This window comes from Rhipicephalus sanguineus, chromosome 8 (assembly GCF_013339695.2).
Source record: "Rhipicephalus sanguineus isolate Rsan-2018 chromosome 8, BIME_Rsan_1.4, whole genome shotgun sequence".
NCBI classification, from domain to species: Eukaryota; Metazoa; Arthropoda; class Arachnida; order Ixodida; family Ixodidae; genus Rhipicephalus; species Rhipicephalus sanguineus.
In genome coordinates this window covers 42,650,859-42,722,947 of record NC_051183.1, presented here as the reverse complement: position 1 = coordinate 42,722,947, position 72,089 = coordinate 42,650,859, and positions in this window count along the sequence as shown.

Here is a 72,089-nt window from a genome sequence, read left to right as displayed (position 1 = left end):
TTGCTACGCTGCCACCCCGACGAACGTGTGGCCAGGCTGTAACCTCCGACCCGGCTGCCTGACAGGGGCCTCTCCAGGAGGGAGCGGTCCCTTCTACTGCGTCTACGCATCGGCTGCTCCTGGCCTGCGGCACGACGTCACCGGCTCGGCAGAGCTTCGTCACCTGCGTGCAGTGCGTGTGGGGCAGACGAAACAATTGATCACCTGTTGTGTGTGTGCCCAGCGCTTCAAGCACAACGAGCTGCCTTGCTCGCCGCACTCCGTCGCCAGGGTATTCCCGCGGCTACACAGAGGGACCTCCTCTTCCCTGCAAAGCACCACACCCAGGTTTTCAAGGCGGTTCTTCGCTTCCTTGAGGACACTGGACTGGCCAACCGGCTATAGTAGCCGCCCGCCGCGTCCTCGGTCATGGACAGCATTCCTCCTCTCCTTCTCCTCCCTCTTCTCATCTTTATCTCCCTTTCCCCCGTTCCCCTACAGGCGCTGAGCCGTGCTCCCAATTAGGGTTGCAGAAGTTGCGCCTTTTCCTTTCCTCAACCTCTCCTCCTCCTCCTCCTTCTAAAAAATTACAATTATTTATAGCGTAGTGGGTTCCTCGCAAGTGCACTTGTATTGGTTACCAAGGAAGCCCATAAGCGCTTGATCCACTTCCTCGGGGTCTCAGTAAGATTACAATGATTTATAGCGTAGTGGTTCCTCGCAAGTGCACTTGTATTGGTTGCCAAGGTTGCCAAGCCCATAAGCGCATGATCCATACCTCGGGGTCTCAATAAAGTTCTTCGCCCCCCCCGTCTCTCTGCCACGTCAACGTATACAGCATGACGGGAGAGGGAAATAGCGACCGGGCGTCACCCAATGCAAATTACATAACTGGTGGGCCGTTTAAAGATTCCAACCCATTACAAAGGGCTGAGCCATAATTCTTCATCGTCATCAGTCGTCACGTCAACAAAGTGCACATAATGCCTTACAGACGTGTAGCTGGTACCTCGCTTCTCCATAGAATGACGAATAATGGCTTAGTGGGTGCTTCCCAACTTCACAAAAAGTTTGATTTGTGGCGTAGTGGGTACCTTTCTAGTGTACTTGTATTGTAGCCCCAAGAGAGCTTAACGGGCTCTAGAAACGCCGCTGTTCCAGCTTTCGCTGTGACTGTGCTGCGGTTTCAGCGCAGGCCTGGCGTTTTTTTTCTTTGGGGCTTTTGTATATATATACATACTTATACGTATACGGTGCATGACGGCCACGGCGACGGCAAAATTCAGCCGAGACTGTCCATATAATTGCTATAGCAATAAAAGTGCGATGTCCTCGCCAACATTGAAAGGCTGCAAAAGGTCTTCCATCCTTACGGACTCCCTCACCATGGGAACCTGTCTTGCGGCGGATATACGAAGTTCCAGCTCTCTTAGGTGCAACTCATGTTGTCTCTCGGCAGCTTTCTGTTCTCTTTCTTTGATCTCTTTCTCTCTGTTCTCTTTATCTATTTCCTCTTTTCTAGCTCGAATATCCTCATGAGCTTCCTGGGCCTCCTCGACAGTTACCTTCTCTGCCTCCATAATCGGGAGGATCTGCCGTTTCCGTTTAGCAGAGCCAACCGAAATGCCCAACTCCTTGCAAATTTCAAGGAGGTCCTGCACACTGAACTTGTCCATACTGACACTGCACTCCGCCTAGTTTACCCTCTACTTAACTAAGCGGTCAAACCATCCAATTCTTGGCTCAACAAACCAAGTTTTAAGCCAAAACAAAACCGCCCAAAACCCGCTAACAACGACGTGGGCTAGCAAGGTCTGGCAACAAGAGGGGTAAACTTCAGGCACTCACCACACCAGGGTAGCTGACGCTGGCTGATCCCACCGCTGCCACCACTGTGACGCCTGAGGTAGGGCCCCTCGGGTGCGCAGCGTAGAATACGGGGTCGTGGCATCCCACCGCTGTCACCACTGTTAGGAATGAGGTTGCGTGGCTCCTCGTTACCGCCACCGTTTTGTTCCGATGTCGTCCCTCAGGCTCGCTGCTGGGAATACGCGTCGTTGCATCCCACCTTTGGAACCGCTGTTGGGACTCGGGTTGCGTGGCCGGTGCGAACACGGGTGTGCATCGTGCTCGGAGTAGTCAGTAAGGGCAAGGTGAAGAAGGAAATGATTTTATGTACAGACTATTTACATGCTTTCGCTCTCAGTCAAGATGACTGCCAGCCCGACCACGTCGGTTGGTTCGACTCGGTTCTACCTCTCTGCTCGACGGACCGGCGCGACCTTAAATCGTCTAGCCGTCCATTGTCCTGTTGACCGTCCGCCGGTCGCAGGTGTTGGCTTCGCCAGTTGTAGTTGATGGCTTCGCCAGTTGCAGTTGATGGCTTCGCCAGCTGCAGTTGATGGCTTCGCTAGTTGTTGATGGCTTCGCTAGTTGTAGTTGATGGAAGCGCCATTGTCTGTCCCTTCCATCACCCTCAGGAATGCTGCTCTCAGTCGTTAAGCAGCGTGTGGGCATGACGACTGGTGTCAGCTGTCGGGGCCAGCTGGGCGAAGACGCCGTTTTCCAGGGACCCTCTTTGTTGAAAAGTCGGCGACATTGTGGCCTCTGTGCTGAGGCACAACAACCCGTACTTGCCATACACAACCGCGCCAGCGCAGTGTATGCACCCGACTGACGTGGCGAAACTCGTATGAAGGGTGTACCGCTCCACACTGAGGCTTTCTGCACCTGTTGCATTACCTCCAGGATCAGCCTCTCCTTGACCAATGCACGTTGCTAATTGATGTCGTCATCACGTGACGTCGTGACGACGCCACAAGATTTGGCTATCTGTGACGTCGTGATAACGACATCGCTTGTTCGAATGAGGTCACGTGGGTGCTTTCCTGTTCGTGGACGGAAGTGGGTGGATGCCACAAAATCAAGCAGGTGTGCCATTTACAGCTCCCATGTAAGAGTTCACAAAATCCATCAGGGGTCACAAAAGCAGTTTTGTACGGCCTCCTTCAGCCATCGGCATTTACAAGTATTCAGAACACAGATGCAATGAGGTGATGATGATGAAAACACTCTATTGAGAGGACAATGGGAAAATAATTTAGATGAACGGTGGTCGCATTTATGTTTCGGGATTCCGTTCGCTAAAGCCGCCACCCTCACTCTACACGAGGGCTTGCTGGCCCTGGAGGCTTGAGCGAAAAATTCGACGCCTTGAAGCTAATTAACCGTTCTGAAGCGGACAACGAAGTACCTCCACCAAACACAGAACATGTTAATCGAGACTGCCTTTGCATGGTACTAGCGCCGGCGTAAACAAGCTCGATGAGAAGATCACGTTACCGAGCACGAACCACACGGTCGTTAAAGTGCTCTGTACTGCATGGAACTGGTTTCGGTGTGCTCCCATCCAGCTATCACATTCCTCAAGTTCTTCGCTATCAGCGTCCATGCTCGTGGACACGACTTCTAGAGTAAAATACGCAACAACAAAGTGCTGAGAGTCATCAAACACCAGCACTTTCTTCGTTTAGTGTCAGTTACCTAGATTGAAACAGTGAGCCGGAGAAATTAACATTGGCGGATGACGCGCAAACAGAACAAAACGGCGGTGCGTAGGCCCAGCAGCGAGTGACTGCTTAGGCCTATTTGTGTAATGATTCACAAATAATATTTTTGTACACAAAGTGGTGTTAACGAAAGTCATGCTACTAGTCTTTGAGAACCACTTATAAATGAGTAAAACGCTGAAAGCTAGAGTTAGCACGGTGGTGTTCATGCGATAGTTGTAGCTGAAGTTCCCGTTTGTGGACGCCCTTTTTACCATTTGAAAATGAAATATTTGTTGCAATCTTTTTAGATGCGAAGCAGCTCTTTGACGCACGTGTATAACGCCGTACGTTACGTGCGTCCGTACGAATGCGCCGCAACGCGTTCTCCTCGCCGTAGGTGTTGGAGCGTTGCCAAGTAGGTCACGCCACAGCTTTGCGTTGACGTCACGCTCCCCTCGCACGCTTCCCTCACAGGTGCGCGCTGACGTCACTTTCTCCCTCAGCCGCAGCATGCTCGCCGTAGCGCCCGCAGCTGCCGGCTGCTCCGCCCGCTCGCAACAACTCTGAACGTGTCACTTCTCTCGCTTCACCCGTGGTAGTCAAGGCGAAACGCGCGCCTGCTCCGCTTCAGCGCCCGTGTCTCGACTCTGAAGAAACAACGACTACGAAGTCTTGCCAAACGCTTTAATGAAACTTACACGAAACCCAACCCGCCTCCCGTGTCTTTGCGTTTCAAACAAACGTTTACTCGAGTAAAGGCTACACCGAGTTTCGCTTCAAACCGTTCTTCCAGCACCCGCGTCGACGCCCGTTTCAACCGCCGTGCGCACCGCTGCTGCTTCGCATCCCATCAGGGTTCCCTTCGGGGAGATGGTCCATGTTTGTTCTGTTCCACTCGTCTAACTGCGTGAAATAAAATTTTGTAAATGGTATCTCTTTTTCTCCCCTAATCTTTGTTCGGTAGTGAAGAGGTTAACATATGCTCACTGACCGCCAGAGCAAACCTCAGAAGCAAAAATGTTGGCTGAATTTAGTATTGCAGTCTAGTATAGATAACACAGGACAAGCAGATAACGCATGACACGGGGCGATGAAGGCCATCCCAAAAGAAAAGTGGTCTTTCGTCCTCTCACGTTCTTCGCACCTCTCTACATACTTTCCCAATTAAACTCTTCTACTGACTTGTCAAGCTTGCTGCTGTTCTGAAATTATATTTACGTTATAATAAAAACAACTTGAATTTTTGCGCACTACTCTGAATTTTGCGCAATATCACTACTCAAATTTATAAGCTACTTTGAATTTTGTCTTAATCATTTATCTGAACAGATTCGGATCGGAGCACTTCATGACGTTTTCAGAAACAGATTGGACGAGCATGAACAACACCTTTCAGTATGTATATCTTTGCTTACTAGAGCCCTTATTTTGAGCAAATGCCCTACATTTATTTCATACCACGATTAGTCAGTGATTTCTAGTGTTAAGTTAAATATCTCCGTATGCTGCCTTGAAAACTGAATTAAAAGAGTGCTAAAAGATTTCCCGACATATGAGCGAAATGATACCATGTAATACAATCAATAACCAACAATGAGCGTCTGTCTTGTGATCACATTTTCTCTCGCATATTTTGCTGAATGCAATAATTCGAATGGTGCTCCGCTTACGGCAGCCAACGGTTTTGACATCTAAATAACACATACCAAAACTCCAAGAAAGTCAACTGCTCTTCCACTTAGCGCGAGATATGACATGGTTAACACTAAATTAATCAGCTCTGGCAATTGGCTTAGTTATGATAATTTGACTTGCTATGTGACCATTATTTCTGGCAATAATTGTGCATGTGTCAAACACGCAATGATAGCCATAGACGTAGCAGCACAAAACAAAAAAGAGTCACCGCAAGAATTTTCGCGTATATGACTGAAAAAGTAATTTACGACGCTTTGCTATTCTTTGTAATTCAGTTTGAAAATGCTGAATTATCTCCAACTCAGATAAGATAGCGACCATGCAATTATCTTGAATATGAAGATGTAGTTGTTAGGTTATATTTCAAAGTTACTTGCTCAGAACACTTGAGATTTTATTTACAGGAACAACGCTGGTGTTTTGAATTTTATATATTTAAATTTATTTGCAGGAACTGCCCCGTAAACCAAGGAACGGATGACATGCTACTCAATGTGCTGACTTGCTAGATGAAATGTTTGGCAATGAAAGAATGCACATCTGCGGAGCAATATAGTGCTATTATTTTCTAGCGAAATGAAGTCATCAGGCTGTTTTATAGTTTACGTTTGTTTAAATAGAAACATGTGTTCTCTCTTTACAGCAATAAACAATTTGTGAAATATGTGTTACCCCATAAACGGCACCCAACGCCCCGCTCCACCCCCCGCCTTTCCCTAACAGGAATGTTTTGTACTGTTACGCACCGCTTGCCTGAACAATATTTGCGCCAGAACTAACCCTGAATTTTCTCTAATCTAGCCTTGAACTCTGGAATAAAGCACTCTGGTCCGCGTATTAAGACCTCGGGTGTCGTCACCGCGCTCATTCACATGGAGCTGGATATCGACATACACTGAATGCAGAGCATTTTATCCCGGATTTTTCGATGGAGAGCACGCCCGTCGCGTCATCCCGCAGTGGCGCAGAACGTACCTGTATTTCGCTACCCAGCGCATACTCGACAAAAGCACCCTTCATTTTTATTTAATTTTTATTTATCAATACTGCAGGTCTTCAGTAGACACCTACAGGGAGCGGGCATACAATATCACAAGTATTTATTAAGATACAAGTTATACAACGTATCTAATGTTATTCAAACAGGCATGAATTGTGTTTGGGTGTGAATGAGAGATAGTGGCACTTAATATGAAACAGTCTGCGTATTATCTGTAAACTAAGACTGATAAAGAAATAAAGTTAAATTTAAAAAAAAGAGAAATGCTTCAGTAAAACCACCACATTTATTGCGCAAGGCGAATGAGAACAACGTCATGTAAATTCCTATAAATATGTCATGTAGCAAATTAAGTTGGCACGACATAATTCTTTCTTATTAAATTTAGCCGCACAATCACAAAAATACTTATGCGCAGCAACATCACTTGCTTTTTTTCATTTTTCTTCATTGTAATAAAGAAGTAATTATGAGACACCGCCCTAACCTGTTACTGCTCCTCATTCATTCAATTAAGCATTAAAGTTGGTATACGTACTTGTAATCACCAAAATGCTCGCGTATTTCTATAGTTTTAGCATATTTCATTACCAGTGAACCATGGCTGTTATAGGGATGTTTTCTTCAGTAACTAATGATAATTTGCCGGTTTCTTGATTGACGAGTCCAGCTGGGCAAGATGACATTGCGTTGCGCAGATGATTTTCGTTAGAAGATGGAAAACAACGTTTACGCTCATACAAAAGCCGCCTAGTGAGCTTGAATTTTGAGAAAGGCAGACCCACTGCTAGAACTACTGTTGCTGAGGTACAATTCGGTCATCAGGTGAAAAAAAGCGCCAGACCTGCGCGGAAAGCGCAGCACAGTGACAGCGAAAGCTGGAATAGCGGCATTTCAAGAATCCGTTGTAATGTCTCTTGGGGGCTACTAATACAAGTACACTTGCAAGGTACCCACTACGCCATAAATAAGAATTTTTGTGAACTGAGTTGGGAAGCACCCACTGCGCCATTATTCGTCATTCTGCGGAGAAGCGAGGTACCAGCTACACATCTGTAAGGCATTGGGTGCACTTTGTTGATGCGACGGCTGATGACGATAAAGAATTGTGGGTGAGCCCTTTGTAATGGATTGGAAGCAATAAAGGAACCACTAGTTACGTAATTCGCATTGTGTGACACCCGGTCACTATTTCACTCTCTAACCACGATCTATAACATACATTAAACACCTGAGAAAGAGAGAGAGAAGAACTTTGTTAAGACTCTTAGGAAATGGATCGTGGGGGCCGTATGGGCTTCCTTGGCAACGAATACAAGTGCACTTGCGTGCAGCCCACTACCCTATAAATCATAATTTTTGTGACGTAGGGAAGCAGCCACTATGCCATTTTTCGTCATTCTGCTGAGAACCGCACGTGGTACTCGCTAAACATATCTAAGGTATTATGTGCACTTAGTTGATGCTGTGCCTGATAACGATGAAGAAATATGGCAGAGCCCTTTGCAATGTGCAACAACCTTTATAACCCACTCGTTGCGCAATTCGCATTTTGTGACGCCTGGTTACCGAATTCGCGTTGTGTGACAGCTGGTTGTTATTTTGCTGTTCTACCACGCTATATTGCACATGGTAATGTGGTTCCTTCCCGACATGAAGCTTGTATAGGGTCTTTTTGAAACGGAGTTTCAGGCACCGGCATAGCTCTGTGGTAGAATACTGGGGACCCACGCAGGTGGCCCAGGTTCGAACCTGGTTCCATCCTTGATATTTTTTATTTAGTCTTTTTCTCTTATTCCACGCGATAGCGGTTGCGGACACCGGCGGCGGCGGACAACTGCGGGGCCAGAAACGACCGTTGTTGTGATCCCGAACAGCTTTCGATGTAAAACACAGCTGGCTCTTCTACAATTCTCTGTATATAACTACCTCAGTCCTAAAGCCCTGAACTCCGTAATGCATGATTCTTTTAGTACTCAGGGCTCTAACGGCAAGCCCATTCTACAATCCCCAACAACAATATTTTTTATTTATATATAAAAGAAGATATGTAAGGTAGGATACGTTACAGCCGATTATCCCGTCATCATGATAGTAAAACAAAGCGTGTCGGACAGTAAGCAAACGCTCGCATCATAGTTTAAAAGCACACATTGTCGGTGCCACGTTCGTACGTTTCAATACCGTCTTGTCCTACAGTGCGGTTGTATAGCTCTTTTTCAATGTTTAATGCTGATGTCTTGGTAGGGTGTGACAAAGTCACTGGAGCTCTTTTAAAGCAGTTTTTAAACATAGCCCATCCGCGAAGCGGCGCATACAGCGCAGTGAAACTTGTTGTAATTCTAATTTGCAGTAGTAATAACATATTCAGTAAAGAAACGCATCGCGAAAAGAGAAATTTTTTATTTTTCTTTTATAGTAATTGTTTATTGTAAAACATGCTGAAGAAATAAACACATTCGTTAACCTTTGCATTTTCGTTTAATATGCACAAGGGTGCAGCTCCTGCGTCGGGCAGCTCCCAGAATTGTTTATGTGCGTATGTTGCGCTTGATGATCCACAACACCAGCCAGTAGAAAGAAATACATCACATAGGCTGCTCTTTTTTCGAGCACCTATTTGGAGTAGCATACCAACACCTATTGGTGACAAACATTTTCAGCACCCCTAAACAAGCACCCGGATGTCTGTATTTTTTATTATAAATGGTGTTAGCGTCGAGTGTGTTTGTACAACCTGTAGAAATTCATCACTGGCATGACTAAAAAATTCTGGGAAGGCATTTGCCATCTCTGGTCTCGGTAACCTTCTGACTGAATTCTTCACGAGGAAAAGGCCGAACAGTGGCTCCTGCGGTGTTTACTGAATAAGTTGTGGTGTAAAGTGAAAGCTTGAAGCACTGACCCTACGTATTAATTAATTTGTTAAGCGATTGTTCTCTATGGGGAAAAAATGGTCGCTCATAAAGGACACTGCGGCTGATGTTAGTGGCCTTTCAAACACGTTTAAAATATTATTCGCCGAGTTCTTTTTTTTTGTGCCTTTATTACTTGACAAAACAAAATGCTGCTTTATGCTAAGTACTGAATTCTGCTGAGCAAGATGTCACATATAAAACAAGTTTCACAGCATTATTCTTAGCGCCGGGGTCAGCCGAAATGGTCGGCGTCAAGTGGAAGCAGCATGGCGGTCAGCATTGTGGTACACTGATTTTCACATTTATCCAGGAAGCCGAAAGTTTGAGTTGAGACACTTTTTTCGTAGCACTAGTGATGCTGAGAAAGTGAGTATATGTCAGGTATAATTTATTGTTTGATTTAAACAACGAAATAGATCATTACGCCTTCGCATTAACAAAATGACATATTAACAAAAAGTGCTAGATGTTCCGGCGATCTTGAGGCACAACGAAGAAATTTGGGAATGACTTAAATCCTTGCAGGGAATCAGCATTGCTACATAGGCTGTCACCATGCTTCAGTTTGCGATGCAACGTAGCGTAGTGTGCACCTCGCAAGTGTACTTGCATTAGTTGCCAAGAAAACCCATAAGACACTTAGGATCATCTTCCTCAGGAGACCAATAAAGTTATTTTTCTCTGTTTCTCACACGTTAACATATGTCATATAGTGTGGTAGGAGAGTTAGACAACGACCGGGCATCATACAATGCGAATTGCATAACTAGTGAGTCGTTAAGCGCTTCCAACCCATTACAAAGGGTTCAGCCATAATTCTTCATATGCCTTCAGCCGCCGCATCAACAAAGTGCAAATAATGCTTTTCAGATATGTAGCGGACACCTTGCTTCTCCAGAGAATGACAAATAATTGCTTAATGGGTGCTTCCCAACTTCACAAAAATTAAGATTTATGGCGTAGTGCAAGCGTTTATGCAAGTGCACTTCTATTAGTAGCTCCAAGGTACTTTACCTCGGGCTCTACAAATGCCGTTCTTCTGGCTTTCGCTGTGACTGTGCTACGCTTTCCGCGCAGGCCTGGCTTTTTTTCATCCTACGCCAGTCTTTGGAAACCAGCGCGTTGAAAAGTTGCGTTGGTAAATTTACTCGATACGATATGATTTCATATACAATTCCACATCGCTGATTGCATATCTCACGTCAAATTGTTGATTGTGCTGTGTATCATGTGTTTCGGCATATAGGCGGGCTCAAATGTTGTGGAACATTTCAGAACATTTGTGTATATTTTCACCTGTGTGAAACAAATGTTGCCTTTAGTCTATGTTGAAATGAACACGGCAATAAAATTGCTCTTAGTCTTGCCAAAGGAGAGAAGGAGCCATTGAAGGGAGGCAAGTAGCACATGCAGACTTAAATAAAATTTTTAGGCTACAATAAGAAAGCTGTGTGATTATTGTGGAAAAGGAGCAGTTTCGGGAGGTGCCCTAGAAATCCAATATCCTAGAGCACAGAACACTAACGACAACATAACGGCATTATCTTTTTTAAAATGATATTCCACAATTCTAAAATATGATCGCAACGAAAGCACGAAATTGGACATTTGCACCACTGATGACGGCACTGTGAGTCACACTCCGGCGGTGTCTACTGGGCCAATTTTCGTGTGTCTTGTGCCTTCCTATCACTGGTATGGACAAATTTCCTTGAGATCACTCGCACTCCGAGTATGTATTCATGTATGAAGCAGCTTTTGAACTAAAACATTTTGTTCAATGTTGTTTCTTCTAATCACACCTTCAGGACTTTGACAAGAGCTTAGATCGGTATGTTCCATGCAATGATATCAAACGTGGCGATGCGTGGAGATGATTTTGCGACTTAGTAGAAACATTCATTTGTTCAGGTCATGTAAAAAACCTTTTTCGTGCTAACGCAAGTGTCACCCCATGCTAGCAAAATATTGTACGCATATTTAGAAAAAAAAAGGGGCTTGGTGCTTATTCGATTAAATTATTGCACAATACTCCTCATTTTATTCGAACACCAGTTTAACATTCACACGTAAATGCAGTCACAGAGTGCTCAATATGGAAAACTTGCGCCTAAAAAATATAATTGTATGAATGCTTAGGGCATATTTTTTTTTAAACGTTATTACACGAAGCTCTGTCAAATTGGGTGCTCGCAACATATATTCTCGAGTTTCCTTCAAAATAAATCGCATAAGTCGGTTTCAACTTCAATTTTTCGTTTATTTAGGTTATTACAAATTTGATCACGCTGTCTTCTTCACTTTCTACCGAACGTAAAATTTAGTAACGGTGTGTTGTTCAGTACAGAAAATAAAATGTGAGTTTGCGGCCATGGTTGCTCCGGTCATGCGATCTAGGTTACTGTGCTGCGCCGAACGCTTCTGACCACTGCCAGATTCTCCGCATACCTTGCTAATAATGTTCTTAACAAGTGTTGGAGGATACTAGGTTTCATCCACATTGAACATTCGGAGTATAGTCCCACATTGCCTTCAGCATACTGAACGACGCAAGCGGCACTCCATGCCCTCCCGTTAGCTAAGAGTATGTGGGCCAAGATGGAGCAGTCAGAAGCAATTCGCAAAGCACAGCAACAACGTGCTCATGCCGGTGACAATCCAGTTGAGGTACGTGCCGCCCTTCCTCATTGGAATTGTACATAGAAAGAGCCTATGGATACCTGTGAACAAAATATGGCGTCACTTTTTAATTCATGTTTTATTGTGTGTTTAGCGCATAAGCTATCTATATTTGGAAATTATAAGAAAAAGCAAAGTTTCAATTTTCGATGATGACTTCAGGCGCTGATCAAACGAATGCTGATGGCAGCAAGGATTCCATGACAGGTTAATGTATGATGTCAATTGTCTAGGTTCTTGAGAAACACATCAAACTTAATTAGCTGCTTGCCTAATGCTTCGCGCAGCGTGATACCCTAAATGTATGTGGCCAACGGAGCAAAGCATCGAACACACACGCAATGCGCCGAAAACACAGTACTACTGTACAGACACGGTTGCTGAAGAGCGAGTGTTGCAGTTGACCTTTAGAAAGGGCCGGCAATGTATTATGGGCGCTCCTAGCCACGCACCACTATTGATCAGAAGCACGTGTACATACTAGCACGTACATGTACGCACGTGTACATATTAATAGATAGTGTAAACAGGCTTTTGATGTAGCGAGACAGCACGTGCATCGCAACAGCCGAGTCCCTCTGGAGACGTCACACTCAAAAGGCCGTCACTAAGAAATCCCGATGGTAATAGAGCGCCAGCGCGGAGGCTAAAGAAGAAAACGGTCGAAAGCATTTATTAATGTAAGCTTCTCTCGCTCACTGTTTTGCGCCCTCCAAAAAGGTGAACGTACAAGAAGCGCTCAGCTGGCATTTTAAATAACGCCAATGTTCATATTCCAACACATAAAAGAAGCGTAGAGCGTGGCAATCATTAAAAAGATCCCTGGAAATTTGTGCAGCTTCAACCATGAATCTCGCTTCTTCTGTACCATTGCTTTGGATTTTGGGTTACGCTGCATCGACGTCTGCATTTAAAAGAGGCGCACCTCGTAAGCACCCATCGTGGTTTAACATTTCGCAGGATATAATGCTTGAAAAAAGTAGGAGCATGGAATTGTAGTGCGTCGCTATTAGGTGTAGGTGATTGTCCGTACGGAAAAGGAGATTGTCTGTATCTGTATTTATCGGTCACAAACAATGTTGTTTCTCATAACCTACTCTACACCATAGAAATATTTTAAAAATATATATTTCGAGGCACTTGTTTATAATGCAAATTCCTGATATAGCATCTGTTCGCTCAAGTTCTATTTATGAATTCTAATTTCATATACATTCTGAAAAATTGTTGCACAGCAAGGCTTTCATTAAGGGATAACTGAATGTACATACACGCCACAAGGTTTATGTCCAAGTAAGGCGACTACTTTTTTTGTGTGTTGCAGTGCTTCGTGTATTTCCGTTTTAAACATATATACTGTGTGATCGCCTTCCTCACAAGCGTACTCGAAGAACTTCAGTTTGTCGAGAGTGCCACGCGAACGAATATTTATTTGCACGAGTCCAGTGGATATTACTCAGGCATAAGGAATATGTTACGCAAACATATATGTAGCGGTAGGAAATGTGTACATCCTTGGCAGGGAGTCAAGAGAAAGGGAGAAAGTGGCTTGCATTAACTGAGTTTCCCGGTGAAATATAGCTTGTAATGAAAACGGAAAATTTCTATAATGTGCTTGTTTATGCAATTTCATAAAGATTTTAGGAAACACTTCTCGGTCCGTATAGAGTTACCTTAAACTGACCGATTTTCATTGGCCATCCCACTGGCTCACTCAAAATAAGATGTATTGGCACTCATTCGCCACAAGTGGCCCATGTGCTATCAAACCGCCTAAGTCTTCATCGTCATCAAACAGCGCACATATCAGTCAACTATCATCTAATCAATGCCTTTGCATTTACTGATACAGTATTAAAAATACAAACATGTACTAAAGAAAAAAAATACGACCAGGGCTGCTATGCAGGATGGCCCGAGTTTGGTGAAACTCGGGATCTTCCCGAGCTCTGGCGACACCCCCTTTTGAACGAGCTAATAGTACGAGAAGGTGAAATCAATCCCTCAGCGCGCGCTCCGTTCCATTGGTTACGATGGAACACGGCGTCACGTCAAGGGCGGTCGAGAAGGTTGGGTGGTGTCGTCAAACTTCTTTCATTTGTTTGTCGTTCCACTGAGTGCAGAAGTGCACCCATGCAAGAAAAGTGGCAGAAATCTCTACTAACTATTTTTTTGTGTGTGCGCGGGCCGTTTGAATTCATTTTCAAGCGTTTAATGTATGCACTAAGTATCCTTTAGGATAATGAGCACCGTGTCCTCTGAGATAAGTTCCGACCGAGCGCCCTATAACACGGTGGCTAGAGCTAATCGCCGGGGCCACGTGTATATCCACCATGGTCGGTCTGTACATTCTAGCGCGTTGCTCCGCCGGCGGGCGCCCTCGTCGTTCTCTTCTTCATCGTTTGCTCGCTCCCAGAGCACGAGTGCCCGGCTGATTAGCTAATTGGCTGGGCGGTATACCTAGCTAATGCCATCTTCGACAAATCGCACCGGTGCGCACCGGGGCACCCGGGCGCTACGACGATTGGACGAAAGGGCGCACCAGGGCGCCCCGGTGCGCACCAGTGCGATTTGTCGAAGATGCCATGAGTCAGGGCGTGCTATGACCAAGCTGATTAGGCCAAATCATGCGAAGGCCGAGCTAACTACGCCACGTCTTACTAAGACCATGCTAATGAAGTCGTGTAAAGCTAGGAACAAGGTAATTAAGATGATGCTAACTAACACGACGCTAATTAGGAGCATGTAATTAAAACCACGATAATCAAGACCTTACTCACCGAGATCGCGTTAATTAGGGTCGTGCTAATTAGGATTATGCTAATTACATCTGTACTATTCTGGATCTTGCGAATTAAACCTGAGTAATGCCATGGTAATTAAGACACTATAAATTAATGCTAACTAACACGACGCTAATTAGGAGTGTGTTAATTAGGATCGCGCTCATTAGAATTATGCTCATTACCTCTGTACCATTCAGGACCTTGCGAAATAAACCTGAGTCATTAATGCCGCTGTAATTAAAACATCGTCAATTAGTGCTAATTAACACGACGCTAATTAGGAGCGTGTACCTAAAACCAAGATAATGAAGACCTTACTCACTGATGTCGTGTTAATTAGGATCGTGCTAATTAGCATTATGCTAATTACCTCCGCTCTATTTAGGACCTTGCGAATTAAACCTGGGTAATTAACGTCGTGGTAATTAAAACATTACCAGTTAAGAAAAGACATTCAATATCATGTTAGTTGAGACCTTCCTAATCAATAGCACCAATATTGAAATCGAACTGACACGGTCATTACTCCGAAGCAGACCAAGCATTCTGAGTAGATAAACCACGTAAAAAGCCGGAAGAAGCGAGGTGATCACAAGCTCCTCCGATGGCTCCAGCCTTCGCACAAGTAGTGCAAGCTGACGAAATTATTTTTAATATGCAAAGAAGCTGCTGAGTAGTGTCCGCCGCATGAAACACTTGACAAGCACACCGCCACTATGACAGTTAGGAGTGGAACTGGGGCCTTTTCAGAATCAACGAGCTTGCGGCCGAGTTCGCGCGTCAATCAATTTGATTGACAGACCGCGGCGAAGAGCGGGTCCGCCCACCACGTTTCCTCTTGCCGAGGAACAGTGCTCACGACGCAAAGCCAGCGAGCGGCACGATTCATCTATGAGCCAAATCGCACAGACTATGCACACACGCACGAAGAACTAAAGGTTATATCATCACGTGGCTACGATGTCTCGCATTCACTTTCACCGCTCTCACGACGTACCACTCACAGCTATGAAGCAAGCGCCCCTGGTGGGATTTTTGGCGAAAACTGCTTACTTGTTTACTATTTACTTGTTTGTGGAGGCATTGTTTCTACCGATTCGCTACTACAGAAAAATTTTCAGACGTGTAATGTAAGTATAGCAGTAACCTGTCTGTTTATTTATCTGTAATATTCCAGAGAAGCGAAACGAGCTGCACCAGAGTGCTGCGTGTGCGCCCTTGATGCCTTCGAGAGTGGAAATTTCCGTGCTGCGGGTGGAACGAAAAGAATTTTCCGAAAGAGGACAAACGCCCACGAACACGCCCGTGGGAGGCGCGATGATCAGTTGGCAAAAAGATAGCGCGACAATCACGCTGACGTCGCTGCACTGTCAAAACGTTGACTGAATGGCGGCGCTGACGCGTTCGCACGCGGTGTTCCTTTGAAAACCGCCGCAATTACCGCGCATGCGTATGTGACGCCATGCTCGCTCTTGTAGCCGTTTTTATCAAGGCTGCTAACGAGTGCTCCGCACTGTCTTCCTGTCATGACCACCGTAAGGCGAGCTGGGAGCAAACTCGTGTGCCCGAGAAGCTCGGGCCATACTGCATAGCACCCCAGGCAGCCACTACGTAACGAAGCATTCTATAAGTATTACCCATGGGTATTTTATTCAGAAATTATGTTGTTAAGAATTATCTTGCAACATTAGAAGTCTACACATTATCCTTACAGGGACACCTATCCCCGTTCATGGGCTCCTCAAGATTGCCGCTCAAAATGTTTATGTTCAATTTCTGGCAAAAGCCATTGCGTGTAGGAGTCTGTCGTCAAGATTTTATTATAAATTCCCATTGGCGCTGCTCATTTACAGGGGAAATTATTCATCATCACCATCTACTTTCATCTTTTGGTTTATTTCTATATGCTTCAGAACAATGCTGAAATGTCACATGAGCCCTTAGCAACACTACCATTTCTACAACTGTGCTAGTTATAAATGGCATCGCATATGCTCTCTTCAGTGGCTTGTACATCCGCCCACCAAAGCTTACGGAGTGTGGGCTCCACTGAAAATGCCAATTGCTGCTCTGTTAGTGCACGGCACTTCTAACCTAGTGGGTAGCTGTATAGGTCGCAGGCACTACTACAGGCTGGGACATTTGCTTGGAGGCTATGTTCTCAGACAAAGCGGGAATATAACTTCCTCGGAAATGTCGCTCTCCGCAAACTTTTGGAGGCGAGGGCACGATGTCTGTGCTGCTTTCACAATGAATTAAAAAAAACAAAGATAAAGGAGAATCACTGAAGCATATAATGATTTCCGCCCGTGCGTGTCCCCGCTTTTCTTTGTGGTACAATTAAAGCGGCAGCAGCAAAAAAAAGTTTCCCTCGGCGTTAATGCCGACTTCAGTGTACATTTATGGTTCCGCATGATGTCCCCGTGCATCAGTAGTAGCAATAAAAAACATCTATTTGCAGATTGTCTTAGAGCACCGGGTTCGGCCCGGCATTTACCGTTGCCACGGCCAAGGCCTACTCCTACAGGCCTACAGATCAGCGCGGAGAACAACGCCGGCGTACTGCTCTATTTTAGGTTGTCTCTTAACAATGCGGAAGTTCGGTAGTATCTCCGAATGCAGTTCGCAATGGCTGCGAGAAAAGTATGCGGAACGTAGATTTTTCGGCGCCTCTTTCTTCATGCGCTAGGTTGATTCCTAGTGAGTGGCAAGCGACAAGTTCGGCGCACTTGGTATAGCGAATGGTGGCGCAAGTGAAAACGTGGATCCACCCTGCTGTGTATGTGTGTGAAGGGGGAGGGATGGAAGCATGTCTGATGAGGGTTTATGTACTCCGCTCAGTAAGAGTTGTAGAGGCTGAGTGGCCCGCCGGCGCGCGCTCTGCTGCAAGACATCTGCAGTGAGGGCCAAAAAGAGTGAGGCGTAATGTCCTGTAGCTTCGTGGATGCGTCTCTCTACGCTTCGACGTAGCGTTATAAAACTTCGGCGGCGCGCAATAAGTCACGCAAGGCTGGGTCACAACAGAGCTGGGGGCAGCTAGCTGCTGCTGGTTTGACTAGGCTTTCACCCTGTCACCACTCTTTTTCTCAGCCCTTGCTATACGATATTATACATGACTGTGCTTGCTCCCTTTTTTTTTGTCTTCTTTTGGTGTCTTTTTCTTTCTCTGGCTTTCTATGTCTTTTTCTCGCTATCTCAAGTCGTTCCCTCGCCTTATATCTTTTTCTCTCCTTCTTCCCTTTCTTTTTATCCATTTCTTTTTCTTTCTCTCTCTCTGCACTCGCTCTCCCCCCCCTCCACTCCCTTCTCCTCACCCTAACTTCAATTTCTCACCACATTCCTACACTATTATATACTATATCAGGCTATGCTATGCCGTACTAGCGTGCCTGGACAGCCGGGTGGTTACCACACCCACTTTCGGATTGCAGGTATGCGGGTAACGAATCTTGCCTCGCCAAGAAAGTTTCCGCGAAGAATTGCTCTGTTTCTTTTTCATTCTCTCTCTCTATCTACCTGTGCTCGTTCTTCCGCTCATCAGTTTTTGCATCCCACGCCGGACAAATCGGTGCACGTGTTCTGGGAGCAAAGCGGAAGAGGAAGAAGAGGACGAATATGAAGAAGAGAGAGCACGTGCCGGTTGATTATGATGCTAATTTTCTATCTACGAGACACGTCAAACCTCGAGCATAACGGTTCTAGTGTAAAATGTACGAAACGCCCAGTAGTTTTCTAAGCATGCTTAAGCAATGCTTCCTTGACTAGATGCCCGCCGCGTGCGCCGATAACCCGATTCCGTACTCTCTCCCTCTTTTTTTTCTCCGCGGTCAGGCAACGAGCGCCGCCTATGGCGCACGCCTGCAACGGATGTCATGTGCTGCTGCCTTCGAGATTGCCATCACGCCTGTTACAATCTCGGAGGTGCCAGGCGCGGCGGAACTGTCGCGGAGCAGATTGGAGCAGATGCTGCGGTAAGCGCATTTCCGCTGCCGCCGGAAGTCGGTCAGGCAACGAGTGCTGCCTCATGGTGTTGTGGGGAACTGAGGGAACCGCCGCCGCAAAGAGAAAGCGAGCGACGCGGCTAGCATCTAGTCAAGGAGGCATTGGCTTAAGCTTTCGGGCGCCGGGCAAGGAGGCGTGACGCTCCCGCGCGGCTATATGGACGATGACTTACATGGCATGATGTATTTTGCGCTATGTTCGTCGCCACTGCTGGTGTGCGCAGCGCCGGGGAATTGTGTAAGAGGTACTATCACGTGTTTTGTGACGTCACGTCTACAAATGCGTTGTTTAATTCGAGGTGCATGCACATCTTTTAACACCCATCAGCCGCGACGCAACGCCATCACAACCGCTTCCACGTCACTGCTGCTGTCATTAACTTCTGTGATCTTTACACTATCCGCCCCGGTTGACTAGTGGTAATGGTGCTCAATTACTGATCGGAAGGTCGCGGAATCAATCACAATGAATGTGAAATAAACTTTGCTAAAACTGCCGCTTGGGCGAATTGGTTCTTGTTTAAGAGGCGCGTGTACATCGAATTAGGTCCACGTTGAAGAGCCCGCCATGTGGTCGTAATTTCCAGAACCTTCCACTGCAGCGTCCCTAATAACTATATCGTGGTTTTGGAGCGCAAAGCCCAACAATTAACATTTTTGCAGTATCGTAAAGATAGCATGTGTGATGACCTAAACTTCTAATTTCGAGTTAGCCCTAACCCTTCTTTTTTAAAAGACCGCATTCCATCGAACATTTTCAAGTAGGCCTATCCCCGAAATTTCTACATGACACTTCGATACAGGCTTCCCTATGCACCAGCTAACTTTTACACGTCTTAGAATCAAATATCACGATCCTATTTTATTCTGATTTTATCTAATGTTCTACTGATATTGTAGCACGCGAATGGCGCAGTGCAATCTTCAGCGTGCGCAAGCAGCAGCGATGATTATGCATTCTGCCCTGACTCATCTATAGCTAAGCGAAGAGTATACTTTCGACGGCCGGCGACTGAGCTTGACGTTTTCATTGAATTGCGTGTTATTTGAGCTTAAGTATAAAAATGCCCCAAAATGTGTTAAATATATTTGTCGTCTTGGTTGCCGAAGACTTCGCCATCAAAGTAACCTGATAATATTGAAGCAGTAGAGATAGACACAATTTTTTGCCGAAGTTTAATAAAGCTAATATGGAAGCGTGTAACTCCAAAACAAATTGGCCACTTTGTATTGTACAGATCGGTATCAAAATAAAGCAGATGATCTTTTGTGCCATGAACGTTAATAACATACTAATATATATTCGAACATTACAAGAAGTAGATGTAATGAATAAATCAGTCCTTGTCATTCACGCAATTTAGAGAAATTAGATACTTTCATTTCTATATGACGCAGAGGCAACATGTTGCACTTGATTGAAGAATTGATGCCGTATAATGCACCTTTTTTCGAAAAATTATTTCCTGTACAGAAAAAATTGGCGATGGTGTACGACTGAACGCTTACGTTCTTTACGACTCAAAGTACCGCAATATAGCCAATGGAAGAACACGACGGAGAAATAGAAGGGAGTTGCAGAGGACAACGCCTGTACTGGACTATTTTCATGCTTTATTTAAAGAGGTAACGTATATCAAATTAATTTCCCACACATTCAAATATTTCTGCATGACTTTTCTCATCACGAAAGCAGTACGCATTACGTAAATGTATTTCAGTTGAGGCTTCAACTGGTGATGCTACGAAATGTAAGCAATGCCACTTAATTACTTGTAGACCGGCAACGTGTATATTTGCTCAGGAATTCTCAGCATTTAAATGTTTCATGGCATTACTGACGGCAAAATTTATTGGAAAAGCTTATCAAAAACTGTAAAAAACACGTTTTCACTCAAGAGCCTCGGTGAACTACCTAAGAAAAATTTCCAAAAATGCTTGAAAATTACGTATATTTTTGTGTACTTTTGTATTATTAGTTCATTGTACTTTGTGCAGCAAATAAAAATAAATCCTGTTTTTACTACAAAACGTATTGTGTTGCGTGAAAATAGGTAAGCTGCTATTTTACTGGCATACAATAAAATGAAAACAGAATGCATAGAGTAGTAAAAAGGCGACTGTGATAAGCAAAAATTGAGAGGTAGAGAAAAAAGGCTATCGATAGGAAAACCAGCAGGCAAGTTACAAGCAAGCACACTATTCAGCGTAATTCCAAAAATTAACTTCCCTGTTTCTCGCCAATGGAAGCTGATATATTAGTTCTTACAAGCGAATGCGAGTACTTGGCTCCTCTATAACTAACCTATGTGTTAAAACTCACGCCAAAATAGGATTTATTAGCTTTATTATTAGATATATTAGATTTATTAGGTATTTCATTTAGCTGTGACCACACTGCGGCAGGCATGAACATTGATCCAACAAGCATTTCCTGTGATTCCAATATTTCATTCAAAAAAGGGTATTATCTTTTCGATTCAGAACAGTACGTTGAAAACATTCTGCGGTATGATGTTTCACTTCGTCATGACCAGTCCACTCAACGTGTCGTATTCTCGGGATACGAATCTAGCGCCTGTTGCCGCATATAAAATCTTAGCCTGAGAATGTTTGTGTTCACAATCCCTGGAAATCATGTTTTTGTCGAGCAGTGAACGTCAATTTACATTCAGCGAGCTTTTGGTTAGATAGCTAAATAACATTCTATGTTTTTTTTTGTTTCATAATCTCTTGGCTCATATGGTTGCGTCTAGCAAACAATGGGCCCGTCTATCCGCGCCTGTTTTTTTTGAAAACATAAGTTAGTGTTTTACTTTAGACATTCAGCAGTTTTGATGTCAACACATGATTCACATAGGTGTCGCGGGCCATACTCTCCTCCTGTCGCAGTATTTGACGGCTCTTCATTCTTAGGTCGTTCCTGCTGCCCTGAATTAGAAACTTCGAGCCGTTCATGATAAGTCTTACAAACCTGCATGCATCAAGCGTGACATTGACGGCACCGAGCACAAGACTGCCATTTTGACCGGCAGGCTGTCGCAATCGGTAAGCAGCCTGTCCAGGGGTCACAGCATTCATCGTGGTGTGCTATACACATGCAGTATAAGGAGACCCGTGCTTCCCTCGCATGATACAATTCGCACGGACATATAATCCTTATCCATGTTGACATAAATGTTGCTACACAATTTGTTAGGGAAAACCAAATGAATCGAACAAACAATGGGCAGCGTTCGATTCATTTGCTTGTGTCTAACATATAAACGAGTCCCCCGGAAAACATTTCCTTCTTTCGTTGTACATATTCGTGTGATGGTACAGTAGGGTCAGACATAGAAAAGCATATTGTTGGGTAACAAAGAACATATCACATTATACCACTCGAAAGCGGGATATTTGAAAGATTGCCAAATATAATAAAGGCACAAATAAATTCATTGGGCCGTTCAGATCACCACGCGTGACGTCATTAGTACGCAGTCAACCTTCCGGGCGCCGGCCTAGCGAAGGAGAGACCGATTCAGAAGGCTCGACCGCACCGCAAGGGGCCAGCATCTTCACCCAGCACAGGAGGAGGCCGGTTCAAGTACATGCATAGACCGAACTAATCTTCCAGATCGTTCTGGAAAGGCTTACACAACAGGGCAGCTTAGCTTGTTGGGTATCTTAAACCCACGCCTGCCAGCTCAGGCTAGTGGCATGCTAACCTTCGTGCTTGAGTTAGGTGCTCAACACCGTCTTGTTCTGTCTACTCGCCACCACAGACACGCGCACCCGGCATTTCATCTCAAACAGCATAATCTCCTGCCCCCTCTTTTCAAATATTCGGAAATCGAGGAGAACAGCCACAATGAAGCAATGTGTGGTAACCATTTGCTTACACGAGGCGAAGCGCATGAACTCCAGGGCAAACACCGCATATTTAACACAGAATTCATTTTACACTAATATTCATGCGATCAGTTCGAGTGAAGCTACTCTGCTAATCAGGGGCGTAGCCAGAAATTTTTTTCGGGGGGGGGGGGGTTCAACCATACTTTATGTATGTTCGTGCGTGCGTTTGTATGTGTGTATATATTACGCAAGCAAAATTGAAAAATTTCGCGGGGGGGTTTGAACCCCCCCCACCCCCCCCCCCCCCCCTTTGGCTACGCCCCTGCTGCTAATGTTGTCCAAATCGGCGTTATCATTGCCACAAATGTATTCAACGCCAAAGTCGTAATCTACAAGTAGCAAACTAAATCGTACTAGACGGCTATTAGGATAGTTTGTAAAATTGAAATATTGGAGTGCCTAGTAGTCATATCCCAGAACAAACGGGTGGCCGTAAATGCATGTGTAAAAATTTTGTACAACCCACATTGTATGAAGAGGTACTTTTTCAAATGTCGAATGGGCAGTTGCCAGCGCAAGGGAAGTCCAGCTAGAACAGAGCACGAGAGGCAACCATCCTCCGTGTTCTTCCAAAATACGCTCCGAGACTTTGCGAAGCGGTGTCGAGTATGTGTAAGACAAATAGTTTGGCCAAGCCCGGACCCTTTAGTAGACGGTGGTGTGTCAAGCATCTCATCGAGAGGTGTTTACAAATTCAGCAGGGTTGCGCAAACCTTCATTTTATTATTCTTGTGTTGATGGGCAAGTTCAGCATAGCTTGGAACCGTCCTAATATTCCCTGAATTCAGGAAAAAACACGGCTACGTAAACAGTTATTCACAATATCTATGCTCTCTTGCTTGTGTAATTACCATGAGCCCACTTATACGCGGTTGCCTTATATGACTGGCAACCTGAATGGACACGTAGTGTCTCTCAGGCAAGAATCTGTCGCACACAAACACGGTCGTTGGTAATGTGTCGAACAAGCTTTGATTTGGAGACGAGGAGGGATGGTTCAGCTGAGACACAGAGCAAATGAGAGTTGATGTCCTGTTGAAGTGCGGACCAGACTACGGACTGGCGCTTTGATGTAGAGTGGCTCCCATCTGAGATACGCGCAGCTATCTGGAGATGAGATCGCAGAAACTAGTCATGGTAAAAAAGGTGTCGAAGAGGTCAAATGCAAATCTGAAGGACAGCCTCTAGAGAGGAGAACTATCCGTGATTGGGACGAAGAAGAGTGCCTGTTACTCTGCCAGAAATGATGTTTAGAATGGGCAATGCGCTGATAAAGGTGCGAAAATTAACTATATATGCACTGGACAGAGCTGTCACGAAAATGTAGACCATAACTCAAACAAATATACGACTTCTGAGTGCCGTATGCTTGTAGGCAGTATTATGAAGCAGGTGCAGCGCAATGTAAGTTGTGGGGTGCAAGATCGCCGATTCTATGCGATTTCGTTGAAAGAGAAAAACAATAAAACATGTCAGTTTTCTACTGTCCGTCTGTATTAAATGTTACCTGTATTAACGTTGAGTTTTTATTTGATGTTCATTTCTGTTGCTACAAAGAAATATCGGCTGTGAGGCGCATAGCCGTTATTGTGCTTACAAACTTTGGTTCAGAGTACAAAGCGGTTTCAAGACATCTGCCGAATTCGCTCTTTTGTCTTTTATTTAGACGGGTTTTACGGGTACATATATCAGCCCTGAACACTCCACTGCCACAAAATACCAGATAAACAAATAGTAAATGTGCTTTCTTGTGCTCACGCAGGTTCAGACATATCTTCACAATAATTCCATAATGGTAAATGTTACGCTACAAAACGTCACGGAGGTGAGTTGTTTTGACGCGTCAAGCCGAACGGATTAATCCTGAAAGGCCCCGTTGTAGGTTAGCTTACTCCTCTGTTTCGCAACATTCTTATAAATCCAAAAGTCTCATTCAAACTCCATGCCATTCTTTGTGCTTGCATATTTTGAAAGAAGACTGTTTTCAATGCTAAACTTTCCACTGGTTTTGACGAGCACCGAAAAATGGTGTTTTACCAAAAAAACACATACTTGTTGTACGGCGACAATCTAACAAAAATGACGCTTTCGCTTAGTGCCTTTTTACAATTCTTTTTTAGAATGAGTGAGGAATGAGACAACTACCAGGTGCGATGTTTGCATATAATGCATATTCGTGCTAGTAGATATTTCCCCCAAATCATTTTTTTTAGAAATCATTGTCTGTTGCGCCCACGTAAGATATTAAGTTCACTTCATGCTTACGCGCTCGGCAACACTGTCTCGGGAAATTAAAAATTGATTTCATCATCATCAAGCGTTGTAGTAAGTGATGACTACTGTGAGGTGCGAGAATCGCTTTAAAGTTCAGACAGGGATAGGCGCGCTAATTAGGAACCTAATTAAAATATCCCTCAATATTTTGCTCACAAAGAAAATATTCAGGTTAAGAATCACGAATGAAGTGACAAAAAGTCGGTGAGCGTAGGTGGGCCGAAATTTAACAAGTGGTCTTCAGGAGTGCACCTAAATGGTTGGTATGCAATTAGCACGGGAACAAACAGATCTAAAGACGAGCCACCGATGACTGACGGTGATGTCTATCGTTCTATCAGCGTCCCGTCTGCAGCGCTTTCTTCCCGTTTTAAAGTAGTCTTTTTTTCACTCAGCAAAAACTGCTTTCATTAGTTTTCCTAGCACTTCTTAACCATCAAAGAAATGGGGTACGATGAAAACAAGCTTGTGTAAACGCAACGGTAGCAAATCTCGGTGTCGAAAAAGAGCACATAAATAGCTAAACTTGGAAAAAAAGAAGACGAAGACAGCAAACGGGCCGGAACAGGATAAATATATCTTTCACACTGTACCAGGAGAAGATAACAGAGCGGGGAGCTCGTCATAGATAGAGTAAATGTCAAAAGGAATGAATTTCTTGATAAAAAGGTACAAGCAACCTAGTACATTGGTTTCCTATGGAGACAGGCACCACGCATATCAAGGGTCAGAATTTAATACAAGGGAGTGGTCGGAGGGCGAGGCTTCAGCAAGCAAAAATTATATGACATGCTTACATGAACGGTAATGTAAAATGATGTAAAGTGAATGTGGCAGTGAAGTAGTATAATTGAGAGTTTTTAGTTTGTAAGAGGAAAAATGGGGACAAAAGGTGAAATTCGTAATAAATTCAGGAGTCTACCAAACTAAGCGGACAGAAAAATAAGAAAACATAAATTAAGAAAGAGATATTTAAGTAAATGTTTTCAGGGTTGCAACTCACATTGGTGTCATTACTTTTGCTATCGAATGCGTGAAATTATTATAAACGTTTACATATGTTAGCTAGCGTGTATTCGCCTTATGGGTCATTACAGCTACCTATTTTTTGGCTTTGAGGAAATCGAAGCTTAACCGTCGCACATTAAACAGTCGAGTGTGTAAACTGCCATCCTGAAACAAAGCAGGTGGAAGTAGATTTCACTAGTGCGTAATGAATTGCGGTGCTTGTACGTTTCATACAATTTTTAGGGAAAAGTGATATAAGGAGGCCGAGAGAAAGCTGTTATTGGTTGTACAGTGGGGATTTACTTTTGAATGCCTTAACTTGCGTTTAGAGAGAGAGAGAGGTTTATTTATAGAAAGGCAGAGAGGTCGGCCTGTGCGATAGTATGCTCTAGCCTGCTACTCTACACCGGGCGTGGGGAAAGGGGAGAAAAAAGAGTGATGGATGACGATGGTAAGTAAGGGAGATGAGTATGTACAGTCCCGTAAAGGTGGCGCTTTGCTATAGCCGCGCATTCAGTCCAGTGGCTTGTAAGAAAGCTGTGATCGCTCTTATGACCACAGTTGTACTGTTGGTGTCAGGCCAAGGGCCCAACACAACCTCATCAGGTAATGACCTAATATGCACTCCTTCAGTAGAGGAAATCAGTTTCTGTCGTTCGGTGCGTATGCTGGGCAGGTACAAAATATGTGCTCAAGTGTTTCTGGCACTTGACAGTGATCACATTGGGGACCGGCGTCACTGCATCCGGTAATATGTGCATAAAGTTTTGTGAAGCCCACACCAAGACGAATTCGGTGAATCATACTTGTGTTGTGTCGTTTTAATTTACGAGACATGCATAACCTCATTACATTTTAATGGCGGTCATATGAGACAATTGGTACTATTAATGCGCTCATTGCTTGATAATATTCTGATGCAGCTTGTTTCCTGTAGAGTGTCACCGTACCCCTTCCCATATTCAAGCCGAACAAGGAGGTTTAACTACGTACACAGCGGTCCACTGTTAAAGAGAACATTGGAGTGTGTGGCGGCAGCTCGGCGCCACCGCCGGCCAGCGGCTGCAACGAGTTTCGCGCACTCGCAGTGAACCCCGTGCCCGGTGATCCTTCGTCGCGTGAACGGTTCGCTGCGCGACAATTCGAAGCGAAGGAACAGATGTCAGCGGACGACGAAAGTGCACCACTCAAAGCGAGCACTGCGCCTGCGCGAAACTCGTTGCAGCCCCTGACCAGCGGTGGCGCCGAGCTGCCGCCACACGCTCTGATGTTCCCTTTAACAGTGGACCGCTGTGTACATGATCGGTTTTTCAGCTAAACGCGTGCCTAAAGAACGTTTTTGTTTGGAAAAGGCACATTTCATAAGCATCACAGAGCGGGTATTTTTTGGCCGTACAGACGTTACCGTTGCCTCGAGGAGGCTCTTGCATGGTATTAGCGTAAGACTGAGTAGAGAGGATGTCACATGCATTCGGTAATATCGTCATAAAGCAAAAGTGGCGAACTATTAGCTTTCGCCTCGTGAACAGATAATATAATGCCTCATTTATTATTTTGAAAAAATGACCAAAACATAATCTGGGCTGCTTCAATGCCAGTGCTCGCTGCATAGAGCAGGTTACATCGTCGCGATTGCAACCAACCTGCATTGGTAAACTGCATAAAAAAGTTTGAAAAATAACTGACACAGAAGCACTAGTAGCACGTGCATGTGTAACAACTAAAAGAACTGGAGCCCATCACATGAAATATTAGATGTTTATATAAATTATGTTTTGCCGTAAGATGATCTGAAGCTTGTAGAGCAGAACACATTGATATGGCAGTCATTCACCATTCAAAAGAAGACGAAATATAAGCAGTCATAAGCAATCCTTATAAGTTGATGATCTTGCTTTTCTAGATGTCCGTTAGTCTCGCGGAATTTGTAGCTATAGGCGTTTTACCTACAAGACGAAATAGATCATTTCACATTTTAGAGTTATCTCGCCGCATTGAATGATCAGCGAGTTTTAACACGAATGTGTTTTATGCCGTGACCCACCAGGACATTATAGGCGTATTCCCGTCACGGAAATGACGTCGAAAAAAATGCCCATGATTAGATCAGGCAAAGAAAAAATGTTCCATCAACGTCAGTCGAACCCACAACCTCTCGGTCCGTGACAACACATGCCGGGCACGCTATCTCCGGCACCACCGTCACTTTTTTTCTTTGTTACCTCGTTCAACAAAGCACACAAAGATCAACGTACACACACATGCATCAGTGATACACTCACTCAACAATGCCTAGAAGGTATTCATAACTAACACAACATCAAGGAAAGTGACTCAGTGTGGTGGTTCATGCTGGGCAATAAAATATTTTAATTTGAACTACACTGTCACTAGCTTTTCCCTAGAATCTTTTACGTGAACGTATGCGTTACGCACCTGCATTTTCGTTTTCCACAATCCGTGGAGACCTATGCTCATAATCAATTATATGGAGGTTCTACTAATAAGAACCTTATGCGAAAAGGGTCTAGTGGGAGCTGCTCTTTTATAGTGCGCTGGAGGATATCCCAACAACATACAGCATCCCGGCAATCTCGAAATTCATGTTCGACGTTCTCTGGTGTATTGCAAAGAAGGCAATTAGTTGTTCAAGGCACAAATATGCCTTTTTCCCGAAGCCATGTTTTCACGGGCGGAGTATTTGTATGTAATTTGAAGAAGATTTTGGCAGTTGGAGATACTGCATTTTCTTGACCCTTTTTAGTATAGCGTGCCCTAGGAATACACGATATGGCAAACGGTACATAGGAGTCGCAAAAAAACAGATCAACTAAATTCTTATAAAGCTGGAATAGCACGTTTCGAACAAGTTGGTTGTTCATACCGAGGCGAATGACTGCACACTTTTTATCTTTGTCTCTTACGCGAGTCTTATCTGTGCTTAACATTGTTTCTGCCACTGAGGATAGAAGGGTTATCGGGTACCCATCCTGTACAAGACGGCACTTCTGTTCGAAAAGCTGTTTTTTATTTAGCTTGTGCTCGCACGATTTCTTCATAGCACTGGTGAAGCACGAATGTAAGATGCTGCGCTTAACCTACGTCGAGTGGGCTGAATCGAAGTTGGTTATGCGCAGCATCATACATTCGTGCTTCACAAGTGCTATCAAGAAATCGTGCGAGCACAAGCTAAATAAAAAACAGCTTTTCGAACCAAAAGTGCCGTCTTGTATAAGATGGGTACCCGATAACCCTCCTATTCTCAGTGGCAGAAACAATGTTAAGCACAGAAGACTCCCGTAAGAGACAAAGATAAAAAGTGTGCGGTCATTCCCTACGTGCATGGCATCTCCCACAACCTCAGAAAGATAGGCAGCAGAAATGGGATATACGTTCTGTGTTCAGCTCCTGACCGTTTGTCAGGTCTTTGCAAACGAGTGAAACACATGAGTCGGACGGAATGTGGCTGCACCACTAATCGTCGCGACAAGTTCGTGTGATGTACTGAGGGAGTCGTTCCATCCATTCTCTTCTCTTGCGAACGCACTTACTTCGGCCAGACCGGCCGATGCCTTAACAAAAGATTGTTAGAACATAAATACAATGTGACAGTGCGAATTTCAGGACACCTGGGCATCCACTGCCGAGATTGTGAATGCGCGCTCCAATTCAACAACACGGGAGTATTACGCAGGTATGGCGATAAAGTGACCCGAGAAATCATGGAGGCCCAAAATATCGTGAACCTACAGGACAGCTGCGTAAGCGCCCCATCAATACTCCTTATAGATAAAGAGCTAGCCTTCCTATCAGGGGCTAGATAATCACAGTCCCACTGGCTAACTGCTTTCAGTGTCCTATCAAGCCTTGCTTCTTTTGCTGTGCCTCTCTTCGTGTTGGTTTTTTGTTGATACGTGCTATTTATTTTCGTGGCATATGAGCAATAAACTTCAGTTGTTAGTCAGCGCCTGTGTCTGTGCCTTTTCTTGCGTCTGTTCGTACTCGTCTCTACGCGCTGTTTTCGCCTCGGTTCCTTATAAAGCCTCTTTTTTTGTAACACCGCTCAGGTATTCTGAGGAAAATCTCACTCTCAACATTCTCTTAGAGAGCAATACTTCTCAAGTATCCACACACTCTGGTGGCTTTACAAACATGCCTTAAATACCTCACACTTTCCTCTCACTGTGCTCTTGGTCGGTGGGGAGGTGTCGTCCTCTGGGAGCGGCACAGCGAAGTAATACATCATGACCGTAGCCTCCGCGATTAGCTCCTGGAACGCGTTGTTGCTAGGCGTCCGTCCGATTCGGCACGTTTCCAAGAGAAGTGCCATTTTGTGAGCCTATTAACCCACCGCGAGGTGGTAACACACCGAGCGGCGGTCTCACTCACAGGATCCATCCATTCCGAAAATAGCCCTTCGACGCGCGCCTGCCTCGCCTGGCTGTAAAACCACGCTCGCCGCATCGCTCGCTCCGACAACAATCGGGGCCGAGCTGCAGGGGAGTCACCACGCGCGTTGCGTTTCCTTCCACACCGGCCGTGGTGTGTAACTTTTCAACATGCCGCGGGATGGCGACCTTAGCTCAAGTTTTGCGTCCAATCTGCGAAGCTCTCCTGGATGACACACCGCTTTCTCCGATTACACTATCATCGTTAACTACTAAAGCGATACCACTAGCTTTTGTTTAATCATTGATCATGGACGTTAGTCATCGAGATGGAGATGTACCACAAAGCGTCAACCTGGGTGCATCCACGTTGACGCTTTGTCAATATGCCACTACTTCTGTAAGGACGCGTTTTACTTTCGTGTTATACCAATTCCTATGACAGAGGAATCAACCATGCTTTTTTATTATTGATGCCTACTCGTACCTTGAACTTTGTTTTTACAGAATGACACTTTATCAGCTAAAACAGGTGGACAGTTCGATCCAAATAAAACATTAAATAATATTATATTGTATGGGCAGACTGCAGCCACATCCAATGACTGTATATTTTATTTTTTCACATGGTAGGTGGAAGTTTTTTCGTTGTTTTGAAGAAACTGGAAATGTTAAAATGGGAATGAATATTTAGATACTTATATATTGAATGGTATTGCGACTATTATTTTGGAAGTACAATATACCTAAATGGCCTCAGCTGGCTATGTTTGCCTCCTATGATTATATAGCATTAAACATAAGACAGTGAACAAGAATTCAAATTAATTTAGTCCGGTCACATATGCGCCCCAGAAACAGCTTACAAAACAAATAAGTTGCAGCACAGGGGTTTACGTTGTTATGTCACGTTTGTTAGGTCAATATAATAAAATGAAGTATAATATTAGGCCAGCAAATAGAACTGACAAAAAGGTACTATTAAACAAACGGTAAAGCTTACAGCGAAGATAAAATAGATCACGAAGCGTACATCAGTACAAACACTACGCATACTTTGCAATCATCACGGACGTTTGCATGAATGCTTCGAACATTCTTTCTGGCCGATCTCAATACAAATATGCGGTTGGGCTGCGGTCTCTTTATTTCCTATGAACAATATTCGTCAACATGTCGTCGCGATGACCTCCGCATGTTTTACATGTACACACTATTTCGCGTGCTAGCAATGTAGAGATTTATATTTTCCCATCCTTCTTGCTGAGCAAAGCGACAGAGCTTCGACCTATCGGGCGGTGTCACTGAAGGCATCGTCTGGTGCGCCATCAATTGCAACCAGTACGTGATGAAGTGCTAAACAATTTCATCGTAAAGCGCCTAAAGACGTTTGTACACGCAACTGCCGAATGTTGCTGAGAAGAAAATTGAGAATTTAAGTAATCTATCAGATTTCATTTCAACAGGAGTCAAGATGCATTCAATTCCTACAATTCCTACCCTTATAATGAAGACAAACAGTATGGTATGTATCTACCATCTTTGAATGTCATATAGAAGATTTTATTTGAAATATACCCTATACACGGTGCTTTCTGGAACATACATATCTTCTACAGTAATGCTATGACAGGCAGGCTCCTGGTGCGTCAGCACATGAACTCTACATGGAGGTGGGAATGATTTGCCGCAGCCAAATCTACATTCTAGTGGTTAGTTTTCAATACTAATAAATCATTTGTTATTATCGATGAAAGAGCGGCTCTTTAATAGGGAAAGCTTGTAGGCCATCACAATTTATGACGTCTCGATTTTAAGATATCACAAACGTATCACGTATTTTGAAATATATATAATCGAGAAAAATGACGATATCTAAACGCGCCAAGTCCTGTCACTTTTACCAGCGTATCCCCTTGTCATTGCGCGTGGTTTTGGCGCTGATCAGTTTCTTTCACGCTGTGCGCAAGAAAACCACAGTGCCTACCTTTTCTTTCTCTGCACTTCATAAAACTAGGAGGCAGCCACTGCGGCGCTTCTTGTAGACAAGGGAAATAGCTTTTTCCCCAGTTTATAATTTAAGAATAAAAACAGGTAAGCATTAAACATCGCGCGAAAAGAATGAGCGGTTTACATGCGTTTGCACATCACTTTGTTGTTGTTGTTCTTTTCTGGCCAGATTCTCCTTCGACGCGTCTTGGTCAAAATTTCTTCACTTCCTCGTGACGGGTTGTTCAAGTTTGGCGCAAGAGAGTGGCAGTGATTAATGCATGCCGAGCGCGCTCAGTTTCGATATAACCATTCAAATTTGTTTATAAATATCTCAAACTGCGTTGAATTTTGTGATTTGAAATAAAAAGGTGTGTAATCCATTTCGACGCCTAAAAATCTTACCGTTTAAACAACTGCCGTCAGGTCGATAAATTAAGAGTTAATTATCAAGTTTTTTAGATAGCCATTAGCTGTCGCCTTAAGTGAGGCAAAGAATTTCCACCTCGACGCAGAGTCCGTGCATGAAGACGACAGGATGCTGACTCTAATAGCATTCCTATCAAAAGTCTTAAGGTGAACATTTGACACAGTTCTGGCTGGTTGGGAAGAAATTTTTTACTTTTAAATAATACTTTGACTGTTCTCACTTATTTACGGACAATACAAAACTGTATTTTCTACAAAACACCCTGTATAATACATGAGCGAATGGATAACTGAGGGGGGGGGGGGGGGCAGTGTAATCATTTTGCTATTTCTGAAAATGACACTATAAAATATGCCTATGAACGATGCAAATATTTTCTAAAAATAATGTTTTAGCTGAAGTAGAAATGAACAACACACACTTAACGCTGAGTTGACAAATACACAAAAGACATAGTTAAAGCGGCGCAGGTGGCATTACCAAGTGTTTTATGGTAAATCAAGATCCAGGAAAAAAAAGGCATGCACGTGGGTGCATGCTGCTCAAGTTTAGTGCAATCTGCAGGCAAATCATATAGGATCCCATTAATAAGAGGCAATGTGCAACTAGAACAGGTTGGATTTTTTTAGTATTCTTCCATTAGCTATCACGCTGTGTAATTTTTTCTTGAATCAAAAATATTCATATATCTCGGAAACGTCAGTCACACGTGAACGGCCTGCAGTGCAAAGCCGAATGTAACACAGCTTCTTTCATTAGCTTTAGGTCGTCTTCCATAGCTTATTCTCTCGTACATCCCCTTCTGTGTCCTCTGTAGGACGTACCGATAGTAAAAATAGCTTTACAGACCACCAAGTAGCCAATTTTCGGTAGATGTTGCAACAGTTGTTGTCAGGGCCTTGCCGAGCGGTCTTCCTCGTGGTTCTGGAGTGTAGTTAAATTATCTTCACGGGGGCCGGGAGAGGCCGTGGGTATCCCATGCCTGTCTGCCACATCCTTGAGTGTATGGGCGACCCTATAAACATTAGGGATCAGTTAAATATGAGGTGTAATGATTGATAGTGTGCACATGGTCACGTTCGACTGTTTATTCGTGGGCCGGTAGCCTTAATAAATCACCTCGGAATAGCACCCGTACCACAGTCTATGTGTCTTGTGCGTATGTGCACGTCTGTTAGCATGCGACAAAATACGCTACGTGACTAATGCCATTAAAACCAAAAACATGACTGTGGAAATAAAGCTATCACCGGCAGGTGCTTTGTAAAGATCCCTTTAACTTAGTGTTAGAGAAGCTGCAATGACAACCAAGGTACGGGCTGCTGGTAATAATAGATCACTTGTTTTTGCTGCTGATAAGAACACCGGAATAATTAAATAACAGCGCTGAAGCCACCAGGCGTTTTGTAAATATTATTTAGTGCAATTCAAGTATACTATTTCACGATGTCACAGAAGACCCAGCGGTCTGTCCTGAAAACAGTAGTATAGGCGAAAGGAGGAGAAAAATGTACAAAGCACGGAGATGTGCACCACACCGGTGAAGCTTTATTCAGAAAAAAAGAATACTACATTTATATTGCCACACGCGCACCTTTATTTCCATGTTTTATGCCCCGCCGCGGTGGTCTAATGGTTATGGCGCTCGAGTGCTGATCCAAAGGTCGCGGGATCGAATCTCGGCCGTGGCGGCTCCATTTTCGATGGAGGCGAAAATGTTTGAGGCCCGTGTACTTGGAATTAGCTGCACGTTAAAGAACCCCAAGTGGTCGAAATTTCCGGAGCCCTCCTCTGAGGCGTCCCTCATATCATATCTTGGTTTTGGGACGTTAAACCCCAGATATTATTGTTATTCTTTCTATGTTTATGTTACCGGCCCATTCATTACTCGTGTAGCTGCTGCCTTGAACAAATCGCGCCCGAATGTCTGGGTACATTTCAGATTGTTATAGGGTGTTCAGTTGGGCTTGAGCGCGCAAACACGAACAGCTGAGCTCATTCTGAAACTAACGCGTCCACCGGCGATAAGGCTCGAATGTTCAATACCACGTGCATGAATGCCGAGGCGTCTTACAGCAGATCACATTATCGACGGCCGACGTTCTGTTCGCCAATATCAGAGTACAGCGTTTATCGCGTGTATGCTGACCTCTCGTTTACCATGCCCAGATTCGCCCAAATAACGAGTTTCATCTTAAAGATGCCAACTGCTGCCTTCGTCACAACCACGTGACACTGTTATTGTACTATGCCGCTGTACATGTTCAATGGAAGTTAAGTTCTGAGTAAAGACAATCTGACTGAACCCTTAATAATATGCCCTGAGAACGGCGTGCCGTTGTTTAAGGACATATCAGCGAGCCAACATTTCTTGTGTAGTACAATCATTGCTTTATTGAGTATATTCAGTTGCTAATAATTTAGAACGCTCGCTGTACATCAACAAGTCATTAAATGTTGAAAAATATATAACCCAGGTGAAGGCGGCCGAGTTTACAGTTTTATTAAACAAATGACGCCTTTTAAAACCTCTGCAAGAGCCTTGTGAGTTGAGAACAGGAAGAAAATATTTATTTTTGATAGCGTGAATTTATACTCAATGTTATTACGAACAATCGCCAGAAAAAGTGATTTTATCGGTAAAGTTTAGTATGACATAGTTGTACAATATTCATACGTACGGCAATATCAAAATGCAATTAGAAACTGCTTTAAGTGGGTTTCAGAATGCCGAAGGATGAGCGAACAAGTACTAACTGCTGCAAAAATGTGTCTTACTTAAGAGTTGCTCTAAAATTACTTTGATTAGTCTACAAGACTTCTTTCTATAAACATCGGCTGTGGGACTAAGGAGAAGTTCATGGCATTCTAAATTGTATTAGCGTGCCTAGAATCTTTCGAATGGGCAGTGGTTCATAATACCTCTTCATGCCCGCTTTTCCTTCAGCTAAAATTAGTTGTCGTCCGTCAGAAAGTCTGCTGTTTAAATGAGACACCGTGATGCTAGCACACAACATCACTACACATACTGTTATCAATGTGAACTCTTACTTGCAGTTCTGGAAACGAACGGCACATTTTGCACTCCTAATATAAGTGCAGCGATCGTGAGGCATTACCATGGAAGGATGGTGCACTGGGCTGCTGCCAAAGCGACTGCGGTCATGTGAGTTTAAAAAGTTCTCGTTTTCTTCTTGTCAGAGTCAGTGGGAAAGAATGAGTACGGCAGCAGATAACGTGAAAGAAAAAGTTTTGGTTGGCATTACTTTGGCGCCTACAGAATGACACGCACTTCTTGTTTGCGCAATATTTGATATTAGTTTACCAGTTCATGCGCACCACGAAAGTACAGGCATGATGAGTCTCACTTCAAATGTTTTGATATATGTTAAAAGTTTAATTAAACCTAAACAAATGTACAAGCGCCATGTTGCTTAGCAGCCTCGCGGCCTAGTGTATGCAATTATTTAAAAACCACTAACGTTACGAACTTACGAATAAATATCATGTCTTTTAGTTTCATTGCCGTATTTCCCGAGCTTTGAAATCGCAAGAAACAAAACCAAGATATCAATAATGTACATATCATCATTATCCCCATGTCTAGAAGTAACGCTATCTGATAACCTCGCAACTCGCTTTGATGTGCGAGATCTTGACGTTCCCTCGTGGCTTGCACGTCCGTCAGACGAGCCGTTGTTTCAACGACCGCCTCTGTGAACACGCCAGCAACCTTGGAACGAAGACCGGTAGCAAGTTGACGATTCAATGCGCTCGGTGCGGTTTCAGCCCCCATTTCCACCAGACGCGCACCGCTCACAGCTACCGTTATTCCCAACTCGAGAGATATATGAAGCCCTTGCAATGCATAGTGTTGGGTCAGCTCTTGTCAGTGCACTCTGAATATCGTTAACCGACAAATAGATAAACTATCTGAGCTGTTAAGCTCCTCATGTTCTAGATAGGGCAGGACGCATGCGCTTTCTTAAAAACCATCTTCCCTTCTCGCTGGTGAAAAGTGTTTACATTCGATTTCGCAAAAGTGAACGCATTGGTTATGAGCGCTTGGTCCTGTCTGCTTTTCCTGGGTGTTCGTTTCTTCGCGCTGTTTTGCAGTCATGCGATCCCCTCCCCTCCGCAAACTACTTCACGGGAAGTTCTTGCAAGAATAGCTGGTACAATATGTGTCATTCAATAAAAATCTCCTTACTGTGTCTCAACCACTGATAAGTCACATTTTAAGGTACGAGATCAAAAGATAGAACGTAGAGCGCCAATAAAATCAATGCCAACATATGACATATTGGCATTAAAGAGCAACAAAACCGCTATCGAGAAAGCTAATAATACGATAGCACACTCAAGAGTCGAATCACTCAGACTCACTCGAACTCAGATCGAGCAGTGAGCCTGAGTCTGGGTGAGTTCGCTTGAGGAAAATCTTTAGTGAGTCTCAGTCTGAGTAAGCAGTGTTGAGAAAAATTGTAATAAGTGCGAGTCAGAGCGCAAAATAAATTTCTTAAGCGCAGAATATATCACTTGAGTGAGTGTGTCTGAGTAAGCTTCACTTTTTTTTGTCAACCTATAGTCGGCGCTCTTTGCTGTTATTTTCCAACCCTTGCCCTTATTCAGACTGTGCACTTCAGCGTTGGTACCTAGCTTTCTAATAACCCTCTAATTTTTTCCATCTTCTTCATTTTTCTTTTCCCTACAATGGATGTAGAACACGCGGTGAAATACCATATAGAAAAAAACATACTGAATTTATTTTACCTTGCAAGTGAAGCGAAAACACATGTTGTCCCTACCGAACCAAGGGCTCACTGAATAGCTTGGGAGCACGAAGCTACTAGCTTCGACAAATAGATTTGGCTGTACGTAATATTTTTTCAACAGTGATGGTTTGAAATACTAATCTACTGACCATTGTGTATGCACACGCAGAATTCGTGATCATACTGTGAGGCAGTCGGGCGCGCTGAAACGCCATTGAAAGCTTGATCTGGTTGGCGGTATGTTTTGACAAACGACCTCTCCGACACCTGCTGACCACGGAAACGTTAGGCACAGCCTAAAGCAACTGATAGCGAAACTACTATGGGTGTATTCGGCAGTTACGAAGCCTATTAAATGCAAATTAGTGTGAAGATGCCAACACCACGTGGTGGTCAAGCAAAGTATGCTGATTTTCGTGGCTGTCTAATCTCAATTATATTAAAGCACGTAAAAAAGAATATGTTTTCAATATTTCTGGCTCCTGCCATCGTACTACTTAGGTAAACACTACGTATGAGCCATACTTCAGGGCAACTAAGAAACGAGCTAAGAAAGTTGTAGCGCTCTAACGTATTTATGTTTAGGTAACTGTTGAGTGTATTTTGATCTGCGCGAAAACGTACGTGCGGCTAGAAGGGCCAGAAAAGAAAGCAAAGGGCTTCGTATGCGGCTTTTATTCCAGTTTATGCTACGCTCCTCTGTGTGCAAAAGTCATCTTCAGCATACAAAATGCTGCAATATTTCATGTAGCACTGTGGCTCTATTGTTTAGCATAGGTCATTCTACTATGCAGCGACATAGACTGTCATTTTCTTTCAGCAAGCATTACCAGGGGCAATGCGTTGAAGTTGTGTTTTATGTACATTTTTTTCTAAACAGATTTGGATCTGCTCATTTTTTATATTTCTCTCGAAAGGACCGCAGGAACATGGAGGAACATTTCAAGTAGGTCCTATAGTACTTATAAGATTGCGCATTTACAGAAAACGCCTGTAATCATGTTTTATGTGTTCCTTTGGTGCAATATAACTGCATAGTAAATAATTTCACACGTGCTTTTATAGCAAAGCTGAAAAGACAAGATAAAACGCCCTGTTTCGAGAAAACTGAACGTTCAGGGTGCCTGAAACAACACTGGCTGAACCATGAAAAAATAAGCACAAAACTATAGCAACAGATTCAGGCGTGCCATATCCCCTATAGGAGTTTCTAGATGCAGTCAAATAGTACAGTATGTTGGTCGTTGGTCGTTCTCGAATAATTTGATGACAGAATGCTTGTGGGTGTGCTATACATTTCACATTTTTTGTTCGCTACAGATTTTGAAGAAGAAGAAATTGAAAGCGGGAAGTGCAGTTGACTCTGCACAGTTCAGCATATTTTATTATTGAAACAGAAATCGCCCTTAAGATAAATTGCTACACCGATATTTATAAATTGCTGTAATAAGAATGTTCACTTTGCCTAACCAAGGGAAACGATTGTTTGTGAAACTATTACAGTACACAGCGTATCACTGATTTACTCATTTATTACTGTTCCCAGTCGCAACTAATTTGTAGTATGTCAGTTCATTAGTTTTTTGTGGCGCAAGATCAGCTGACGCTATGCCGCACCGCCCACTGTGTAGTGCTAAATTGGCTTAGAACAGCAGTTTACATTGGCAGCCAGATTCTTACGATCCAAAACGGATTACTTCTTCTGGAGGCGCATTACCAGCTCCATATATGCGAACAAAGATACCATTTATTCAGTTTCTTGTGATAAGTATGTTTTCTGCTAACCATAGTATTGACAAGGCTTATTAGAAGTGGGGTTTGCTGCTTTCTTCCTTCACACTGCAGTCATGCATGATGCGGTGTTCGAAATATACGTCGCAGTTTTCTTATTCACTTTCTGCTGCAGTGGTATTACCTAACTTGAATACGTGCAGCAAAGAAATGGTTCAAGATTTTGCATGCGCTACCGTCTTCGGATATCATTGATACTTCAGAGAAGTCTATATTTTCTTTGTTGCGTAATTTTTTAAAGTACACATGTCAGTGTACACGAGGGTAAATGCTGGATAAGAGGAAAACGGACTAAATTTTATCCGATTCGCAAAGTTGTATAACCCGTGGATAAATTCACTAACTTCTCCTCTGCGTTTGGTCCATGGCTATCACAAATGTGTGCAACTTCATGATGCGCTGAAATTTCCCTTCATTGATAACATCGCGTTAGAGCCTCCGGCGACTTTGAAATTGAGGAACATAAGTTTTTTTATATGAAATTCAGGATGTAACTTGCAGGTTGTTGTAATACTAAAAGTGTAAAAATAAAAAAAATGACGCAGTTGCTGTGCGAATTTCTAACTGCATCAAGCATTTCACATACAATTTCTAGAGGTATGTTCAGGTGTGACATAAGAAATTGAATCATAAACGGCATTTTACCAATAAGCTTAAAATGGCTATAGATTAGAATAAGTTCGGTTACAGTTCATAAGAAAAAAGCATCCGCTCAACAAGGTCTGTTCAACACCCAAAATTTAATAGTGAATATGTTCATCAATAGTCTTAGTAAAAAGTGGTCCATTTTCTACTTTTATGACAAACGACAAAATCTATGAATAAACCGTAGCAGGTCCTAAATATTGCAAGCTGCTACACGTTCTCTTGAAAAGTTGCACTAGTTCACCAAAATAGCGATTCGCACTTGAGAAACCCAAGTGACCATACTGAATTTCAACATTATTCAAGGGAGATGGCATACAAACAGAGTTGAAAACTATGAATATATTTAATGATATGTACTGCCGTTTCGAAAATGCATCCGACAGTCATCAAAGATAAGGGAAATGCGACACTTCTTCACTGCTTTGATAAATACTTTCGCTCTTTCGGCAGTCATATTCAGATAAGAGAGAGAAGGTAAACGTTTATTAGCAATTCCTATTAGCAACAAAAGTTGGTGGGGCCCTTCGTTCAGTACTCTGCTGGCTATAGCGGCTCGCCGGGCCTGGTCCATGTAGAGACATTAATTACAGGAGAACTGTGCGAATAAAAATAATTAGCTATTTCATTAGAACAGACAAGCTGTCAGGTCAACTGAGAGAATTGAAGTCCTTCCTGTGTAGAGCCCATTGCCTCTTCGAAATTTCCAAAAAGCGGTCACTGGTAATTTTCACGGAATGATAAAGTTCGACAAAATTATCGGTGTATTCGAAGCACCGACAGGAAGCAGCCGCGATACCCTAACAAAGAAGCAGAATGGCTGTACCGATTCTGATAACGATTGCAGTGGTGCTATTTACTGCATTAGTTAATCTCCGTACACTCTACAAGAAACAGAGTATGTGTGACTGCTTTCGGGCAGTCCTGACTTGCAACGTATATGACTCTCATTAAACAGGCACGTTAACTCTCTTGTGGGTCACACGACTTTCAGAAGAGAGTATAATGACCTTCAAAGAGAGTTGACATGCCTTTTTAAAACGAGTCATATGCGTCGGAAGTCAGAACTCTCCAAAAAAAGTCAAATAACTTTTTTGTTCGAGTGTACACCGTGCGAGCCATCATAGGAAGCGCAGCGCACGTAACCACGATGCGAAAAAAGTGTAATGGTTGATATAACAAGGCTCACTCATTCTGGAAGGCTCAGAAGAGTCTGGAAGTAGCGCTATTGAGCATTTAGGTTTCATCGCTCACAATACTCCGGTTTCATCACTTCGCAAAAATTAGCAGCGGTCAGTTTTCGGAAATCTGAATGGGGTAATCATGCCCTTGTAGGTAGTACTTTAATTCCGCCATTTTACTGTAACAGGAAAGAACCTTGGGCTACTTGGTGCATATTTCATCTTTGAAGCAGCGCGGATGGACGTAGGCATGGAAGGCAATAACACACTGGATTAATGCTCGTCCTCTAGTTCTTGCCTTCCTTGTCTACGTGTATTTGCGATGCTTCAACAAAGCTGCCATGTTACCCAGGCAGCCGTCTCCTGTAATAAAAAGTTAAATAGTTTAGTTTTTATATATACTGCCGTAACCAGTCTGTTTAGTGCTTTTGGTCCCCACAGATAATGTAACGCCGAAAGTAGTGAGCGAGTATCACAGTTCTTGTGTTTTTGGACATGATTCTTGAAACACCCTATATATAGGAAAATGGAAACTGATAGCTGCCGGCTAAAGACACGTAGAATATTTTCAGCATGACGATGGGCGTTACCTTTATACTTATATTGTCACTCTTATTTGCAGGACATGCCCAATGTACAAAGAGAAAAACCACGAAGCCGGAACAATTCTGGCTTGCTAGATGCAGCCGGGAGTAAAGAACGAAGTACGTGCCTGTGATGCCGTCTTCGAGCCATTTTTGTAGGGGGGCGAAGGGAAATGGGACATCTTTATTACTTATTTCTTAAGCTTTTTGTCATTCACATTTGCCGAGTAAACTTTTTTAAGTTCGAACCGGCATTAGTACAAGGCAACCACTCATGTAGGGATAAGAATTTTTTTATTGCAGCCTCAGCATATCCGCCTGCAAGAAATAAAAATTAAAATATTTCATTTCTCGTGTACTTTTTCTCATCGCTCTAAAATTTTGGGGATAAGACTTCGCTTATAATTTATTTTGCTCTCTTTATGATTATCCGGGTACTCAGAGAAAGAAAATATAAAGATGTAAACCACGTGGCACCACATTCTACAGCTTGCTACACCCCACTTAAAAATGGACTGGTCCTGTTTCTTTCTGTGCCCTCGTATTTTTCGCGCTGTTTCGAACAGCAAGAAAAGTGGACGTTCCTAGAACATTGGCACGTCCTCAACTAAGCTTCAAAGGGCCCCTCACCAGGTTTGACAATTTTGAGCTGACGAACGCAATGCATGCACTGGGCGTTCACGATTACGTCTGCCAAAATTTGGAACGCTACGCGCCGCGTGAGTGGGTCAAACTTCAAGCTGAACGATGCTTTCCCTTCTTCTCGCGGCCGCGCGCCCAGATAATGAGGGGTTGACGTACATGGTGGAATGGCCCTACGTAGATGGCAGTGCTGTGACGTCACTCCTCTACGTAGACGACTCTGCTGCTCTGACGTCGCCAACAGTAGCACGTGACACTGCGATAAATATTTGACACGATGTGTACATTGTGTAATTTGTTGCTTGTATGCATGAATAAAACTTCAGAGCAATAATAAAACAGAGAAACCGAATGTGTGCGTTTTCTTTTTTTAATTTTTACTGCAAATATCAGCGAGACTCGACATTACCTCCGTTTCGCACGCGTCCATGTTCTCGTGCTTTGCACATCGTGCAGACGCCAGCCTTTACAACGAAACTAATTTTCTACCGCGTTCCAGCCATCATAGGCTCATTTATCCTCCCGCGTCTAACTAGATGTTCATGCGGCACACCGCTCGTCTCGCGTCCGTACAAATGTCGCAGCTTTCGTGCTCAGTAATAGGTTGAAAGACAAGTGATCGGCGAGGGCGTATTCGGCATAACTTGCAGAGATGAAGCGCAAAGAAAGCCGCCACAACACCGCTGGCGTCGCGGGGGCTCGGGCTGGTTCGGGCACGTCATGCGCTCGTGACATTGTGTGCGCATGACGTATTCAAGCGTATGCGTTACGTGATGCTCCTGCTCGCGTGCCAAAGAGGGCAGGGAATGGATTTGGCTTGCGAAGGCTACACCAATGGCTACACGGGGCGAGCGGCAAGGGTTTGCAGCTGGCCTCCTCGCATCATGGTTTCGCGCCGCTACAAATTATTGTTTTTCTCAGCTTCTAACGGACCGATTAGAAAAGTTCTTGTGGTATTTTTACGTGCACTGCATCGCAGAGCACACATGCGTTTAGAATTTAGCCTCCATCAAAATGCTACCGCCGCGACTTTCGCATCGGCAGCCGATCACCGCAACCATCGCACCACCGAGGCGGACAACTACAACTGAATCAAATGAAAACAAAAGTTAGCCTTAATGCACACATGACAGAGTGATAACCGCGGCCTCTCGCTTGCGTATATTTTCTGAAAGCATGCTGCTGCATTCGCGCTTTATGGCAAGCAAAGAAATTATATAGCAGAAATTGTCTTTACTGAGGCGTACTCGCTCTTCGATAGACTGGCCGTGCGACGCCTGTGCCTTCACAAAAGCTTTTTAAACGCGGATCAGGCATCACAAGTATGTGCGCTTAGTGCTTGTCTATTCTGCTTTTTATTGTACTTTCCACGCGACACACTGTGCAGCACTACACACCTGAGCGACGCGAAACCGAGACGCGACACTGAGAACACAGAAGCGCCACTTACCGTTCGCATTCCCGACTGTGCCGAACCAGGTGATGGCCGAACACGCATTCACAAAGGTGCCAGCTCGCTTGAGTCTCCAGACCATCATGAAATCAACACGGTCACAGTACGGGGTGTTGAACTGCCGTCGCTAAATGCCGTTCATGTCCAGCGTCGAGATCTCAGTCGCGCACACACGGGCACGCACTATCGACACCAGATGAGCAATTAGGAAACTTCGACGACCGGGCAACGGAAGAAAATGGCGGTGGTGGTGGTAGTGGTTCAAAAGGAGAAGGAAAAAGGCACCTAATTTCTGCAGCCCAATAGGGAGCACGGCGCAGTGCCTTAGGAGGTAGGGGGAAGGGGGAGAAAAAGAAGAGAAGAAAGAGAAAAAGAGGAAAAGGGTCAAAGCGCAGCAGGCGCGGGCGCGGCAAGGTTGGCGTGGAGCTGAGGCTGTAGCGGTTGAATGCCGCAGCCGAGGTTGTGGTCCGCCGCAGCAGACGGTGCCGGGCTTCCTCAGGAGGATGTTCCGACGTGTAGGGGCGAGTCTACTCGCTCCCGGGGCACCGGACCGCGTGCCGATCGCCTGGAGGCAGGTGGCTCGCAGCGGGTGCTCCTCAGGAAGGGATTGCATCACAGCCTGCAGGGCGGCCAGCAGGTTTGTCATGAGGGTGTCCCGCGGGTCCTCTGCAGGCGCAGCGGGTGGGGCAGCAGGCAGGCTCGACCTGGGGGAGCTCGCCGTTGGCAGGAGGGATCGGCGCAGCGCAGGAGGTGGGCGCTGCAGGCCGGGATCCATGGTGTTGCCCTCGAGAAGTTTGTTCTTAACCGCAGCAGCGTAGGAGCGCACCTCACGGGACTCCTCGCGTACTGCGGCCTTGACCGCCCTTCTCGAGAGTGGCGTTGGAGTGACGGCCATGAACGTGGCCACTCTCCTTTCCTCCTGCCAGCGTGGGCAGGTGGGGGTGTCAGCTGCATGGGCCCCGCCGCAGTTGACGCAGCGGGGCTTGCAGCTCTCCGCGTCCAGGTGTTGGCGGCCGCAGCGGATGCACGCTCCCTTGCGCTGACATGCCTCGGCAACGTGGCCGAAGCGGCCGCACTGCTGGCACTGGCGTAGTCGCGGCCTCACATGTCGCACCCGCAACCGCAGGCCAACACTCTAAGAAAAGATCGTGTAAAAATGGCGTCTTTTTGTCCCACAACAATAATCGTCATCTGGCTTGCTTGCGTTTCCATTCTTGAAAACTCGGCGCTGGCCACTTTCCTACCAAGAATGCTATGTCACGCTGATAGCGCGCATGTCGTTCGCGACCAGAAGGTGCCGGGCGCGCGGCGACAGTGCAAGGAAAGGAGGGCAAAATAAATGACGATTATTGTTGTGGGACAAAAAGACGCCCTTTTTACTCGATATTTTCTTAGAGTGAAGCAGCACGACTCGCTCAGGTGGGAGCGGTTCGGCGAATCGTAGCTAGCGACGGGCGACGGCGAGCCTTCGACTTTGCACGCTTCTCCTCTCCTTGCGTGTGTGTGTATGTGTGTGTCTGTTTTTTTTCTTTCCTTGCTCGCGCATGCGTCGTAAGGTTGCGTTATCATATTTCTCTCTCGGGGCGCATGTAACAGCCCTGCCTCCCGTTTAGCGGCCGCTTGACGGAAGTCGCGTTTATATATTTTTTTACGCGACAGCGTGAAAGAGCTCGTTTCGCAGAAATTACGGCGTCGGCGGCGTCAGCGTGGTTGGTTCTGAGCGAAAAAGCAGCGTTGGTTGTGAGCGAAAATTTGAGGTATTCCCAATGCCCACGAACTATAGGTGGCGCGCCGTGCTTTTCAAGATGGCGCCAGGAGGAGGGTCAACCTAAAGTCCCTGGATATTCTTGGGAAAGTACCGTCCTTCTTTTAACCGAGCCGCCACGCCGAGCACCCTCCTCTCCCGCCTTCCACCTCCCCACTCACGGGCCGTCGCCTGGGAAACGCGCGCGTTATCTGCGTGACATAGCATTCTTGATAGGAAAGTGGCGCGAGCCGGGTTATAGGGCCGGCGCCCGCACGGTGGTCGTTTGGGAGAGGAGATGGATACGGTTTGGACACTTGGGAGAGGAGGGTTGAACACTTGAGAGAGGATATGGAGGAGAGTGTCGCTACTTTCTATATATCAAGGAACTTTAGGTCAACCCGTTTGTTAGCATAGGAACAGATAGTACGTGCGGACGTACGGCCCGTGCCACTTTCACCGGATGAAGTCATGAGCTGTGCTGAATTACTTGAAGTCATGAGCTGTGCTGAAACTACTTTCCCAAACCATGGAAAGTGCTTAATACTCGCCACCTAATTATTTGCTGTGGTGTGAAAGGTTATATTTCAGCTCCGTTACCGTGCATAACGATGCTTTGCGAAATCCTGTGCGTGCTACATAAAACTGCATGAACTAAAATTGACGTATGAGCAGAACGACACTCCGAGGTAGTACGTACCGAGCCAACGTTTAGAGATACGTTGTACCGAGCCTGCCTTACGGATTTGCCGCAGTAGTAGGCCGCCAGCGAGTAGCGCCATCGCTGCTGCACGGGACCGCACGTTTAACGTGGTGATGGTTTCCAAACATAATACGCCGTCGTCATTACTTGTGCAGTCGGGAATGCGGAGTTACGTCTTCAACGGAACACAAGCATTTAACTTCCCATTCAGTAGCGCTTGTGTCACAGCCATGCTGAGACTCTAGCAGTGTGCAATTCACTTCACTCGCATGTTGCAGGCTCGATCAGCACGATTGAAACAGGAATATCGAAAGAATTTGCACACGTATCCTTTTCGCAACGTCGAAGAAGTTAGCCGAGAGGCGTGGATTGTGGCTGTGACTGCACGTTCCAACGCTCTAACCATTTCGCTTCTCTGGTCGAGCTCGAGCGTGTTGGCGGCATGCGGCGCTCCATAATATCCACAATAATCGATACATGCAATGCACAAGAGGAACTATGCTTTTATTTTGATCTCGCTCAAGGATATTATACATTAAATACAATCAAAGTGACTTACGAGCGTGAAAGAACATTAACGCACGAGGGGACGTGAAGTGCAACTCGCTCCTCGTGAGTTAGCAGCTGATCGTTCACCGTCGCTGTCACTCTCGGTGCCTTCACAGTCTTCTACGTCCAGTGAAAAATCCTCGTCGCCAAGATGGTTTCTTTCAACATCACTGCTGAAAGCAATCTGAAGAATTTCCTCCGCCGAACAACTTCAACCACTCCGCGTCACCACGTTTAAAATTACAGAGACGTCTGGGCGCGGAGAACATCTCGCCATTTCGCTCTCAGATCGGTCAACGAGCAAATCGTTTGCAGTGTGCTGCGACGTATCAACAAACGTACAAATACAAGCGGCGCAGCGCTGGCTATGAAACCAACACACTGGCGAAGGACGGCGTGGAAAGCGTTCGCTCCACGAAAGGCGTGGAGCAGACGCGTCCTCGAATGATTGAAACGTCGCTCGCACGATTAGTAACAGCGTTTTACTGACAAAGGATAGAGGCATATTTTAATGCATCGACAACATGAGATCGCTCAGTTTTACAAGAGCACATCGCGAGCCGGCGCGACCTTCCGCGTACAGTGTTATGGGATTCATGCCATGGCCTCCGAGATTAGCCAACGGCGCTGCCGGCTAATATCGGAGGCCATGTTCATGCCGTAGAGTTTCCTAAAATGACCTAGAGGGAACTCTGGCGCTGCGATCGTTCAGCCACCATGGGAATGATGGGTAGTACACGGATCTGCCTAGTCTTCGTGCTTGTGGGCTTCGAACGCACTTGTGGCTTTGTTTATTGCTATGTTTTGGTTTTCTTTCAGATAAAAGAATGGATCGTTGTGAACTTCGTGACCAGATTTGAATCGGTGAGCCTAAAGAAGTTAAAGTGGTGAAGTAAAGCTGCTGATTTTTGCTGAACTTCGTTTTGCGACAAAACGGATGCAGGCGACGCGGAGCCAAACGGAGCCGAAAGAACGACGTTTAGACAAATCCGTGTACTACCCATGATTCCCATGCTGGCTGAAGCGCGATGCATTGCAGCTCCCATAGACACTAGCGCCAGAGTTCCCTCTAGTAAGTATTGTAGGAAACTCTATGATTCATGCACTACAAGAAACACTGACCAATTATATATGCAAGTAAAACAGGGTGAGCTTCAACTGAATATGTCAGACGATTACATTTAACTTACCTACGTGGCTACAGAAAGCCTCGCGAAGCTGATAGTATGCGTACGGTGTGGGCTGGCATTGAAAGCGCGAGTCGCCACGTATTTTCACGAAAACTTCGCGCCTCGCAAGAACGAATCAGATTTCTCGTGTCACGGAGGGCCTGGTTTGGTCACTGATGCAGGGAACATGCCAAGTCGTAGTGTTCCTTCCTTGCCAACGCGTTAACACTGAAGTTAGCACAGCCGAACAAAGGAGCGACTGCGTAGTGCTGCCATTTTGTCGTCTACTAACCCTCCTCGAGAGGACGCTCCTGAATTCCGCTTGGCGGCGCGACAGTCTATGGGCATTGCGAATAGATGCAGGAGATAGAGACCGTTTTTACTACGGCTTTCCTTGCGGGCTGCGGCACTGTGTATACGTCTCCACCGAGAAGCGAAGGCAAGCTAGCGATTGAGAAGGCATTAGTGTGTGTGTGTGTGTGTGTGAGTGCGCGTGCGTGCGTGCGTGTGTGTGTGTGTGTGTGTGTGTGTGTGTGTGTGTGTGTGTGTGTGTGTGTGTGTGTGTGTGTGTGTGTGTGTGTGTGTGTGTGTGTGTGTGTGTGTGTGTACGAAATCGCTGTCGCGTTTTAAAGGCGAAACGTAAGAGTCCCACTCCCATTTGTTTTCTTTGGTCGCGCTTTCGGTCCACAGCATTTTATTGCGTACGTTGCGGCGCGCCACCTCTACTCAGTTTAAAACTACTACCTGACTCAGAGTATGCATACGTGTGAACAAATTGCGTGCATTTATGACTGCGGATTCTTTGTGCATGTCAGCGGTTTTCGTCGCAATAAGTTGACGAGGAATGTATCGCCGTCACTTCAACGATTGAGCGAGTGCCAAAGATATTAGACTTCACGAACTTTTCTTTACTGCTCCTCTTATTTGGAGAGGTGCAAGACTAAAACAAGATCTGAAACAAGCTTTTATATGGCAAAAGAGTAAATCTTTTACTCTCTCGTGGTATGCAGGAGTGGAACAGGCACTTTACTCTCTTTTGCCAGGAGGAGTGAAAAGGCTTTTCACTCCTCCTGGCAAAGGAGAGTAAAGCGACTCTGTAGAGAGAGTATAATGCGACCTGCGGGAGTAACACAGTGCTTTAGCTCTTACTGCAGGAGTTTTAGTTTTTAGAGTGTAGGTGGTAGAAGCGCAAGGTCGCCGATGGAACTACGGACACAGCCCCGAGCAAAAGCTGCTTCGCATCTAAAAGAATAGGATGGCTTTCGCCTTCGAGTCGTCTTAGGCGAATGCATAAGGGACCCTGTGAGTGTTTTTTTTTATTTCATGGTATTTATCACAAATGTGCGCAATGTACATACATAGCGATCTAGACACTCAAGACCGCCTCACCAGCGTACAATAAATCGCTGTCAGCGTCGGTGTCGTTGGTTGGGAGCAAAAATTCAGCGTTGTCCAGGGCGAAACATTCTGAACGGTAAAAATAAAATAACGAAATGTTAGGTTGCAGTGAGAATCCAACCCACGCCTGCTCCGTCCCAACCACGAGATCTACTACAGAGTCACGCCAAGCAAACCACTATATGAATGTCATGTAGTGGGAGGAGTCTCTTTAACCCATGTAATATTGCGTGGCAGAAGCGTAGAATTGCGCCAGGCGCCAAAACGTGGCAATTGTGCAACGAGTGGGTGTTTTAAAGGCCTACCCATTACAAAGCCCTCCGACATATTTAGCCATTATCATTAACAAAAGCATCAATGAAGGGAGCAGCGGCGTAGGTTCGCGTGTTGCCTTATGCACGTGTAGTGGACTTTTCGTTGATTCGCAAAAGGAAGAATTATGGCGTAGTGGGCACTTCGAAACTGCTTGCAGTAGGCATTCTAGGACAGCTCTGAAGCGGCCAGTGTTACGCGCAAAGACGTTTGTTTCCTAACGGCATGGTTGAGGCGTCCAGCGAGAATGGAAGCAATGCTAGCAATTTAGAAGGCGATGCGCACGGGGCCTGATTGCGCTATCGCGTTGTACTCGTGGAGGCGAAGCTGAAGCGCCCCCCATTTTTTATAAGAGTGTATTGTCAAAAAGTTGTTACGGGACAAATTAGGCAGGCCTACCTAGTGTGACTCCTTATGGACAGATAACTGCACAAGGTCTTTGATCGCCTTTAAGAATACCAAAGCTAGTTTTAAAGCAAAGCTTTCTTTGCATTTTATTCCTTATTTCCCGGAGCTACTCTTCTGGTCTAAGTAGACCAACAGAATGCTGGTGCACCGGGCCGCTTGGCGCAAGGTATTGTAAACGTATGATCGAAAACTAATAAACAACAGGTACTAATAATAATGTGTTAAAGTTTTAAGTCAAGAAACCACGATATGATTATGAGAGAAGCCGTAGGGAAGGGCTCCGGAAATTTTTGCCATTTGATCATAATTAACCTACACCCTAATCTAAGTGCATGAGCCTGTAGCATTTTGCCGCCATCGCAATGCAGCCGTGGTGGCCGCGATTCTATCCCGCGAACTTAGGGTCTCAAAAGAAACGACAGGATGGTTCTTCCAATAGAAACAGAAAGGACAGATGCTCAATAGCGTCCTTCAATGTACAGCCCTTCACTTGCAGCACTGGGTTGCTTGCAGCACCACCAGGCAGCACTCGCCGCCACGCATCCGCGGCAGCGGTGCGGCCAGCCGTGGTTGACCACAGAAACAAACGTAAGTAAAAAAGCTCGCCTTCGAGCATTGGCGGACACACGGTAATGAGGAAGCAAACACTTTTGCTTCTGGCGCGTAGAGTGGGTATCAAATTGCGCTGTCTACCTATGCGCATGGCCGCCGCTGAAACCATCATGCGATCGAGGCGATGGCCCACTCTGCAGATGAGTTACACAGCGTTTAAATTATACTGAAACTTTCAGCTGACTATATTTTAGTGTAGGATTTCGATTCTGTGAGCGCTGAAGAAAATCATTATGTCCGGAAAAAGCCCAGGTCTCTGCAGTGCAGTGTCCTGCAACTCAAATCACTTTGGAAGCAGCTTTTGCGCACGTCACCATTCGTCCGTACGTGGAATGTTGGTGGCGATAGAAAGTGAAAAAGGCGAACACTCTATTGAATGGTTGTTCGGCCATAAAGGACAAAGAAGTGCGCTGTTGTTTCTAATAGACTGATGTGTGTTTCATAGAACACGGACGCCATAGCGCATCGAAATATGTGTGTCATTGTGCTTCCGTCAATGCGACATATTTGAAAAATATTTGTCATTACGGTTAGGTTACGATATTTTTCGCGCTAGCTTTTCCGTATATTCATTGAAAGTTTCGCTTTACGTCGACTTCCACATGTGCGTGGTATCCGCCCATATTTTGAAATCTAGCACCTTTTTTTTCTTTTTTCTTTTTTTTAGTACATACTGCCAATCCCTTCAGGGATTATTGCAGGAAGGACACAAACTATAAATATATAAAGGAAAAGACAAAGGAAAAAAATCATGCAATGTAACATAACTGTTTTTTTCTGTTTTTTTTTTGTGCGTGAATGGTAATGTAAAGATCAATACGAAAATTCACATATGCGAAACATCTATACACAACTGTGAAATCTAGCTGTATAATGCTGACACATCATATCCTATCAATGTAATTGCAATTATACATTCATAGTCACTCATAATTACGTAAGCTTTACAAAACAAAAACATTCTAACGTTAGTAAGTGGACTGTGGTTATCGGGATAAATACTAATAGTAATATACATCACTAAGGAAAGGTGCGAAATATTTCTAGTTTTATGTTTGTGCATCATGTAAGTAATTTTCAAGTAGTGATAGAAAGGCAGTTATGGAGGAGGTATTGGTAATAGCGGTAGGTAAGCCGTTCCACTGTCGTATGGCTAGCGGGAAGAAAGAGTATTTAAAACAATTTGTACTAAAGCGATATTCATTTAGGGTGTACGAGTGCTTTAGTCGAGTTGTTCTTGTGTCTGAAATAGAGATGTACTTAGAACTATTAACATTTAACTTTTTATGAATTAATTGATGAAGCAGTTTCAATCGGGCGAGCGCAGCGCGGTTTTCAATTGTGAGTAATCCAGCCGATTTGATTAAAGCACTTGGAGAGTCTGTGAGTTGATATTTATTGAATATGAATCTTATCGCTTTTCTTTGCACTCCCTCTATAATGGTAATTAATTTATTAGTCGATGGAAACCATGCTGGGGTAGCATATTCTAATACTGATCTGACGAGTGTATTATAAGCTAGTAACTTAGTCTCACGGGGCGCTTGACGAAGGCGTCGCTTAAGAAAAAAGAGCCGCTTATGTGCAGTTGAGGTAATATTATTGACATGGCAATCCCATCTAAGGTCAGACGTTATTGTTAGTCCAAGGTACTTGTGCTGAGAGACTACTGTTACCGGGTCATCGTTTATGACATAAAGAAACTCCTGTACGTGTTGTTTTCTTGTTATTCGCAAAAGAACTGTTTTTTTAACATTCAGGCTCATTTGCCAGTTAGCACACTATGCGGAAACTGTCATCAATGCATTATTTAAGGTTTCATGGTCGACTGGAGAAGTAATTTCTTTGTAGAGTATACAGTCGTCAGCAAAAAGTCTTATGTTGACAGGGATGTCGGTGGGTAAATCATTGATGAAAATGAGAAATAGTGCTGGAGCCAAAACGCTACCTTGAGGAACTCCAGAGGTGACATGAGTAAGTTTAGAACTGGTGTGGTTAATTTGCACAAATTGCGTCCGGTTAGATAGGTAGTTCTTTATCCATCCAATAACGGGCCCCTTGCCTAATGTGTGTTCAAATTTTAGTATTAGTTTTTGATGTGATACGCGATCAAAGGCCTTTGAAAAATCAAGAAAAATAAGGTCTGTCTGGTTTTGTTGATCAATACTACCCGAGATGTCATGTATAAGTTCAACAAGTTGAGTGACTGTGGATGATCCCTGTCGGAACCCATGCGGCGCTGGTGATAGAATGCTATTCTGCTCGAGGTAAGTATTTATATGTTTGAGGATGATGTGTTCAAGTAGTTTGCATGAAGTGCTAGTAAGGGAGATGGGCCTAAAGTTAGAAGGTTCGGTTTTATTTCCTGACTTGTGGACTGGGATAATTTTTGCGATCTTCCAATCACTTGGTAGAGCACAAGTTGTTAAAGATTTTTGATAGATGATTGTTAGATAATGGGATATCTGCTCAGCATATCTTTTAAGGAAGGCGTTTGGAATTTTGTCTGGTCCGGGGCTTTTTTTGCTGTCTAGTTTCAGTAGCAGGTTAAACACACCACTTCTGGTTATGTTCAGAGGTGCTAAAGCTATGTTAGGGGAAGTTTTAAAGCTCGGTAGGTGACCATCATCTGCTGTAAAAACGGAATGAAAGTAGTCATTCAGTACATTAGCTCTGTTTTCATCTTCCCGTGCAGACTCAGCACTGGGGTTGCCTTTTGGCAAAAGGTAATTGCAGAATTTTTGCGGAGAGGACTTCAAGAAGTTACTGAGGGTGTTACGAAAGTAATTATCTTTAGCTGCTTTTGCCTTTGCTTTCATGGTTTTTATGGCTAGCGTGAGCCTGTTTGTGTGAGTTGTCTGGGAATTTGTTTTCAAGTATTTTCTTAGCCTTTTCACCTTTCTTTTTTCGTGAATGATGTCACGTGTAATCCAAGGATTACGTCTGTTTTTCTTCTTTGTACGAGAGGGCACATATGTATGAATGCAGTGCAGTACGACTGATTTGAATTTTTGCCAGATAATCTCTACGGTACTATCGGGAGCGTTGGCGAGTTGTTCAAAAGCACTTAGTTCGTAAAGAAGATAGTCGAGTATGCTGTTATCATCTGCCTTGTTGAAATCGGAGTAAGTGGTGATTTGTTTCTGCGGTAAACAGGCATCGTGTACAGGGAGGGAGAATAAGCTAATTTCGTGGTCTGACATGCCATCGATTAGTTCAATTTTTGCATCGCCTGCTGGAAAGTGGTCACTCAGGAATACCAAGTCAAGAATGTTAGAACTTGTTGCGTCTGTGCGCGTAGGTTCTGTCACGATTTGACACAGATTAAATGCGAGCATCAAGTCTATAAGCATATCAGAGCATGCGCTTCTGCTTTCCATGGTGTGCCAATTTATATCTGGTAGGTTAAAATCGCCAAGGACGATTAGCCTAGATCCAAACACGTGTTTGTGCATGTACGCATACAATGAACGCATCACCTCGATATCAGCAGAAGGGCTTCGATATACGCAACCGACAACAATTGGGTGAGGACTAAGAAGAAGTCTACAAAAAACCGCTTCCACGCCTTCTGCAATCGGTAGAATAGTGAAGGGAATTTTCTTCTTTATGAAAATGGCTACGCCCCCGCCTCGAGTTGGTCTGTCTTTGCGTACTACTGCATAATTTGGTGGCGTTATTTCGAAATCTTGAACATCTCTTGTCAGCCACGTTTCAGTCACCGCTACGAAGTCAGGCTCAATGCTGAGAAGCAAGGTTTCAAGCGATGTTAGTTTTGGCAGTATACTGCGAGCATTCAAATTGAGGAAACTTATTTCTGGGTTGAATTTAGGCGGTGAGACCGCAGTGCGCGTCTTTCTGGTTCTCCGTTTTTTTTAGCACCAGGCCTGTCAGTCATGTTTTCAACGAGGGTTACCTTATTACTCTGAGCATCCCATCGGTAGGTGGAACCATTAATACGAAGTTTATCGAAAGCAAGAGAGACTTTAGCTCCAGACTGTTTCCTTGTTTTTGCGAAGTTCCACAGCTCTTTTCGAATGGCACGCACTCGAGGTGAAAAATCCTCCCCGATGGAAAAGTTAGACCCTTTGAGCTTGTTACAGTTTTTTTAGAACCTTTGTTTTATCACGGAAGTCAAATAACTTCATTATGATGGGCCTTGTTTGCCCAGGTGCAGGTTTTCCCAGTCGGTGAATTCGTTCTATTGAAACTGGTTGGAGCTTCAGAGTGTCTTTAACAATTTTGTCGTTAATTATTTCTTCAAGAGAGTGGTCGTTCTCGCCTTTTTCTTCTGGCACACCGTAAATAATTAGGTTGGATCGCCTCGTTCTGTTTTCTAGGTCGTCTATCTTTAGTTCCAGTGAACACACTACTTTTTGTAAGTGTGCGACCTGGTCAGCACACGTCGAAATTGCACTGTCTAGGGATGTCAGTTTTTCTAGCTTTTCGTCGATGGAGTTTAGCCGGTTTTCCTTAATGTCTTTAAGGTCATCAGCAATTTGCTGTAGTTGTTTTGCTAGTTGGGACATATCAGGACGAGGGTTAATCTCAACATCTCCCGACAAGAGCAATAATTTCTTCAAATACAACGCCAAGTCACATAGAGCCGGGCATAGCAGCCTAGGGCACGGCAGCACAACCAAGCAAAGATTATTCGAGCGGAAGGAAATACCAAAACGTTTCCTCACCTGCACGATATAAAGGAATGGATTATTCCACATGTCTGCAGTGCCACCGTGCCCTATGACGAGCTCGAGACGATTCTTTGCTTTTGTAGTAGTCTGGTATGCCGGGAGGGTCGAAATTGACACGAACAAAATTCCTACTGAATGCAGCTCACAAAAACAGCTAACACCGACTGCTCGCAACACAGCACTCGTGTTAATTGCAACCGGAGAGCGCATAACGATGACAGAAACTTCATACTAGTCATATTGTAGCTTAATGTGGTTCACCAAAGTTGACGAATAACGCTAGTGTGCACGTTGAATGTGTTCTTTTAGGTGCGACAGAAATAACGAGTCGCTGGCTCATTCCGGCGCAAGGTAGGGTTTACATGATAAAACTATGCTAAAAATCCCATTTCCATGACCGCCAACCGTCTACCACCTCTCGTGTTTTACGGTAAGCGCGAGGCAAAAATCACTAGTCAACGAAAAAACCCCGAGTGTAGGCTCCAAGGATGCTATAGAAATGGAGCACACAGGAAAACATGCTTCCGCAAGGCTCGCTTCTCTGCTCTTAGTCGCCTTATATTAGATGCGAAGTATCTTAAGGCCGAGCTCAATCCGGTGGTGGTGGTGTGCGGCGTGACCACCCTTACTGCGCATGCGCATACCCTCTCCGCACACCTCCTCTCCACTCACCCTCTCCCTTTCCCCTCCACTTTCCCTATCCCCCTCCCATCTCCACTTTCCCTCTCCTCCCCCTCCCCAAACCCCTCTCCCCTCCCCCTTTCCACTCTTCCTCTGAAACGCGGGCTAGACATGCCGAAATTCTCTCCTGCGCAACGCCGCGATGAGCTCGAGCATGCGCGTCCCCTCCCCTTCTCTCTCCTCTCCAACGCTGCCCCCCTCTCGCCCGCCTGTCGACCGCGTTCCCCGCTCGCCCTGTGAGAATTAACGGCCAGGCTAGATGGAAGATACGACGCGCGTAGCGTCCCTCTTCGCGTTCCACGACGCGAGGTCGGTAGCATGCCCAACGAACGCCAACGGAACGCGATCGTGCAAGTGCTCCGGCTTCGCATCGCCTCATGGTCCCCTTTAGCGGGAGATGGTGTAATTTTTTGCATTGGTTATCACTTGCGAATTGGTAACCCTTTCCCGCCCGTTGACAAGCGTAGTCGTCACGAGATTTTCTACCAAAATGACCGATGAGGACTATACTCGTCATCAACAAAAATTTCTCGCAGCTCTTCCCGCACGACTGCTCGGGTGGTGTCGCGCAAGTCGTCGCTGCTGAGGGCTTGAGCTTCGGCGTAGTAGGTTTTCGGTGATTGGTGGCTGTACTGCCTTGTCCGCATCTCAAGCGCCTTTTCTATTGTCATGGCCTCCGAAAGAAATTCGTTGACAGTCTTGGGTGGGTTGCGACCAAGTCCCGAAAAAAGCTCTTGCTTGACTCCTCGCATCAGGAAGCGGATCGACCTCTACTCAGACATAGGGAGGTCGGCATGACGGAACAAGAGGGGAATTTTCGCTGCGCATCACTTCGCTTACGTGCTACGCTTAGGAAGGTGTCCAGGAATGCGGCGCGAAATGGACTCCAGGTCATCAAGATGGCCTCTCGGTTGTCTACCATGTCCTAGCGATGTCTCCCAAGAGGCGAAATAAACGTGCCGTAGCTTGTCTTTATCGCTTCAATTGTTGAAAAGGGCGATGTGGTCGTACTTTTGAAGCCAGCTTTCTGGGTCTTCGAGTGATGACCTGCGGAAGATTGGTGGCTCCCTGGCTTAATGTAGGTGTATCGATGTAGGGGCCACTGGGGCGGTCATCCTTGCCGGCCAGGTCGATGTCTTGGTTTGCCTGGAGTTTCGGGAAGGGGAATGTCCTAGATGTCTTCAACCTCTCCTTCGACACAACTTGGGCTTGAATCACACCTGTGCGTGGGTGATCAGTACAATCGACAGACCAGCATCTCCACCAGATGTCACGTGGTTGTGACTGTGAACAAGGCTGTAGCGAGACTGGGAAATACGGAACACTTTATTTCGGCGAACTTGTCCCCGGAAAACTAAAGGTCAAAATACAGGCTTTTGAAGCTGCACACTGGCAGTGGCGAGAACAGCGTTGGCAGTCGAGTAATCTGCCCATCGGCGGAACGTGTCGTCTTTTAAACGTGTCGTCAAAGCTTCCCACGTTATCGCTGGTGCTCACGTAAGCTCTCGAATAAACTTGACTACTGGTGTCCTGCGCGTAATCTTACGAGAATGATCCCAAAGAATCTAGATGCGTCTCAAACACTGCGGCGTGGTTGGCGCCGTGCTTTGCAAACAGTCTTTGCGGGAGAAAGCTGAATGCATCACAATAAAGCAATAAACACGCGTGGCAGTAGTAACTTTAGAAAGAGCCTGCGTTAATTTGCTGCAATGCATGCAACATTGAATCCCGTTCTGGAGCTTTGTTTTCAGCAATTTATTGACAACACAAACCAAGTGAAAGACATTTCACGTAATGTGATGATTGTACGAGTTTCGCAGGTGCCGTACAAAAGCTCTATTTGCGTACTAGTCACTCGTACGTGCAAGTGCAGGAGCTTGCACCTATTGGAAATCTATGTAAACATTTATAGCGCACAAAACGAACCATTATCGCAAGGGGTGTGTCCCGTGATGTGTTCCGTGCTGTGCCCGTGTCGCTCCTTTCTCTCCTGATTTCTCTTGTGAAACATAAAATTTTACATGCAAGAGTAATGCGCGATAATTCAGAATGTGTTGCGAGTCGATTCATCTTCTTCTGTAATGATTTGTCACGTACTTTGCGGAAATCGCCTTCTTTTTTTTTCATATTCCTTGAGCAACAAAGGTATGGTTCGTCCATGCACTTACAAAAAGCAGTCAGTTATCTCACTGTTTCCATTATTGTCTCACCATTCCTTTTTGCCAAAAATAACAAAACATGTCTCTAATATTGTGTCAGCCAGTTTTGAAACAAGGACATCAAGGAAAACTTGAAGGACACTAAAGCTTCGTCTTCAAGAGTAGAACGCGATCGCGTAATTGGGTCCCGTGCGCATCGTCTTCTGAATTGCTAGCCTAGCTTCGGTTCACGGTGCATGCCTCAACCTTCCCGCAAAGAAACGAATGACTGTGCGCGTAAAATTGGCGGTTTCAAACTATCCTAGAATGCCTACTACAAGGCATAGTTAAGTGTCCACTATGCCATAAGTATTCCTTTTGCGAATCGGCGAAGGGCCCACTACGCGTCCGTAAGGCAAACCCTGATCCTACGCAGCTGTTTCTTTTGTTGATGCTTTTGCTGATGATGATGATTAAATACGTCTGAGCGCTTTGTAATGGGTGGGCCTTTAAAAGACACCTTCGTTGTGCAATTCACATATTTTGACGCCTGGCGCGATTCTACGCTTCTGCCCCGCAATATTACTTGCATTAAGGACACTCCTACCAGTACATTGCATTCGAATAGTGTTATTTTCCGAGGCAGTTTCAAAAAAGAACGTGGCTTCCCTAGAACGTTCATATATCCTGTGTATTTGAATCAGTTCTTCCTGGAATAGACCAAGATGAGGATTTTTCGCTCAGAACCAACGACGCCGGCACCGACGCCGACACCGAAATTTCTGCGAAACGAGCTAATGCTGTCGCGTTAAAAAGACATCTCCTCGCATGTAAGTTGTGCATTGCTTAGTGCTTCCAGTCCACAGTAACATCTACCGCATGAAATGCTCCAGCGTCCCCACCTTCGGGGATGCATCAAGTGCCTGGATTGAGATTCGCCTTGACCAAATCTTTCAGACTGAATTGATAGTGCATTACGTGACGTACTGAAAATTAACTCTAATTGCATTAGCTTTTGTATATTACACGAGTGTAACTTTCATTGACTCCCTGATTTGTGACAGTTGTCCGTACGCATTCTTAGCAAACATATTGCGAAATCTAACTGACGACAGGTCAGGAGACAACATCCCACATGGGAGACCTTATAAGTGACACAATTCGCTATTGGGAAAGTTGTAACATCACTTCAAAGAAACTATATACTTAAATGCCACCACTACATAACAGACAGAAGAAACAGGATAGGCAATAATGATACTGGCAGTGCTCTGCAGCTCATCACCTCTGTACTATCGCCAGCGCTTCTGGACGCCGCGGGACTTCGTGACGAAGGGCTGCCGCAGCCCAGCAGGGATTCGTGTGCATAATTGATCTGGGAGTCATCCTCTGAAACGCGCATCGCGAAATCAAACAGCCCTTTGCCTCTTCTCCCGCAGTAAGCATTTGCATAGCTGAAGCGTCAAGGCCACCCGAGTGAAGCGCAAGCTTGCCTGATTGCACTGCGATTGCACGCCTCGTGCTCGCGCTGCAGCTGCCTTATTTCGCCATAGCCACTGCCACTCCGGCACGATCTGCTACTGTGCCCCGGAATGTTAATGCGCTCTGTCAGCGTCTGCCACAGCTCCCGTCGTACCTCCGGCCGTATGTCGCGAGCCGCCCTCCCCATATGGCGATGATCAGCAGTGATATTCAACACTGCTGCCCACTGTTCGGAGCGCTGCTGCGTGACACAATCATGCCCGCGCTGGCTTGGTTGGCGCGTGTAGTGGCTAGAAAAGTTACTATGGCTTCGTCACTCATCTTCAAAAATGGTGCTGCATTGCAGACAGTATCGTCTTCCCCGGGGCCTTAAAGGCGCCCTGCAACACTTTTCGAGCACGCTCAAAAAGCGCTGCCGATCGGTAGTCGAGGCTCCCGAGAACACGCGAGCCAAATATTATAGCGATGCGCACGGCCTGGAATTTACAAAAAATTCTCAAAGTCAGCTGAAAATCGCTCCCTCTTCTCTCGACAAATGATGTATTAGTCCACAAAATATGACGCGATTGTCGGCAGTTCCACCATTGGCTGATGTTATGATCACGATAACACCCTCATTATTACTTTCGTTGTTAATTTTGAGTTCAATAAGTAGATAATATGTATGTTTATATTCTGTTATCGCGTTAAAAACACCGAACAAACAATAATATTAGCACTTCCGGTCTCGCCGACAGTTCGTCTGCTCGTAGTTGCGTGGTTCCGTTTTCTTCGCCATGCGCAGTGCCGAAAACGTGAATATTTCTGTGCTTTTGACCATCGCCGGTTGCCGTTGAGAGTGGCAGCCGCTCGAGTGTTGCCTCATCAGCTGGCAACTGCATCGTCGGCACGTTCTCACGACCGACCGAGGCAGGGGCGCAGCATGTCTCCGATAACAATGCTGGCGTCCGCTATTGGCGGCGCTTCGGGGTCGTCTGCCAGTGCCGTCTTACGAGGCGGTGTATCGGAGTATGGGCCGAAACCGATCTCAGCTGTCATTCGTTCCAAACGAGCGCGCAGGTTTGCTTCCATGGTTGGCAGAGCGATGAAAACACTACGGCGTTCGAGGTGCACACCCAACATTACCAAACCGACGCGTAGTTTTCAAGCACGCGCGATACACAGTGCGATCGGCACCGCTCGACGAGAACGATGCAAGCCGACCGGTAGTGGCGGCACAGACCGCGTGGTTGCGCCCAGACGTCAGAGAGAAAAAAAGTTAAGAAAAAAATTCCGCCGGGGCTCTCGGGCGGAGCCTCCCTCCTCTGCGCTCCCTCCCTCGACTCGCTGCCTAGGTTTCCGCGCGCTCGCGGCGTAGAGTGGAGGGCGAAAGCTGCGGAACGTGATTTCTCTAATTTGGTAACACCACTTGGACTTGACGGATTCGAAAAATTTTTGCGACTCGTGAAGAGTCATACGTCAATAATGAGACTATTCCAATATAACTCAGAAAGGTGTTGCAGGGCCCTTTAAAACTAAACATTTCACTTTCGTTTGAACTTTTTTTTTTAATTTCTGGATTTACAAATAAAGAAACAAACTTCTACTTAATTGCACGTTTCTCATTATTTCATGTCCCCTCTACGTGGTGTTGTGCAAGCAATTCATTTGCTTGAGTCACCATTGTGTTCACGTCGCGCCTAAGTCAAATTTTACAGAAAATGGAGAAAGTCCAGGATAGCATTCCCGGAGGAGTTTGCGCTCACACACAGATGATTTCTCTTAGCTGCCGACAGCTTATCGGTAAAAATTATTAGCCTGATTTTTTTTCTAAATATTAACATAATATTTCCAATTTGCGAGAAACGCCGCCAGAAATAATTTATCAACGTCGACAGATTTAGTGGTTCACTTTCGTGCCCTTTAGCCGATATTTTAAAACTACAGCCACCCTCAGAATGTTTTACAAGGGCGTGAGAGTATGGGACAAAAATTGCCTTCTTGATGAGCTGCATTTATAAGAAAATCGCATTGATATAATAGGCTTATGTGCCAGGAAGGATCATTTTCTAGACTAATATATTTTACAAACCAAAACTCTGCTGATACGTACACACAGGTAAGTTTTAAGAAAGTTGTTGCCAATGAGAACACTATACATAAAAATGATACACCTAGAAAAAAATTATATTAGGAACATAACTTTATTTCCAGCTAACAAATTTTTGTGAGTATAATAACACCGGTGAACCTAACAAAAAATATATGTCTACAGAACTGACAGGTAAGAACGTCATTTTTGACGTCTTAACATTCTTTACATGGTGACGTTCTTTATACTGTGGAAACGTAGCTCTGCGCCGCTCAATAAAATTTTCAAGGAAAGAAAACGACAGCTTTAGTTTTGCCTTCAGGAAGATCTGAAATGTTTACCGTAGCGTGTAAGTGCTTTCGCAGAACTATAGACACAACTTTTTTTTTTCTTTTCGATTTCATTAGGGCGATAGGAAAGGTAGAGCGTAGGAGGAACAAAGCAACATTCAATGCCACTATGGAATGTCGCGTTGTCAGATCAAAATAACATATTCCTAGAAACAAAGAGCAAATGCGAGGCACTCAATGATCAATGGCTGTTTTTATAAAGGAACAAATTGTATCAACTGAAACGTCTTAAGTGGGGACGCGGAGAGCGTTTGCAACTTTTTAGTTCCTTGGCATAGGTTGATTAAATATGGCACACACACTACAAATCACATTAAAAACATAAATTTAACTTTTCACAAGGATATCTGTACTAGCTTTCATTTTATAAAAATAAACAAGTTCCTTCCTTGTGGAAAGCCTAGCAGAGTGATGAAACGTGCTAGGAGGCTGGAACCAATTTGTATCTTCGCTCACATACTGTTTGTACTTAAAGACAGTTTTAGACATGCAAATGTCTGTGTCTAAGCTAAGCGTGCCAGGCAGTAGTTATGAAATAAAAATATAATGACAGCCTAAACAAAAATTCCAAGACTTGGTTGAAGTACAGCACAGCCTATGGATTACAATAAAAGAAACAGCCTAAAAATCGGCCTAACCATAGTTGTGTCATGCTTTCCACAAGCGAAGTGGCAGGCACAAAACACTCTTTCGAGAAAATGGACTGTTACAGTTGACCTTATGCTAAAGTGTGCCACGACAGTAATAATTGGCGTTCTTGCCAGGAGACAATCTTTTGGGACTCTACATCTTAATTTGGCCTGATTTGGGAAGGTTGTTGCCCTCTGTCAATTACCGCAGACGCTTTTGTGGAGGCCCCTTGAGCGCAAGTGCACCAGGCTGCCTGCAAACATTGGGCATCTTGGACTGTATCGCTACTTTTGCGGCCACGGCACGTGTCGTCAGGCGGCCTAAATAGTGGTGTATTAGTATGATGAAGCTTTACGATCACCACTGTCAACTACTAACACCAAAATGTTAATTTTCCTGTAGGATAAACCGCACCCAAGTCGCAGAGCCGACGCCTTCTCGGCATTCCGAAGCTGACGTTGACTTCACACCGAACTATACCACAGAAGCATTTTCTCACATTATCTATTTTTCTAAGCGAAACGAGAACTCTCTTCCGCTAGTGGGGACATTAGACGCCCCTTTTATCGAAGCGAGATCAGGAACGCGCGCGCACGAAGCTCGGGTCTCAGCGGAGCGGTGCGAGAGCAAGCGTCGGCAGATAGTCTCCAAAGTAAAGCAGGTAAAGCAGCACTCGCGCGTAATCTGATAAGTAGTAAGCATTTCGAGGATAAAATGCTATGGTTTACATAGCTGTCGCTTTATTACCGTCCCGGGAAAGGATTACACGACGTGCCGATAACCAAGTCGGTACGCCCCAAACTAACCACTGGCTCGCCCGATCCATGCGATACCGTAGCCCGTTTTCCACCGTACTAAAGTGAAGAGGCTTCCGCTTTGCCTCCCGTACACGCGCAACCTTTCGAACAACGGCGATTCACGTGCCTACGGCCCTGGAGTGATCGAGCCGCGAGCACTCTGCTCCTAAACACCGCGGCCGTCGCCATGTCAAGAACCAATAGAAAAGCGCCTCTCAACGGTGTGGCGCCCTCCGCCAATAGGAGCGCCGTGTACATTGCAAGGTTCGTGAGAATCCCCTCTGACTTTTTGTCCTTTACCCTTTTGCTATGCGGTGATCGTAAAGGTGAAGGGCGGAAAGGGAAAGGTGGCACTTTGAGCTTTGAAACAACGCCATAGATGGCGGCGATCGGTGGCAGGAAAGACGAGATACGACACCGTGAATTTCGCCGTTTTAGCGCGATCTTGGGCTTCTTTTACAGCGAAAGCTGTTATGAGATCATTTCACCGGCCGTTTTTGGCGCCGTAGTTGTCCGCCGCCGCCGCTGCCGCCGCCGCCGCCGCCGGTGTCCGTAACCAGTATCGATCGAAATAAGAAAAAAAAAAACGAAATAAGAAAAAAACTCAAGGATGGAAGGAGGTTCGAACCTGGGCCCTCTGCGTGGGAGCCTAGTATTCAACCTCTGAGCCATGCCGGTGCTTGAAACTGCTTTGCAGAAAGGTCCTATACAGGCTTCATGTCGGGAAGGAACCACATTAGCATATGCAATATAGCGTGGTAGAAGAGTAAAATAAGCACCAAGCGTCGCACAACACGAATTCTGTAACGAGGCGTCACACAATGCGAATTGCGCAACGAGTAGGTTGTGAAATGCTTCCAACCCATTACAAAGATCTCTGCCATAATTCTTCGTCGTCATCAAGCACAGCATCAACAAAGTGCGCACAATGCCTTACGTGCGTTTAGTAGGTACCACGGATCTCCGTAAAATGAAGGAAAATGGCACAGTGCCTGCTGCCCCACTTCTCAAAAATTAGAATGATTTAGAGCATAGTGGGTTCCTCGCAAGTGCACTTGTATCGGTTGCCAAGGAAGCCTATAAGCGCAGATCCATTTCCTCGGGGTCTCGGTAAAATTACAATGCTTTATAGCGTAGTGGGTTCCTCGCAAGTGCACTTGGATTGGTTGCCAAGGAAGCCCATGAGCGCATGATCCATTTCCTCGGGGCCTCAGTAAGTTCTTCCCCCCCCCCCCCGTCTCTCTCCCACGTCAACTTATGTTATATAGCATGACGGGAGAGGGAAATAGCAAGCGGGCGTCACCCAATGCAAATTACATAACTGGTGGGCCGTTTAAAGCTCCCAACCCATTACAATGGGCTGAGCCATAATTCTTCATCGTCATCAGTCGTCGCGTCAACAAAGTGCACATAATGCCCTACAGACGTGTAGCTGGTGCCTCGCTTCTCCGCAGAATGACGAATAATGGCTTAGTAGGTGCTTCCCAACTTCACAAAAATTGTGATTTATGGCGTAGTGGGTACCTTTCTAGTCTACCCCTATTGTAGCCCCAAGATAGCTTTCAACGGGCTCTAGAAACGCCGCTCTTCCAGCTTTCGCTGTGACTGTGCTGCGGTTTCATCGCAGACCTGGCGTTTTTTCACCGATCTCACTTACAAAATTATTTTTTTCGGGCACTGAGAGTGCGTTTTCAGCGTAATCGTTTAGATACTGCGTAGAGAAGAGCCCACAGATGCCAAAACGAGCGTTTCCTGAAAGTGATTTTTTTGGCTATTTTTGCGATTTGGTCCCCGCGCCCCCCAGAAGTGGCAATGTGTTTTGAAATCATTTTAGCTACTCCGCTCGTAGTCGACTGATTTGGTAGTCAACATAAAGGGTTTCGTGACGCAGGTTATTCATGTCATAACCTGTCAGTCATTTTCCTCGTGTAGTCGTGTCATCCTGTGGTAGGTTTAGTTTATGCCAAGTTAAGGAGACGACGACGCGAGTGCCCGCTCGTAGCCGGGTTAATTGGTGGATAGATAAAAAATGGTCAAAGTGCCTTTAGTCGGCAAAGAAATGCTTCACATTTAAAATTATTGCTATGGGTCATGATGGCGTGTAATAGGCCTCGTGCGCTCAGATGATGGCGCCAACGCTCTCCGAGTGCGCAGCGCCATGCTGCCACTTAGCGCATTTTGTCCCGGTTCCCTTTCCGGGCGCGTAGCTCAAAGTTGTGTGCAGTGGACGTTGATGCGCGAAAACGGCAACGAAAAGCGAGCTCCGCTTGCTTTATTGCAGCTACGGCCGAATAGCAAGCGTTCAGGAATACTTCAAGCGAAGTTGTTCGCTTCGGGGTGGCGAATTGTACGCCGCTATTCACATGTACTGCGTGAGACAGCCGAGTGTCGTCGGTCCGTCGGAAATATTCGGAGAATGCGTCGCAAGAATAAAGATCGTGGAGTACGACGTGCGTTTAGAAGCGAGTAAACTTTTTTCTTGGCATAGGATAGAAACTACTTTTTACCGATAGCCCCGCGCGTCGCTTCTTGTATGATCGGCGCGCATTAGCAGAAATCTGGGACAGTTGAAACGACGTATTAGCAACGATAAAAAGATAGAGACCTCATGAAGTGTCCGTCTCGTATTTTTCCAGCGCTGTTAGTAGGTCCAACACTTTACTAAATTATATTTTTGAACATGTGCAACTGTGTTTTTCGTCTAGGTCCACCGATCACAAAGCCGATCCTGAGGCCCCTCAGTCCGACAGTCATGCACCGCCGACAAAGTGATAACTGCAGAGGGCTGTTTTGCCTCGCAATGGTTGCCGCAAGCCTCCGTTCGGGCTAACAATAATAAGAGGAACACAGGAACCAACAATGTGTCAATATTACCTGGAGCAGTAGCGTAGCCAGATTTTTTTTTTCTTTTTTTTTTGGTGGTAGGGGGGGGGGGCTGGGGGCTCAACTATGCTTTATGTGCAAATAGGGATCATTTTCTAGACTAATATATTTTACAAACCCGAACTCTGGTGATACACACAGGTAAGTTTTAAGAAAGGTGTTGCCAATGGGAACACTCTGCATAAATAATGATGCACCTAGAAAAAATTATATTAAGAACATAGGTGTATTTCCAGCTAACAAATTATCGTGAGGATACTAACACCGGTGAACCTAACAAAAAATATATTTCTACAGAACTGACAAGTAGGAACGTCATTGTTGACGTCCCAACATTCTTTAAATGGTGACGTTCTTTATACTGTGGAAACGTAGCTCTACGCCGCTCAATGATATTTTCAAGGAAAGAAAACGACAGCTTTAGTTTTGCCTTCAGGAAGATCTGAAATGTTTACCGTAGCGTGTAAGTGCTTTCGCAGAACTATAGACACAACTTTTCTTTTCTTTTCGATTTCATTAGAGCGATAGGAAAGGTAGAGCGTAGGAGGAACAAAGCAACATTCAATGCCACTATGGAATGTCGCGTTGCCAGATCAAAATAACATATTCCTAGAAACAAAGAGCAAATGCGAGGCACTCAATGATCAATGGCTGTTTTTATAAAGGAACAATTGTATCAACTGAAACGTCTTAAGTGGGGACGCGGAGAGCGTTTGCAACTTTTTAGTTCCTTGGCATAGGTTGATTAAATATGGCACACACACTACAAATCACATTAAAAACATAAATTTAACTTTTCATAAGGATATCTGTACTAGCTTTCATTTTATAAAAAAAAAACAAGTTCCTTCCTTGTGGAAAGCCTAGCAGAGTGATGAAACGTGCTAGGAGGCTGGGACGAATTTGTATCTTCGCTCACATACTGTTTGTACTTAAAGACAGTTTTAGGTTTTTTTGGTAGCCCTAATAATTTTCTGCTGAACATTACATGCAAATGTCTGTGTCTAAGCTAAGCGTGCCAGGCAGTAGTTATGAAATAAAAATAGAATGACAGCCTAAACTAACATTCCAAGACTTGGTTGAAGTATAGCACAGCCTATGGATTACAATAAAAGAAACAGCGTAAAAATCGGTCTAACCCTAGTTGTGTTATGCTTTCCACATGCAAAGTGGCAGGCACAACACACTCTTTCGAGAAAATGGACTGTTACAGATGACCTTATGCTAAAGTGTGCCACGACAGTAATAATTGGCGTTCTTGCCAGGAGACAATCTTTTGGGACTCTACTTCTTAATTTGGCCTGATTTGGGAAGGTTGTTGCCCTCTGTCAATTACCGCAGACGCTTTTGTGGAGGCCCCTTGAGCGCAAGTGCACCAGGCTGCCTGCAAACATTGGGCATGTTGGACTGTATCGCTACTTTTGCGGCCACGGCACGTGTCGTCAGGCGGCCTAAATAGTGGTGTACTAGCATGATGAAGCGTTGCGATCACCACTGTCAACTACTAACACCAAAATGTTAATTTTCGTGTAGGATAAACCGCACCCACGTCGCAGAGCCGACGCCTTCTCGGCATTCCGAAGCTGACGGCGACTTCACACCGAACTATACCACAGAAGAATTTTCTCACATTATCTAGTTTTCTAAGCGAAACGAGAACTCTCTTCCGCTAGTGCGGGCATTACACGCCCCTTTTATCGAAGCGAGATCAGGAACGCGCGCGCACGAAGCTCGGGTCTCAGCGGAGCGGTGCGAGAGCAAGCGTCGGCAGATAGTCTCCAAAGTAAAGCAGGTAAAGCGGCACTCGCGCGTCATCTGATAAGTAGTAAGCATTTCGAGGATAAAATGCTATGGTTTACATAGCTGTCGCTTTATTACCGTCCCGGGAAGGGATTACACGACGTGCCGATAACCAAGTCGGTACGCCCCAAACTAACCACTGGCTCGCCCGATCCATGCGATACCGTACCCCGTTTTCCACCGTACTAAACTGAAGAGGCTTGCGCTTTGCCTCCCGTACACGCGCAACCTTTCGAACAACGGCGATTCACGTGCCTACGGCCCTGGAGTGATCGAGCCGCGAGCACTCTGCTCCTAAACACCGCGGCCGTCGCCGTGTCAAGAACCAATAGAAAAGCGCCTCTCAACGGTGTGGCGCGCTCCGCCAATAGGAGCGCCGTGTACATTGCAAGGTTCGTGAGAATCCCCTCTGACTTTTTGTCTTTTACCCTTTTGCTATGCGGTGATCGTAAAGGTGAAGGGCGGAAAGGGAAAGGTGGCACATTGAGCTTTGAAACAACGCCATAGATGGCGGCGATCGGTGGCAGGAAAGACGAGATACGATACCGTGAATTTCGCCGTTTTAGCGCGATCTTGGGCTTCTTTTTCACCGATCTCACTTACAAAATTATTTTTTTCGGGCACTGCGAGTGCGTTTTCACCGTAATCGTTTAGATACTGCGTAGAGAAGAGCCCACAGATGCCAAAACTTGTGTTTCCTAAAAGTGATTTTTTAGGGGCGAAGCTCCTTAAAGCGGCACCCGTTCGTCCCTCGTAGTTGTCGTACACCCTAAGCCGCAAAGGACGAAAAGGGGTTTGTGGTTCGTCCTTTTGGGGGGTAACTGCACTGTCACAACCATTACTCCCTAAAGGATGAACGATTCGTCCTTTAGGGAGTAACTGTCAGGGGACGAACAGTTAGTCCTCAGTTGTTTTGAGGGACGAAATGTCGGGGTGTAAAAGCTACCCCTTTTAGGGTGTAACTGATTTATTCTTTTTGCATGGTAGCTGCGGAGGGACGAACTGTTACCCCTGATGGGAGTAACAGTTGATCCTTCTCGATAAAAAAGATCAATTTATTGCAGTTTCTGGTTGAATTACCGAGAATTTGAAGGTTGATACATGCACTTGACGACATATACAATTAATACACAGAAATATATTCAGAAGTAAACTACAGAAAATTCACAACGAACACACAGGATTCGAACTCGTGACCATTGAATCAGCAGTCGCATACGCTAACCACTATACCACACGCCAGTCCGTAGCGGAGTGAATATTACCGGGGCTATATATGTACAGGTACCGTCTGGAAGCTGCACGTTCTGCCATGTTAGTCAAAGTAGCAAGATTCCTTATATTAGACTTCAGCCTTCAGTGTTTCGCAAGCAACCATTCGGTGATGACGTTCATGAAAATGTAAAATGCGTTGGATTGGTTTTCGTGCGCGCGTGTGTCGAGCGAATTTGGGCGCTTGATGAATGTGTGTATATATAAACGTTCTCATATATGCTCCCGTCGCTGTGCCAAGCTTGCTCGCGTCTCACTGTAGATAACACGGTTGGTTATATTGTTCAGCGAAAGTGTCTGTTTAATGACAAAAAAAAAGCGAAAACGTCTAAAGATACAACCAAGTTTATTCTGCAGCATCGTGCGTACACATAAATTGTAACAACTTTGTTGAATACAGAAGATAGGATGACTTCCCTGCATTATAGGCGAGACAATGAAAAGTGCAATGTTTTATCCGAATGGATGCTGTCCAGCCGACGTCAGGAAGTGCAACAGCACCATCGACAGCTGCTGAGAGCGTGTTCGTAGCTGCACGATGTTGAAGACGTTTCTCGATGTCGCAACGCTCTCATTCATCGATTTCCGGAAAGAGTAATTGCAGAAGCATTAATTATTTCCGGCAGAACTGTTCGTGCACTTGAAGTTACGTCACAAGGCGTCTGTTAGAAATGCTGCAAGCGTAAAAATTAGACGAAACCTGCTCCTTCACAGAACCTGTCATAGTGCAATGGAACAGTTTAGAATGTGTTAGGAAGTTCAAAAAACCCGTCCTCGAGTTTAACGTTTCACGCTTTCACAGCGACACGCTAGTGGGCCCACTTATTTATCAATAAAGCTTGCTCTTCATTTGAGAGATAGAAAAATTAAATGATTCCTAGCATCGCTACAAACGAGAAAGATAGCCGATGCCGTCGCCGACTGCCTGTGTTAGCGGTGCTAAGCCTTTAGCTAGACATACTATTTTAACAGCCAATCTTCCCAAATGACTTGTTTACGTTGCAATAGATGATATTGTGCGGACTTTACGTGAATCTTCTTTGAAAAAGTCGCGAAAAGTTCTGATAAACAACGTTTATTTGGGCAGCACTGAGAACAAAACTATTTTTGAACAGCTGTACATGCTACAGCTAATGTTGAGCCTTCACCGAGGTTACGATGGCCGAACCGTCATGCTTGTAATTCTATAGCAGGCGGGGCAGCACTCCCGACGCTGTATAGCGCGAGCTCATCAATCATGCGTGTTTTGTTCGCGCAGAACGTGAATGTTAAACAAGCGGTCACCGTTACATAACAACTGCACACAGGTAAAATCACGCGGAGTGATGGCAGCCTTGTTTACACTCACCTCTCAGGCGATGCCCCAGGCGGCGCGTAGCATTTCGATAGCGTAGCACTTCATTCCAGTAGCGGATCACGTTTACCACAGCGCTAAGATAATTCAGTGCACCACAAGTGACAGCAATCGCAACCACGAAACGAGAACACATCCACAACACACCGCAAAGCCGCCGCCGAGTCCTAGCTTGCCGCGCATACGACGAGAACACCACGCCGCGCATTGATACAGCTTGGGCGCGAGCACATTTTTTTTGTGTGTGGGAGCTTTTTCACATTTGTTTAATATTGTGCCATATGAACGATATTACTTTATTTCTGCCGCAGTTTCCGTAGTTGAAAAGACCGTTTACACCTAAATAAACTTAACAGTTGATTTCTTTAGCGGACTCTTTGAATACGCGCATGCTGACCATTCGTTCGAGGCCGCAACTGCTCCGGAAAGTTCCATGGGAGTAAACGTTGCTCCCTGTGGTCTAACAGTTCCTCCCTCGCTTTGCACACGGCACCTTCGTCTTGCAGTTAATCCCTCCGGGGAGTAACTACCTGTTGCGGGGACGAAATGCAGCACTTACTCCCGTTTCGCACCTTTGCGGCTTAGAGTGTAGTCGTAGTGCGTAACCAGTCGTAACGCTAGTACCAGATCTTGACCTCCAAGGTGGTGCCGGTGGGAGATTTTTCCTGTGCGTTGTTGAACAATAAAAAATTCGCAGCGTGCGCGTTAACTAAAAGCCGAATTCTTCTGTCTCTCATTCCCCATTAGCAGCCATTGGCATGTTCCAGTAGGAAACGTTAGTAGAAGTAGAAGTGTAAGTGTTAGCTAAAAGCCGACTTCTTCTGTTCTCATTCCCATTAGCAGCCATTGTTTACCTCCAAGGTAGTGCCTGTTGAGATTTCTCCTGTGCGTGATTAAACAATAAAAATTTTGTTCAAAACGCCGTTGATTGATGAAATAAACCAACGAAAGACGCCAGATGTTTTCTAAAAGCAAAACGAAAGAACGCCAGCTGTTTCTAAAGCAAAACGAAAAGACGCCAGCTGCTTAACGAGAGACGCCAGATGTTTTCTAAAGCAATGGTTTTCTAAACAATGAAAATTCACAGCGTACATGTAAAATTAAAGTGAGCTGGAAGTCGTCATAACTCATCGAACCTTTAGTATAAACGCGCCCGATCTCACGTCGGTGATGATGTACTGGATAGAATTCACGGAAGATTCACGGTTTACCGATGAACCTCCGCAGCTTCGCCCACTCATCATCATTCACTCCGTGGATATGCTGTTATTTTTGTTTGGCTACCCAGTCGAAAAATCCGACAAAGCGCCCCCTGTCGGTCCGACAAAGATAGCTGTCGGCCCGACAATGATAGCTGTCGGCCCGACAATGGT